This window comes from Ctenocephalides felis, unplaced genomic scaffold (genome assembly GCF_003426905.1).
Source record: "Ctenocephalides felis isolate EL2017-DRISC unplaced genomic scaffold, ASM342690v1 CF-g0.4_SCAFFOLD_01886, whole genome shotgun sequence".
In the NCBI taxonomy this organism is placed as follows: Eukaryota; Metazoa; Arthropoda; class Insecta; order Siphonaptera; family Pulicidae; genus Ctenocephalides; species Ctenocephalides felis.
In genome coordinates, this window is record NW_020538040.1 from 132,806,098 (window position 1) to 132,878,186 (window position 72,089).

Below are 72,089 nucleotides of genomic sequence, written 5' to 3' on the forward strand. Positions count from 1 at the left end.
CAATTTAAATGATTCAAAATGAAAAAACAATTCATTTGTATTGACGAAATTGAGCTGATTAAATTTTTGAAAAGGCATGTACAGCAGTTTCGGAAATCCAATAAAAAATGTTTAAAAAAGTGCCATTTGACAGTCAAAAATTGGCATCAGACATGAGCACATCAAATTATCAGATATTTTATAGACATTTCAATAATAAGTACAAATTTTGTTTACATTTTTATAATGTTTATCCATTAGACACGACGCTTACGCGCTTCAATAGTTCATCTCTAAAACAGCTACGCAACACGATTGCTTTGAAAAAAAGTTCAAATTTTTCAAAAAACTCAGAATATAAAAAAATCTAATTTTTCAAAAATTTCTAAAAACACAAATCTAATTTTTTCAAAGTTTTCAATAAGCTTTTTTAAGAATTTTAATTTTCGGTACGGGAAGTCCCAGCAATATGTCTTAAGTAAGGTGACCATACGTCCCGGATTGGCCGAGACAATCCCAGCTTTTTCTAAAAGCACTATTTGTTCTGGTTTTAGGTGTTTTGACCCGGATTGTCCCGGATTTTTAAAAATTTTTTGATTGCCAATATTTTTTTTAAATATATTTCAACTAGAAAATTTGAACCGAAGGAGGGATGAGCTAAAAACTTATATGCACATGTTTTTAGCTCATCCCTCCTACTCCGCGCTCACACACACATACTAATCGTCCCTTAGTATTAAGGGACGATGCCATGCACGACTAGTTTCTTTTATTTTTGGAAAGAAAAGATATCAAGTTTAGAATTTTCGAAGGTTGTTTGTATTTGATTACACGTGAGTGTAAATTATATGGCTGACTGTTTTGTCCATTTTTAATTTGGTTTGTTTTAAATCAATTTTTTGTCGGTTATTTAAGATAAATTTTTTTGATAAATTTTATATCGTATGTGAAATGAATGTCTACAGGGTATCGGTGATATAAAATCGTCAGAGACTTGGGCGTAAAGATTTAGGCAATAATAAATAAAAACATTTACATAATGAAAAATATAGGCTAATATCAAATTATATTGATGAAAAACCAGATAACTCAGATTGACTTATTTTTCAAGATTAAACTATTTTCTAATAATAAAAAAGTTCAATAATTATTATGACTAATATGTATATAGCTAGAACAAAAATAATGATTACGCAGTGACAAGCTTCATTTTCTTTATTCCGAGGAAATATTCTGAAGCAAAACGTGTTCATACAAACATAACTGATAATATACATATGATATAAACTATTTTATTGTAACTCAATAAATACTAACCAATTTTTCACTTTATATAATGTATATTACATGTCATATTGAATATTCTCGTAGATTTACATAATAATTCTCAATATGAGAAATCTTTCATTTGCCATAATTATTTTGAAACAATAGGTAATTATATCCAGATATGTTGCAACATGTGCAGATTTGCGCAAATTCTCATGGAAAAAGCATTAATAAACTGCTTTCCAACAATTGCGAAAATTTATTGATAATATAAATATAATAATATAATTTAGAAGTTATATTATTTTCACACCATAGACAATTGTGGTGATTCAGAAACAAATGCTATACTTATTTTGAAGGCGAAAATCATTTATATCGATTTTACCCAAGCACTTTTGGATTATAACTACTTTAAATTAAAATTTAATCTATAAATGTTTTAACTTTCCAATATTTTTGTTTTCTATTAGTAGTTGGAGTAACTATTAATTCAATTCGTCTCTTAGTTAAATTGCTTTTTTAACTTAATTTAGTTTTTTGTTTACTATTTTTGTTGTTTACATCTTTGCCCGAGTAAAGGTTTACTTGATTCTTTTTACTCCACCGACATGCAAGCTTTTTTAGAAGTTATATAAAAAAACTGTTGAATCTAACTTAAAAACAATAATACATCTTATTAATATTATATATTATATTAAGGTTTCGTAAACCAACAACAGTGTTTACAACAAAAAACTAACAACGAAACAAAATACTTTTGCTATAGATTTTCAAACATGGCCTGCTGGTTACAAATCTTTTGCCCTGTACTTTCAAATATTGTAGTTTTAAAAAATCATATCATTACTCATTTTTGAGATTTTGGTACATCTCAAATAAATAAACAAATAGTAAATATTGTTTAATTGTTTATTTAACTTAGTTTTATCATTGAGAAAGTGTAGATTTGCCATCTTAAACAAAGTATCCTCTTGTTGGTGCTGAGCCTTTTAGCTTTAAGTAAAATTGTTAAACAAAGAAGCATCCATTAATTAGGTTGTAAATTAAATCTATCAAACAAATCTATCATATATATATATTAGGTTGTAAATTAAATCTATCAAACAAATCTATCATATATATATATATATATATATATATATATATATATATATATATATATATATGATAGATTTGTTTGATAGATTTAATTTACAACCTAATTAATGGATGCTTCTTTGTTTAACAATTTTACTTAAAGCTAAAAGGCTCAGCACCAACAAGAGGATACTTTGTTTAAGATGGCAAATCTATACTTTCTCAATGATAAAACTAAGTTAAATAATAATATTTTATTATTTAACTTAGTAAATATTAAATATTAACATTTTAGCGGAATATTGCAATGATGTACGACACTTACGAATGAAAATAGTTTCTCAATGTTTAGTAATAGTTAAATATTCTAAAAACATGTCACACAATCGTATTTTATATTTTAATTTGTGTACAATTAAATACTTAAGTAAAAACTATCGTTTTTATCAGTTTCCTTTCTTTCGCGATTTCAGTTATGTGGAAAGAAATAATTGTCTAAATTTTTGCATACTGTGGAATACAACATGTACTCATTCGTATAATAATATTGTATAATAATATCGTAAGAGTAACTTGATAAAAATAAGTCAAAAAGAGTTTTTTCAAACTATTGCAAATCAATATGGAGTTTTTAAATGAATTATCAAAACATAATATGATTATATTTTCAATATGCATAAAACTTCGATCAACTTTATTAATGTATTTAGTTTTAGAACTTATGTGTGATATATATATATATATATATATATAATACATATATATATATATATATATATATATATACAGTCGTATTGTCGAGCCGAAACGGCAAAAAAAAATCGCATACAGAAAATGATTTAATAAGTGAATTTTATAAATTATAAGTCAACTAATTTTTATTAAATATTTCTATTATTGTAATAAACATACATATATGTGCACAAAATGGGTTTTGTAATAATTTTTGTTTCTTTCCTTTTCGAACGGAACCGGAACAAATTTGAGAACCGGTTTTTAAACCGGTTTACAAACCGGTTTTTTTAATTTTAGCGTAAACGGTTTTAGTACTTCAATTAAAAGTTTCATATATTTATTATTAACATATACCATATGTCATTAAGTAAAGTCTGAGTCTGAGTTGGCCTGAGTCTGAATGTGATTGGATGATGTGTGTGTAAATACGTATGTATGTATATATATATATATATATATATATATATATATATATATATATATGATAATTGCACAATCCATATATAATTTTATGTTTAAATAAGCTAGTAATATTTGTTTCTAAATAAAATTTCTTATTGTTACAGATTGAAGATCTATATTGACTCTGGTGAAAATAATTCAAAACAATGTCTCTAATTCATTACTATAATTACTACATGTATGAATTATCAGGTAAAATATTAAATAATATTCTAATTATTATAATTCATTATATCAAATGATATTGCCTTTCTGAATTTTTACTACAATTTATATTTTTAAGGATTTTGTATTTAGAAGGATATATCAACCTTATCTCTTTTTGTCGTATTTGCGCAGTGTGTTTAAATGACGCCTTTATTCTTTTAAATACCCAAAGTATTGTTTTAAAATTTACACATTTTATTTACGCTGAAATCTTGAATCTAAATATCACACTCAAAGTTTTAACAATTGATGTTCGGTGAGTGGTTCTCGCGTAAATAGAAACAATATTCAATTTTTATTTTAGCTTTAGTTGAGTCAGTTTTAGCTTCTAAAACTTTTGATCGTAATTGGCGAAATTTTAAATTCAAATTACATTTTTACATAAAGCGATAAAACAACACGATAATTTGAAATAAGGGACTTTAAAAATAAATGAAAATAATAAATTAGGGGAAAGTCCCCGAGTGCCGGACACCTAAGGTTATTTATAAATAAATCAAAAAATATTTTACAAAATGTTTATTTAATTATGGCTTATGTTAGGTAGACTTATGTTAGAGAACAAAGTTAGAAATTAAACTAAATTAACAAAAACGCAACCTTTGCTAAAAAATAATTAATATTATCAATCAAAGTTTGGTAACAAAAAATATCATTTTACAAAGTGGCACCTAGTACCGGACATTTCAAAATAACCTGCATTGATCACATATGTAGCCATCTCCATACTCTGAAATGTCTGCACATGTGTGTTTGACGAATATTCTTAGATTTGCAAAAAATATCACTATTTATCCACTAAGTTTTTCATTCTTTGACTGGAAAATACAAAAAATGGGGGTATGTAGTGACCGTTAGCACTCATACAGAACAAAATTTAATAATTAGAATAAATTACGTCAATTATCACAAGAAATATTAATACCGTTACTCTCCGGCGCTAAGGGACGACTTAGTGTCCGGTGCTAAGGGATAGACTTGTTCGATCATTTAGTGGTACCTACTAAAAATATCTAATAATATTTTACCATTTTACGGATAAGAATCAAGTACTACTTTTATCTTTGCATACCACAGAAATGTTAATGCATGAATATACTAGAATTACTTCCATTGATATTTAGGTGACGCCGTGATTTTGCGCTTAAAACAGCAAAGGGTTGCTCTCGCCGTGGCCGTGTGCGTCACAGGCGAGGCTTGGCGCGTGATTATGTACCTGTATGCCCCCCGCACCCCTTTCACTTGTATTTTGAGATAAAAAGATTTATACTCGTTTAAATAATACGTGTTGAATAGAGTGTCCGGTATTAAGTGCCGTCCGGCGTTACGGGACTTCCTCCTATATATTTTTGATCGAACTTGCTTTGCATGTTATTAACCTTTTGAAGTCGCATTTAACTATCTTACAAATATTAAGAGTGAATTATTTTGAAGTTGAAATATTTAATTCATTAATTTTAATGTTATGCACTGGTTTGTGCAATCTGAAACAAAGTTGCAAAGTATGTGGATGAAAATTACCCCGAAAGCATTCCCCGTGAGCATCAGGGTTGTATGACGAGACATACCCAACTCATATTTGCCCACTTTACTAGAATTAATTGAAGAAAAAAATAATAATCCTTATTGAATAGTTTTTTCAAGCTCAAAAACTAGTTTAATAATAATTTAGACGTTTTTATTTAGAAATATGTTATGTTTTTGCAGAATAGGTATTTGATCTTAGCAATAAATGTTTCATTTATTTTTATTATTGAAAAAAAAATACTGTGCTGAAACGAATTAAGGGGGCGTCCATCAATTTTTTGAGGATTTTTGGAGTTTCCCTCCAACTTGGTGATACATGGTAATATTCCAAATTATGTTAGACCCCCTCTCCAAACATAACGTGCATTTTTAGTCACAAAAAAATGTATTTTTTTTTTTAATGTTTGGATTTTTTTTAAATCAGGCAAAAAATAAATACACGTCATATTTCACTATATCCCTCCCTCCCGCACGAGAAATTTCGTGATTTTTTGTCAAACCCCCCTTTCCCCTAAAAACCTCTCGTGATTAATGGATGCTCCCTAATAGCATTTCAATGTATTTATATCGAAATATTGCTTCGAGATACGAACAATTCGACATGCGAGCGTGCTTACGAAACGAATTAAGCTTGTAAGGCGGGGTACCATTGTAGTTTACAGAGCACAGTTCTAATTTATGTTCAAATAGAGAAAAATTTGTGTGATTTATATTATTTTATTATTTTTTAGATAAGCGGACAATTGATTGGCCGTTGGTGTCACCAATTTCACTATGCACAGTACTAGGAGTATATTTTTACACAGTGTTTTCATGGGGACCGGCTTACATGTCTTTACGAAAACCTTGTAGCCTCAAAGCAGTATTGGCTATTTATAATTTGGGACAAGTTGTGGCTTGCTTTGCTCTCATACACGGGGTGAGTAAAATAAACTAACCATGAAACTTTGAAACTGAATGAATTTTTTTGTTATGGTGAATATATAGATTCTCTTCTAGAAATATGCGCAAGTTGTATCTTCTAAAAAATATGCACAAATTATATCTCTGAAAGCCTTACATCAAGCCGTAGTGATATAGGCTTTTACTTGAAAGTATAGATGGAAATATGTCTTCAAGTAAAAAAGGTCTTTTTCCGGCATTGTTGACTTGTAATCAAATAGAGATTGGTCTATCGTTGCCTTGTCTTTCAAAAAACGACGTAGTTAAGAAATATTATAGCAATAGCTTATAGGACTCTTAATTAATTATTAATGTTTAAATAAAAGTTCTAAGAGGCTATAAAAGTGAGGTTCATTAAACTCTAAATATAATTATGTTGATGTTTGGGGTTTCAATTTGGTATTATTTATGCTGCCTGATGGGGATAAAAAATAGATATTTGTTTTTATACACTTTTGTCTCAATATTTTTGTACTAATATAACAATTTTATATTCTCAGAAATGTTGAATTTTTCACAAATATTACAAAGCAATCAAATACGCTACAAGTGCAAGTTGTTGACGTTGTATAAAAACATTGGCACAAATGTCTTCTACTTGTAACATGACAGCACATATGTATTGCCTGATTTTTATATTAAATAAAGAAATATTTTTTATTCTGCATTAATATTTTAATTGATAAATAATTTTGAATAGATTCTTCATTCGGGATGGTTAACAACGTACAGCATGGGTTGCCAACCGGTGGACACATCTACATCGCCGGAGGCAATGCGAGCAGCATGTAAGTGATTTTTATTATTTTTTCAAATTATATTAATTTATTCGTTAATAAAATTTTATTAATGTAATTATCCTAATATTAGATCGTAGCGCTTTCGAATTTTCAAAATAAACATTTACTCAAACATGTTTTTACCTTGAGAAATATATTCGTCATCAATGAGTATGCTCTACAAATTACCAAAGATTCCGAGTATGAGATCAACAAGACGTAAAAATCAGAAACAGTAAATATCAATTTCACAAATTTTAAGCTATACAAATTTTAAACCTTTTGTTCCATATATGGTACAGCAAATTTTGTATTCAATTACAACCAGGTCTGTATATTATTTGCTAAATTGTGTTTCTAACCTAATCTCGAGTATTACTCATAATAATTTTATAATATATTTAATGTAATTTGCAAAAGCAATTTATTTGGTTATTAGTTATGAAAACGATAGATTACGTCATTATTGACGGCCCATGTTAAGGAATATAGAAACTAATATACTGATAAATATATGTACTATTTGATATTGTAAATTACGTAGATTTCAGTAAATATGTTTGTAAAAATTCAGCCTGAATATGTATTACCAAGAACTACGTTGATGATTTTCACCGATAATCTTTTAGTGCGGGAATCGGAACTGTTTCTATGTCATTTCATTTTTATAACTTTAAGAGCAATTTAAGACAATAATGAAAATTCATTTTCTATATTTATATTTACAGCCATGATGTGGTGGATGTATATGCTAAAAATTGTCGAATTGGTTGAGACCGTATTTTTCGTTCTGCGAAAAAAACAGAATCAGGTGTCAGCCCTTCATGTTTATCATCATGTCTCCATGGTTTTACTAGCATGGATTGGAGTCAAATATTTTCCAGGTATGACAAACATTTCATATTTAATTTTGGAAATCGTATTTTATAAATATGGTTAAAACAATTATGTGTTGGCATCAAACTTATACAAATTATATTTAAAAAATCATCAAAACTGAAAATACAATTAAATATGAACCAATTTTTATGTATTTGTTATGATAATCTATACAACGTATATTAGACCTATTACTTTAGTCAAATAATTATTGGCCTAAGAAGAATAACCGACAATTGACCTTCAGATATTACATAAAAAGGTAATAAAATTACTATCGAAATCACTAGTGCTGGCATAAGTTCAATGATTTTAATAAAAAATAATTACAAATAACCATAAACAAGTACCACAAAAACATGACGATACCATTCTCAAAGGAAATATTTGAAGGCGAGGCACACTTTTGAACTGAAAACTGATTGTGAGACAAAACTGTGACAATGACGCTCCACATCTGGAAGGATTATTATAATGTTTTTTTTTTCACATTATATAGTCGAGGAAAGATTAGTAAAACTAGCTAATTTTTAAAGAAAGCCTCTGTGTCATTTGGTTCACATATACCATATTGTCCTTATTTCTCCTGCCTGGTGCAAATTAAATTTTAAATTAAATTAAAATCATGTTTAATTATATAATATATAGTTGGGTACATATTTGAGAGCGTTTCTCAAAACAATCTGTTTTGAAATTTAGTTTCAGAATCTTTGCACTTCATAATTGAATACCTTACGTCCAAATAGGCTTGATAATAGTCTAATAAATTTAAAATCATTAGCTGTAGAAACTCGTGATTTCCAGTCAATAAACCAGTGTAATTGTCTGCGAGTCAATTCAACTTGCTGTTTTGTGAACCATTGAGTAAGAGTTATAAATCAATAATATGTTTTGCCTTATTAGTATGCAACTTACTTTTTAGATACTACTTAATAGCAGAATTATTTTGAATATATTATTTCATAGTAGGTTTAATAAAACAACAAATACCAGAAAAAAAGTGCGCGTAAGGTTCACACACGATGAAGTAAAACTTATTTTCTACTGTACAAGATGGCATTTAAGTAAAAATAAATACATCATATAACATTTTTGAATAATGTAAGTAATATGGTAACACTCGTGATGCACGCATTTTTAGTGTCGACCATTATAAAATGTAATTAAAGTCATACTTTAAATATGACATCATCGGTTTGTCATTGTAATTAGCATTTAGAAATGAACCTTCATTAGAGAAATGAAGTAATTGCTGATTAATAAATTTTATAATATTCATTCACACAGTGGATTATGCTAAACAACGCTTAAACAAATATTGTTTTTGCAACTTCACTCATCATGTAATTGTGTTTGAAGAACTTCATATAATTAAAATTAACATACATTCATTGACTGCTTGTTTTTTTTACTTTTTCGCTTGCGATATAATATCATTCTTTGAACAGCTGTAATATCTGTCTTGTCTAAAAAAATATTTTCCATTTTAATAATTTCAAAGATTTATAGAAAATACGAATAATATAGAAATAATTTCTAATAAATAAACTTACGTTTAGTGCACGACACAAATGTTTAATTTGTTATATTATTTTCAAGTAACAGGATAAAATATTCTTCTGATTCAGGCATTTTTCATTAAATCAAGGTTTGTACTACCATGTAACTTTAAAATGTTTATTTATCTATGCCGATTTCCTTGTTGATATATGTACGCATACAACGTTGATGCCGGTACGCATACAACGACAGATCTCTATTCACATACACGACGACTAATCACAATCGACCCGCATTGAAATGATTTCATTGAGAGCGAATGAAATACAGTTCGGGCGTAACGAAATTTCCGATGCATTTGTACGGATTCACATCCTAGTCGCGTTTAAAGAAGTTTTACTGGAAAAATAATGATTTTACTCCCAGAATATGAAAATAGAACGACTCAAACCAATATTTTTCAATGTTTCAGATGAATTGTTTGAAATTCTTTGTATTTTTTTTTTTCATTTTTTGATTCTTATTTGCATCATCTTGTTCATTGGATAATTTTTAATTAAAATGATTATATTATAGGAGGCATGATCACATTTTCCGTAATGCTGAATTGTGTCGTTCATATTCTTATGTACACATATTACTTCTTGGCTTTGGCGGGCCCAGCAATGCAGAATAAACTAAGCTGGTGGAAGAGGTCGTTAACCATCGTTCAAATGGTATGTATTTACTTGAAAATAAATTTATTATTACTGTTGTAAACTGTTTTTTTTTATTTTCCTCTTACTAAAATATCAACGCAATTTACTAAATGTAAGCATTTCAAATTAAAGCATAAATGTTGTAAATAAATTTTATTATAGTTGTTATTAAACATATTTTATATTTTGTTTCAGATCCAATTCTGCATTATTTTGATTCATTCCAGCCAAGCATTGAAAGAAGATTGCAAAATATCTAAATTCCTTGTCTTATTATTCATGCCAAATGTCGTTATCATATTCTATATGTTCTACGACTTTTACCAAAAAGCTTACGCGCCCAAAAAGTCCAGGAGCGTAACCACAAATGGTTCAGTAAGCTCGAATGGATTAAAAAGCCATTGAGTGATTTATTAATAAATAGATAATAAATTTATACATTACGAATTGATTGAACCACGTTTTCTAAAAAAAACTATTGAGATTATAGCTTTGCACGAGATAATTTCGTGCAAATAGGACATAACTTATGATGATGGCAAATTTTTCCAATCTTATATGCATTAAAATAAATGATGCTTATCGATGTTCCTTTCTGACTTTCCATGGATTTGAAAAATTTGCTAACTCTTACGAGCTTAAATAATAGGGCAAGTGCGTTATTAGATTGATAAGAATATAAGTTGTTGTGTAATCAATTATGAAAGCGTGGTAAAATCATATATCAAATATTATAAAACTTTGCATAGAAATATGCATTCATAATATTCTTATTAATTCAAATGAGTTGTACATAGGTATGTATAAAATTGTTTCATAAATTTAAGCGAGTGCTTAGGCATTATAGAATTTATCTTCCAGTCCACAGACCGCCACAGACTTTAAATTGAAGTATTTTGTTTGTAAAATTTTAATGGCTAATTCAAGAGCCCAAAATCTTTAACCATGAGAGCTAAACATAAATTTTACTACAAAAGTAATAGTAGATACTATAAGTATAGATTGATCATTACTTTTAGTTGGGTTGTGGCACAAAATTGTACGTCTAGTTTTTTATACAAAGTAATATATGTATAATTTTTTTATTCATAATTTTTAATATGAACAACAAACATTAAAGATGTTAATTACAACATTAGTCAATTATAATTTAGTGAATATTTGGCACTGAACAAAAGGTTTATAATTTTGCTATCCACTACCTAACAGCAGTAAGGATATAATATAAAACATGATATTTTTTGTCATGTATTATAAAAAAACAAAATTTGTCACACTTGGTGTTAAATTCTTGAAAGTTCTATGCGCTTTTTCGCGAAACATGAGAACAAGGCATGTGGCTTTTGTGGATCTACCAAAGTAAGTTAAAATTTAAGGCTAAGTTTTGTAAAATATACGAATAGAGAAGGGCTTTTTTAGAGACTCTTAAAATTATATAAAGAAGGCCTCGTGAAATAAATAAATAAATAAATCCACTGACTAATACTAAATTAGTAAGTAGTAATTTCAATTATCTACGATTTAAGTTTCATAGTCGATAGCTGTCTCACAAAAAGAGACAAATTATTGATTTATTGGTAAATTTTTTTTATAGGGTATTATCAAAATTAAATATTGATTGAAAAAAGTCACTAAGGTACGAAGATCTTTTAGGTTAAATTTTTGGTCAATTGTATTGAAAATTATTCCAGCTCAAGTATCTGCCATTCAGGCGGAGTAATAATTTTAATTAGCAGTAGGTACTTGAGTACTGTAGTACTTATTACTGGAGCAATAATTTTATTAATGCATAATTTTAACAGTACAGGTACATTTCGTAAATGATTATGTTTTTGGCAAATTTATTGCACGCAAGATTAAAACGCTCTATTATCATCAAATTAATAAGAATCGAAAAACTGTATATCACTTACATATGGATTATTTGTTTTGCTTTTTAGATAATATATAATAATGCAAACTATATTCATATTAAATTTCAGAAAAATGAGCTAAATTAATTATCGCAACGGGGTTTACGTGAGTTCGCTTTCTTCCAACAATTTTTTGCCATTAAAACACATTGTTGATTGTTATTACGGTCATAGCATATCGAATAAAATGAATATACTACTCATTATAGCGATATTGTTTAAATTTTATAAATTCTATGAATGACTACATCTGAATTTTTGTAAAATTTCAATATTTCATGAATGTCTTCTGCAATACATATCTCAAAATCCTAAATATAAAAATTTAGCAATAATATAAATATTTTTTTTCATAAACATTATTGCATACAATTGTACATTAATAATATAATTATATTATGAGTATAATATATATTATAATTATATATTTTAATATAAAATAATGTTTGGTTTAATTTTTAAGTAGGCTGTGGTTTATACTATTTACTGGTGATGCAACTGAAAAATTTAGAATGCATTTAATTTTTGGCGTAAAGATGAAATTAATTGATGTAGCTTTTTGGTAATGGCAATACTTTATTTAGGTTTTTATTTTCTAATTGTTTATTTATTAATTTCATTTTTTTGTTTTGATTGACGTTGGATATAAAATTACGAGTAAAACGTATTATTTTCTTATTTGATTTTTATGAATATCGCAATTGCACAGCGGAAGAAAATATTAATAATCATTATTTTGTTGTTTTTTTACTTTCTGTGCAATATTTTATACTTTCTCATTAGTTTATACTTTCTCACCTTTGATGATATGAGAATAAAAATAGAAAGACAACTGCAATCTTTATTTAAGAGAACTGAAATTATTATAATGATCATAATCATTTTTACCACAAAAAATAACAACATTTCTTACGATTTAATTTTTTGATTGAATTTGACAAGTGAATCTGTTTGAATTTATTTCTCTGTTTTTTACTAAAGTCTGGTGTACGATACGTTATCTAAAAGAAAATATTATTAGGTTTTAAATAAAATTACAGCTTATATCATTTATATTTTGTATAAATTTTCCCAACTTTTTTTAAGGTTGAATACCATTTTGATTTGAGTTATGTTTTAAGATTGAGTAATAAGTTTTTTCTGACAATTAGAGAGGAAAATAAAAAAGGTTTATTTTTAATAAAATTAAGTTTAGTTTTATTATTATAATAATAATATATTATGATGTTATTTATACGCAAAAGCTTCACGCTATCATAGCACATGTATAGCTCTATGTAAACCAAAAAATGTTTTACATATTTGATTTATCTTCAAAAGGCCTTGTTGATATAACATTGTAGAATAGACTGAGCATTTTATAATATTTAAAATTACAGAAAATTAGACAAAAATAAACTAATCTTCTTATTTTTGAGTGCCACGTTTTCTATACTGAAAGAATAGAGTCCAAAGCCAATGTCCATTTTTTTCAATACGGTTAATTTTGTTTGAGTATCGCTCAGTCAATTCTTAGTATAAACAATTTGTTTATTACGTTAATAAATTACATTGTATATTTTTATACAATATTTGAGTACAAAATATTTTTTTTACTTAAAGCGTTTTATGAGGAAACACACATTATCCTATACCACTTATTATCCGAGTTCCTAAATATTTGAAAAAAATGAAAAATATCAAATAATGTCATTTTACACTTTTCAATTGTTATGTCTGCAATACTTTTTATTCTCTGTTATGCTGTATTAGCTTTGTGAAAGTAAAATCATTTAAATAGTGTAGATCCTTGCCAAATTTCGGTCTTCGGAGGAAGGTCTGAATGTAACAAAAAAAATCCTAAGCTTTTTAAATACCGTGTCTTGAAGTCGACAATATAAATGGATATAAAACTATTAAATGGTTATTAATCAATTTTTTTTTTGATATTGTGTTATGAACTGCCCATAAATTAAACACCAACGTGTAAATTCATTATGTTTTGACCATTTATCTTTCAATTGATATTTTGCAACAAATCTTAAAAGTACTTGGGTGCTATTGAATTATATACAAATGAAAGATATAATTAGATGTAAAGTGTATAGCAACACTTAACTTGCCTTGGTTAAAATATTATTTATTCTTATTAAAATATTTGTATCTAAATATATATTCTGTAAAACATAACGTTTTAGTTAAAATAGATATATTTTATCACAGTATACATAAATTATTTTTAGACATGAAAATTGTGAATATTTTGATATGGAATTTATGAATGTAATGTAAATACAATAATTAAATAATTTTATTATGACAAATTTAATTGGATTTATTTGTAGTTTTTCATACTTTTTACTTCTCAATATCTATATTATGTTTAGATATAAAGAAGGAATATAGGAATAGATAAATAAGCATATAGATAAATAAGAATATAGGAATATTTATATATATATATATATATATATATATATATATATATATATATATATATATGAAGAAAAGTAAATCAAAAAGCTAGGGATAGCTTCGCACACTACTTCGGTATGGCGCTGTTTACGCATGTTGTGCGTGACTTTGCGCTTATGATGATTAAATTAATGCGCCAAAAATTTAAATAAAAAAATAATCTATTTAAATGTTGCTTTAGAATAGAATTATATTTTGTAACAATTCAATGATAACAAAAATATACCAAACAATAATATATTATAATAGACATAGGTAATAAAATAATAGATATCAAATCAAAATGTAAATATAAATCTCATATAATCTTTCATAAAAGATTCTATTATTCTATTACGACAAAGATCTATCCCCCTCTTTTATCTATTATAAAAAATTTGTAAAATTTAGTGAACACTGCAATGTAGTATTTGTACATTATTTCCAGTGCTATGCTTATTAATTTATTTTATCAATTAATTAATCGCTTCTTGTATCAAGTTTGCAATTGCCGTAGCAAAAGTGAGCAGAATGAAACTTATTAAAACTTTTGTGGACACTACATGGATTTCGATTTGTTGACTCTAAGGCATTCTTAAAAAAAATAATATCAGGACATTTTTAACTTCTTTCATATGTATTCAAAAGACTGTAGTGTATCAATCTTCTTTTTATAATTGATTATGCCTTTTAAAAGAGTGGTGTTGCCAAAATGTAAAATGATTAGACTTTCATTATATACATACTTCCACTATGTGCTTTATATTCTTTGCATTTAAAAGTTGGTTTGAATAACTAATCAAACATTATAAAGAAACTCCGCGAACAGAACAATCGTCATCATATATTATATACCAGACAATATTATATTTTCATCTAGGATTGAAACTGTTGCCGTTTTTGCATTATAACATAAAAGGCATATTATTGAGTCACATTCATAATATAATACATACTCATATATAATATTTATTGAAGTAAAACTTCTTTAGGCGCGACTAGGGTGTAAATCCTTACAAATGCAACGGAAATTGCGTTACGCCCGAACTGTACGTCATTCGCCATCGATGAAATCATTTCAATACGGGTCGATTGTGATTAGTCGTTGTGTATGTAAATAGAGATCTGTCGTATTAGCATCAACGTTATATGCGTACCGATATCAACAAGGAAATCTGCATAGATAAAAAACATTATAAAATTACATCGTAGTACAAATCTTGATTTAATAAAAAATGGCTGAATCAGAGGAATATTTTACCCTGTTTCTTGAAAATAATAAAACAAATTAAACATTTGAGCCGTGTACTAAACGTAAGTTTATTGATTAGAAATTATTTTTATATTATTCTTAGTTTCTATAAATCTCTGAAATTATTAAAATGGAAAATATTTCTTAGGCAAGACAGATATTACAGCTGTTCAAAGAATCAGATTATATCGCCAGCAAAAAAGTAAAAAAATTCAAGTCAATGAATGTATGTTAATTTTAATTACATGAAGTTCTTCAAACACAATTATGTGATGAGTGAAGTTACGAAAACAATATTTGTTTATGCGTTTTTTAACATAATCCACTGTGTGAACGAATATTATAGAATTTATTAATCAGCAATTACTTCATTTCTCTAATGAAGGTTTATTTCTAAATGCTAATTACAATGACAAACCAATCATATCATATTTGAAGTATGACTTTAATTATTATACATAAATGCTATTATAAATCTATAAATTATATAAATGGTTGACAATAATAAATGTGTGCATCACGAGTGTGTTACCACATTACTAATAAACATTATTCAAAATAAATAAGCTATGGAATTTCTATGGTAATCCCATGGTAATCCGATCTTATTTTGTTTCAAATAACAAAAAAATAATTTGCCAAGTTTTATTTAATTTGCCATTATACTATCGAAATATTTGTATTTCATATAAATCGAGTTATAAAAAAGTTAGATCATTTATTAGTTCAAGATGTTTAGACGCTATCAAGGTAGAAGAACCTCACGGATTATATGTGAGTATCACATATATTGTAAAAAAAATATAATGTTGCATTCTCAAAAAGTATAAATAATTTTTGTTACTTACTTAATTTAAATAATTAGATAACTCTCAATGTTAGCAATAATACTCATATTGTTTTGTAAAACTACATGCTTGAACGTTATTAAATTTTATTTCAAAGGTTACATACACTATATACAAAATTTGTTTTTTTTATTTTTTATATATATATATATATATATATATATATATATATATATGATAGTTTTGTCGACGTTGATACATATTTGTAATATTTTTGCAGCCCAATCGTCGAATTAAAAAAAATGATTGAATAACAAAATTATTCAATCCATTAATCGTTTCGATACTTGATGTATGCCATCATTCAGTAATCTAAAAAACATATTATATAAATACAAAGTTGATAATAAATATAAATTAATTAATTATAATTTTCTCCTTTTTATATATTTTTATTTATTATCAACTTTGTATTTATATAATATGTTTTTTAGATTACTGAATGATGACACACATCAAGTGTCGAAACGTTTAAGGGAATAAATAATTTTGTTATATAATCATTTTTTAAATTCGATGATTGGGCTGCAAAAATATTACAAATATATATATATATATATATATATATATATATATATATATACAATTACCTTTTTTATTTAATATAATGTAATTTAGCTTGCTAACGATGATGGTGTTGGTCAAGTAGTCAAGTGCTAATATCACTTAATATAACATTTTACAATGAAAACATAAAAATGAATAAAAGATCTTGAAATTATACAAATATATAAAACTAAGCTATTATTCAAACATTTTGAACGGTATCATAAAAATCATTAAAATGGTACAAGAAACATTTGACACATAAGTTTCACTTCAATCGCGTGTGAATCTTACGCGCACTTTTTTTTTCCTGCAAGCATTTCCTAATCGACATACTTCTGAATGCGTTACCTCAAATTCAAATTAACGAATATAGATAATTTAACGAATATAGATACTAGCGCCCATAGATAAAAGAAGAGTGTATATGCTAGCGCCAACTAGAGCCCATAATTAACGGCATTTATTTTTTAGAAATAAATAGGCTATGGAATTTCTATGGTAATCCGATTCATAGATAAAAGAAGAGTATATGGTGATCCGATCGTATTTTGTTTCAAATAACAAAATAATAATTTGCGCAATTTACTTTGTCATTGAAATATTTGTATTTCATATAAATCGAGTTATAAAAAATTAATATAATTTATTAGTTCAAGATGTTTAGACGCTATCAAAATAGAAGAACCCTACGGATTATATGTGAGTATCAAGTATATTGTAAAAAAATATAATGTTGCATTCTCAAAAAATATAAATAATTTTTGTTACTTACTTAATTTAAATAATTAGATAACTCTCAAAGTTAATAATGATACTCATATTGTTTTGTTAAACCACATGTTTGAACGTTATTAAATTTTATTTTACAGGTTACATATACTATATACAAAATAAGTTTTATATATATATATATATATATATATATATATAAACAATTCTGTTGACTTATTACATTGCATTTTTTTATATAACCATTAAATTATATATTTAATATAATGTAATTTAGCTTGCTAACGATGATGGTCTTGGTCAAGTACTCAAGTGCTAATGTCACTTAACATATTATAATAGAAATTATACAAATATATAAAATAAAGCTATCATTCAAACATTTTAAACGATATCATGAAAATCATTGAAATGTTAGGAGAAACATTTGATTTTATATAAAACGACATAATGCCAGATTTATATTCTAATATGCAGTATTAATTACATTCAATTTTTTTGTTATTGGGATATGTTAATATGATTATAAATATTATTTTATTTGCATTGATCGTTTTAATAATGATTTAGAAACTATAAACGATACGAAAATTATTTTAGTACTGAAATGTAACAGATTTGAAACAACTAAGTATTTATATATACAAAATAAATAATTGAATGAATATAAGTTTATTCAAAATAGAGAGTGCTATCTTGGGTTAACAAAATTTTGTCTATGGATTTGTTGAGTGTGACAGCGCTCTATACTTAAGCAAGTTCCGCTGCCATCTATTGAGTAATGCATGTAAATTAAATATACCGTCACACAATTTGTTTTGTCTATGAATTTCCCATGTCCAACCATTCTGCGAACATTAAGGGTTAGTGTTGGTTATAAACGTATTATTTGATTAAAGTTGTTATCAAATATCAGTGATAATAAATATTGAATGTAGTGCTTTTATGAGTTAAAAAAACGTGAATGTCACTCTTAATCATTTTGAAAATTCACCGCAGTACTTTTTTCCATTAGGGATCATGGCAGATGATATTTCAAACATTAATGACATTCAAGTTATATTAAGGATTTGGGAGGATAAACATGAAACTCCAGGTTATAATCCAATACCAGTTCTGACAAGGTTTGTTAAATATTCGTTCATGCAATAATACTTGCACAAACTAACCTACTGTCAATTCGGTACAGGTTGTCTGAAATCATAGAATATGAGACAGAGAATTATTACAACAAAGATCCAGATCCATTTGATGATCGTCATCCTATAAGATCTGATCCTGAGTGTGAGCTGGGACGCTTGTTAAAAATTCTTTTTAGGAAGGATAATTTTGTTACAAAGGTAACAGTTGTTATAATGCATTGGACCCACTGCTAGCATGAATGAACTACACATTAATAGTGTTATATTACAATAATACAGATAAGAAGTTTTGATATATGGCTGGAGACAAATACTTGTGTAACACATTTAATGGTCATGAATCAAATATTTTTACAACAGTATAAAGATTCTTGCGTTTCTAGAACTGCTTAAAAATATTTTGAGGATAAATACATTTACATTTTTTGCATAAAACAATATAGCTGTTTTAAGAAAATATTGTACACTTTACACTGTACATCTTCATATATATCGTTTAATTTTTTTCTGATTTGAGCAAAATGTGTTACATGTAGTAAACATAATTGATAAATATATTTTATGTAATAACATATAATCATGCATATATAATAAAATTAAATTATTATTAATTATGATAATAGTATAATCTTTAATTTTGAAACACTCATCTAATAAATAAATTGAAGTGCATAATATTTAGAATGAAGTGCTATCTTAAATGCAACAAATAATATTAAACACATTTATTTGAATTTTATAACTGGGCAATAGTTTTTTTCATTTTTTAAATGAAAATGAATGGTAATGTAATATTGTACACAAGTTTTGCCAATTTATTTTATATATATATATATATATATATATATATAGATTTTTGTAATATGAGTGAAACGAATATTAAATGTTCACAATATGTTGTATGTGAAACAATACAACATTCAGATTTTGAACACACACTTTATTTAATAATTACAGACGTCTCGAGACCATGGTATGCCTCATCTTCAGTGTAATTTATAAACATTATAATATATAGTAACACATTATTTTATATTGTATTTAAATAACATTAAATTCTTGAAAAACAGAAAACACCAACCATCTCTTACAAAACTTGACACAGTACTAAATATGTGAATATATACAGTTAACTGTTTTGAAATTACACTGAAGATGAGGCATACCATGGTCTCGAAACGTCTGTAATTATTAAATTAAGTGTGTGTTAAAAATCTGACTGTTGTATTATTCCTATTTAACATTTAATGTATATATATATATATATATATATATATATATATATATATAAAAAACAAATGTTTTGACAGCTGGTCAATGATTATCTTCGAGACTCATATTTTTCTCGTCAACAAATTGTTCGTGATGTTGCACCTTTAAATGTAGCTGCCTGCAGATTAATGTGGGTAATATTGCCAGGTCTTGAAATATCTGCTGTTTTTCAGGTACTGTTTTTTAATTTACTATAAAAATGTATTAAATTGTCGTTAAAAAAATATAATTTAATTATTTTGTTTTCAGACTGATATGGAAAATTTAATGATGAGACTGTTTAGTTGGGCTGAGAACAGTTATGAGCCACTACAAAGTTATGCTACTGGTTTACTTGCTGCTGCCATGGATGTTCAAGATATTGCCAATGGATATAGGTATAGATATAGTTCAAATAGACATTTGGAAGCATTTAAACAAAACTATTTTTGGTATAACTCTTGTATAATTTTTTTTTTTTACATTGATTTTAATCATGTCTTCGAATTATTGCTATATTTTTAGACATAACAGAAGAGTCTATAGAGATAAGCATATATGTAATAATTATAATTCTATACATACAGAATTTTTTTTAATTTAATGACTGGGTAATGATTACATTTAATATTTTTCTGCAGAGAAAAAAATGCAAAGTTAGTCCCATTGCTACTGCAAAGATTGCATGGAATGCATATACCAAAAGAAAAAGATGATGAATTCCAGAGGCCTTTTGGGCACTTTGGTAATGAAAATGGTATGTTTTTATTGAATCAATTGCTGTTGTTTCAATTCAAGTAAATATAATACCTTACTAGAACGTTTACATGTTCAGGAATTTACACATTTATACAAAAACAAGTTAAAAAAGACCAAATTGGAACTAAACTAATATTTGGTAATCCTTAACTGAAAGTATAAAAGATATGTCATAATTAAAATACTTTTTTTTTATGTTCCAATAGTACTAGAGTTTTTGTACATATACTAATATAAAAATAACTTATCTTAGATCCTGCACTAATGAATAGTGATGCAAATTCAGAAGCAAGAGATAGTAGTAGTGAAAGCCATAATGCAGGAAATACTTCCAAGAAAAAAGGTTTATTATGTTCCATATAACTTATAATAATTAATATTATTTCTCATCCTAAACTAACTTTTTTATTCAGTTCGTGTGCGACACTGTGAAAATGATTCAGTAGTGCCAGTAAAACAATTAAAATTCAATCCAGACAATGCCAAAGAATTGGGTGATGATGCAGCAGTTTGCTCTACCTCACATTTTCAAGAACATGCAATAGGTGATATAAATTCACCAACCGTAGCTTCATTAGAGTCTGTACACGGCTTATCACAAAATTCCACTAGTCGAGATGGCCTGAGTGGTAACGCGATCATGGGGCGAAGGATTTCGGTAATTAATTTTTAATAACATAATTAAAATAATTAATACTGCTGAACTTTAGAATTTTGTTATTTATACTTTACATGATTATATTTATTTATTTTTACATTTTATTTTAGATTTATCCGCCTACAGATGAATCTAAACAAATGCTGATACTGCGCTATCTGACATCTATGGGGGAATACCAGGAGGTTAGATGACTATTAATTTAATTGAATTTTTGAAATATTTAAACAAACTCTTTTTTGTGTCAAAGACAATATCTATTATATCTTGTCTGAAATATAATCAGCTCGACCACTGATTACATGTTACAATATTGCAGTTCCTGGGTCATGTATTCGAACAAAAAGCTTTAGAGTTGATACTACATTATATCAATGGGAAAGAAATTCGTTATCAAAGAATAGCATTTGAAGCTCTAAAATACTTAGCTGCATTGTTGTATCATAAAAAGGTTTCAATTGAATTTTTATCCATGGGTGGATTGCTAGTAAGTATTATAAATGCATATGATGTGTGATAATACTGTGGAATCTATATTACATATTTTTTTAGCGTCTTTTAGAGGTACCACGACCAGGAATAGCTTCAACTGGGGTATCAACATGTTTGTGCCATTTGGCTTACAGTGAAGACACGATGGAAAGGGTTTGTTTGATGCCCCAGTATGTGATAGCCGATCTTGTACGCTATGCTTTATGGCTACTTCAAAGTACACATGAATCAGGGGTCAACAATGCAGTTATTTTTTTTAGTTTTTCATTTCAATTTAAAGTGATACTAAATGAATTTGACAGTCAAGATGGTCTTCGGAAACTTTATAATGTGATATCAGTTCTCCCCATATTAGTAAACGAAGAAGATAGCCAAATGACGGATGACCAAGAATATTCTGCCAGGCAAGCCGTCAGACATGTGTGTGTAGCGTTGAAACGTTATTTGGAAGCCCACCTTTATCACAAATATGTACAAGTTATGAGACAATACAATCCTGATGCGGCACCATGTGCTTTATTACCATATAAAGCTTGCAAATCAACACCAGAAGAAGTTGCAGTGCAAGTACAAACGTTGCAGGAATTGCTGTTCTTTAAATCCCCTTGGCCCCCAATTGATGAACTAATGAGACTTGGTGGCATCACATTGCTATTGTTAGTCATAGCATTCGCTTATGAATGGAATTATAGTGGTCGTGCAGAAACAGTACGCTCTGCATTAGATGTCATAGCTATTGGTTGTGTCATGCCGAAAGTTCAAGCCTTGTTGTGTGAAAAACTTGATTTACCAGAAGAAACATTGACAGTTGGTACAAGTATAGTATTAGGAGCTGCTGAAAGAGAAATAGTTGCCGATGCCGATGTTCAAAAATCGGCTTTAGCTGTTTTAGTGAACTGTGTGTGCGCTCCCTTAAATAGGGTGAGTTAATCTAATCTCATATGCATTTGTATATCACTTTTTTATGTTGAAAAACATTGGAATTACCTCAATTAACAAATAAAATGAACAAATGTTGTTCATGAGGTATATATGAAGTTAATTGTTTATTTTTTGTGATTTTGATGTGTGGCCTGACTATGGACAATACCCATTGTATACATAGGTTTAAATGAAAAGCTTAGTACATAAACTTTTCAATTTTGAAAAATAACTTACGTTTTTATTTTTACTCATTTATTATAATGCTTAATCAACACGGTTTTTGTTGCTTTTCATTTTGGGCAAGTAAGAACAATTACAGACTGTTTGTCTGTGGTTATTAAATAAAAACTTCATCCGTGTTTCAAAAGTTGATATTTAATACTAATATTTTCAATATTTTTTCCAATTTTACATCAAATTACAATAAAAACTAACACATTTTATTGTATGCCTTCAAAAATCTTTTTATGTGATTCTTGGCCTGAATAGTTTTCTCTTAAGCTTCAACAATTGTTGGCTATCATGTGGAAGTCCCTCCCACCTTCCTTGATATTGCTCCTCCAAAGTCCTGATGACTTGGTAGATTTTCTTGCCTTGCTTTTGGTTAGCATATTCAAGATTTTTCAAAAAATGTTCTAAATAAATATTTGGCTAATGAATTGAAATTTATTTAAATATCCATCAAATATATTAGTTTTTAACTCTATTTTAGGTTCTAATCAATTCTTGAATATTAAATTCAGCTGTCTATTGCATTATGTATAATTGCATTAATATATAATTGTAGAACGTGCTGAAATAAAAACTTTGTTCATAAAGTGGAGTGTATTAAAATATTATTAAACATAATTTAGGAATGTATTTCATATCACTAACATGATATATAATATATCCCATAGTTTGACCCTTTGAATTTTAATAATTATTAATTATTTTACAGGGAGGTGCTTCAATAAGCCGATTTTCATCAAGTGGAACACCAGCGATGAGAAAAAAGACCCCATTGAAATCTTCTGAAGAGTTAATACAGAAGGTGTGGGAAAGTGTTAGAGCTAACAATGGTATTTTGATATTGCTACAATTGATGATGGTAAAGACGCCAATAACAGATGCTGATGCTATTAGAGCATTAGCTTGTAAAGCCCTTGCTGGATTGGCTCGATCAGACAAAATTAGACAGATTATTAGCAAACTTCCTCTTTTTGCCAACGGACAGCTTCAAAGTAATTATGTTTAATTTCTCATATTTTAGTAGGCATATAGTTGATTTATATGATCTTTATATCTTACATATTTTATTAAACAATTTATAAACTATTTTTATTTTATTGTTATAATGAAAATTAATTCAGAAAAATCAACAAAGGAACAGTATTTTGTTTGAAATTATTTGTGCAGTTTAATCTTGTATAAAAAATTTGCAAAACACTAGTTATTTCTAACATAATCAGAATAATAATTTTGCTAAATTTCTTACCTTTTCCTACATATATATATATATATATATATATATATATATATATATATATATATATATTGCAAGAAATTAAAATATAATATTTTGTTTAATTTAGATCTGATGAAGGATCCCATACTGCAAGAAAAAAGACAAGAACACGTTTTGTTTCAAAAATACGCTTTAGAATTAATGGAAAGAGTGTCTGGAAAAAGTAACAGTGGTGAATTCTTTTCATCTTTAGCAAATATACACAGAGTAAGTCAACTGATTTGTTACTATTAATAACATTTTTTTAAATTCAAGTTTATTGGTTAATTGTGACAATTATAAATTATTTTTTTAGGCAAATATAGTAGCTCAAACACGAATCCAATTTAATGATAAGCAGCTACTGCAATTGATACATCAACATTTGTTAGAACGTGGAATGGTGGATTCAGCAACAATGTTGCAGAAGGAGGCTAAACTAAACTATAGTAGTGCTAGTAGGGCAATGCATTCCCAATTAGGCGGTTATCGAACTCCATCTAATACCTCAGTGCAAGCTCGGGTTAGTAGACTTAAACTTATCTATGTTTTTCATGTATCTGAAAAATATAAGAGTTGATTTAAAATTGTTGAAAGTTGAGAAAAATTGACTTTTATATTTAATCTAATACAACTTAAGGGTTGTATATTTTACCTGTAATTATAGTTTTTGATCTTTTTTTTTTTGAATGTTATTAAAACTATATTATTTTATTTTTCATAATATACACATGATTTTTATGTTATCATCAGAACATTGTTCTCAAAATTATTTTGTTTTCAGAATTTTAAAAATGAGTTTTTTTGCATGTATCATTACATATTTCAATTTACTTATTAATTGTATTTGTCTATTTATTAATTTGTAAAATTGGGTTTTGAAAAGTTTCTTCGCTTTATATTTAAGCTGCATTGCACTAGTAACTATTTTTTAGAACATGATTCAAAACCATATATAAATATTATTTTTTTATTTACTTATTTTATCTTCTAATTGTAGAATCGTTTGGCAAGCCAAAGAATAATGTCTCCTAGCAATTCTCAAGGTACACCGACACAGCTTATTAAATTTTTAAATTATGAAGCTGGTAGATCAGGAGAAACAGTTTCTGAGAATTTTATGACTCCCATTCGTGTTCGAAAACCTTCCATTGCTCAAACTCTACTTGACAAAATATCAAGTCAGCCTTGCACAAGTCAAAGGTCACTGGAGAAGCAAATATCTTGCACTGAAACAGCACCACATTTTAGTCCATCCAAACCTAATATAGCTAACACAAATGTTCGTGCAGTGACATTGGATTCTATAGTTACTGAATACTTATATAACCAACATGCATTATGCAAAAATCCTATGTCCACATGTCCGCAGTTTGATTTACTAGTGTATGTATTTATTTTTCTAATATTTATTTGAATTTTATCATAGAATTGAATTAAAAATTAAAATTTTTCAGGCCTCATAAATGCCCTGATCCTAGACCAAGCAAAATCATGTCCCAATGTACAAATTTTGTGAGCAGGTTTACAAGACGTCCCTTAGGTTATGATTTTAAGAAATTAGATAGGCGATTTACTCACTCACAATTTTGTCCTGTGAAAACATTTAGGCCTACTGATAATGAATCTTTCTTTACGTGCTGTTCATTTGTGGTATGTACTTGTTTTTTTTTTTTTTTTATATACAATTATATTATTGTGCCACTTACCATAAGAAAGCAATTATTATTATTATTTTGTTTATAAAACCATGATGATTATCAAAGTATCACATTTTTATAATGAGTACATCTTGAAAATATTAAAGAATATAGTGTATTTATGTGTTAATTATATTTTATTCCACTGAATAATAAGTGCTTTAGTATTTTGGTGATACTGCCCGAATCAATAAATATAAGAATAAAAAGCTAAGATAATTAATCTTTAATTCCAAACATTTCGACATTCAATTTAATGTCATCATCAGCGGTTATTAACGTTGGTAGGTTACATCCAAAGATATGTAAACAACACTCGAAATTAGCGCTAACATTTATACAACTAGCTTGTCAACACCATGAATTTTTTATCATTTTTTTGTATGATGTAAAAAGAAAAATGATAATTTTATTTGACAAAAATGTGAGTAAAGTTAAGTAATTTCTGCCACAACTTGTGTACTTTTTGCAGTCTCCGAGGCATTTCTAGAAAGATAGATTTCTAGATTTCATTTTTGTTAAAGGAGTTTTGTCTTTAATATTGAAATATAAAAATTTAATTGTATCAGTGTAAAAAAAAGTAGTATGTATTTTGTGTGTATTAAACAGTATATATATATATATATATATATATATATATATATATATATATAATATGCTTCATATTTTTAGAATGGTCAGCAGAACTTGATTGTTGGTACATATGCTGGTGATATAAAAATTATCAATACTATGACAGGTTTAGAATTAGCAAGCTCACAATGTCATGAGTCCTATGTGTATAGTATTCAAACAAACAGGAATTCTACCTTATTATTATCATCTTGTACGTGGAGAAGACCATTGTCAGCAATATCTTTAATCACCAACAATGGATTAGTTACCAAGTAAGTGATATTTATAAGTACAATATTTATTTTATTTATACATCATGAAATTCGATTATGGATATGTCAGGCTTTTTATTAACCAATAATTCCAATGTCTTCTCATAAATTGGAATCATTTTTGCTGTGAATTTTAAACGATTTTAAAGTGATAACTTCCAGCAAAGTTGAATTAAACATTTGACACAACCATGAACTGGGGTATGGAAAAGTCAAAGTGAGAATTTTTTGAAGACGTAGGCTGTCCAAAAATGCATACTTTTCTGAAAATGTAGAAAATTGTCAAAACTATTTGTAAATTGTTTAAATGTGTTGTAAATTGTCTATAAAGTGAACTGAACAGAAACCCTTAATGCAGTTTTTGCTAGAATTCTTGAAAAAATAAAAGTCAAACATTTTGTAAACTCGATAATTCTAAATGTTTAAACCAACTATATTTAAATATGTATTCACTTTTTTTTTTGATAGTTTAATAATATATTCTTCTTATTGTTTATTCACTTTGTTTTTGAAGTTTCTTAACCTTACAAATGATTTGGACATTTTAATTTTACTATTGTCATAGAATGCATTTTTCTTGCAATTTTAAACATATTCATATATTTGAAATCGACTGCATTGACAATTAGTTTTGCACTTAGAATTGGAACAGATAGGTTGTGGATTAACATATCATAAATAAGTAGATAAAATTGTGATAAATATTTATCATATTCAATTTGTCATATTTGAAATTGATTATACTGTGGATTTCAGTGTAATTCTTTTTCATGATAATTACCAAAATGTTTTTTAAAGTCTTGAAGTAATTGGTGCAATAAAATTAATGCTGACATAACTTACATAATACTTCATGTTGCTTATTAAAAAAAAACAACTTTTACTATAGAAAAACAACTATGAATTTATAATATTATAAATTAATTCATCAATTTCAGAATCTCGCTACAAGATGAGGAATATATAGAGTTTAGTAATCAGCAAGATAAAGTTGTTGGAACTAAAGGACAAAGTGCAAAGGTTAGGTTACCATGAATATAAAAGTCAAATTCAAAGTTACTTATATCATGTAATTTCAGATTATTGATGTGCAAACTGGTCAACAATTAGCACACTTTGTTCCAGTCATTAGCAACTCTTATAAAAACAACAGGGCTACATTTTCTCCTAATGATGATCTTGTTTTATCCGATGGAGTTCTGTGGGATGTCAACTCAGGAAAGCCTATTCACAAATTTGATAAGTTCAATCAGAATTTGAGTGGGGTCTTTCATCCTAATGGAATCGAGGTTTGTTTATAGTAACTCATAATTACAAAATTCGATTATAAAGTAGGAGTAAAATTAAGGTTTGTTATTATTATTTCTACATGCTAGAAAATTGATCAGTTGATCGATACATGGAATTGGTGTCACAAAAAAAAAAAAGTGGCTTGTGAATTAATCACATGGGTTTTATGCATGGTCATCAACTTTTGGGACAATACTAACAAATTATCAACATGAATATCATTAGTAGATTTAAAAAAAAAAAATTGTAACTCTGCTTCTAGTTAACAAGCACAATTTAATATATATGTATATAAGGGATAATTATTATGCTTATGTATAATGCATGACAAATGTTTGACAAAATCTGATATTTTAATGTTTATTTAAAATGTCTATTTGCAGGTTGTATCAAACACTGAAGTTTGGGATATTCGAACTTACAACTTACTAAGAACTGTTCCTTTACTTGATCAGTCCCATATAAGATTTTCCATAAGTAACACAATATATACTACTAGCTTAGAAAAGGAGACAGATAATTCTTCTGAACACTATGAATCATCATTCAAAACATTGGATGCAACAGATTATTCTAGTATATGTAAGTAAATCTATGATATGGGTACATTTGTTTTAGGAAGATTTAATAATGAACGAAAGCAAATTAACTTAGCTCAAAAGAATTGTTTTTTAAATATATACATATATATATATATATATATATGTATGTATATATATATATATATATATATATATATATATATATATTGAACAAAATTTTGACCTAAGAAGGTCTGAATCTGTTTGATTTTTTTTAAATTCACAATGTGTAAATAAGAGAAGTTCTTTTTCTTTGCTTTTCGACAGCTATCAAAATTTAATTAATGTATGCAAGTTTAATTTTTTTAATATTTGGACAATTTTTTACCACTTTGTTTTCTTTTCTTCTTCTTTTTCAAAATTCAAAATATTTTGATTACTTCATTTTTTTAAAATTCATATATATATATATATATATATATATATATATATTATATTCGAATATATTATATATGTATATGTATATATATACAGTAGAACCTTGATTATCCGGACCTCAGTTATACGGATTCGAGATTATCCGGACTACCAGCCGCGACAGAGTTATATGTATTTACATACATAAGAAAATGTTAATTTCTTATTAAACATTGATTTTCATTGATATCTATGTATGTATTTGTTATTTTTGATAAATACACATCATTATTCTTCATACATTGGATTATCCAATGCATATCAACAACAATTAGTTCAGTTAATCGAGGTTCTACTGTATATATGTATTAATTTATAAAAAAAAATAAAATTTTAAAATTCATAATGATTAAGATAGATAAAGACATGCACTTACAAAAATACGTAGTGCTTTTGCAATTCAACACTTTTAATTTTGTGCTTTCAGTAAATGTATATAATTTTTTTATTACAGCAACTATTGAGGTTCGTCGTAGCATATATGATCTGTGTGTAAATGAATGGGATAGCCAAATTGCTTTAGTAGAAATCAGGGTCTTTATGATTCGGTTCAAGAATCTGCTATTAGGATATATGATGTTGGACGGAAGCGCGAACAGGATGATGATGAGGCAGTAAGTGGAATTATGATTATATATTGATTCTATATATATACAGGTGTCCTAAAACTCAACATCAAGCCGAAATGGGGTGATATTATTGATCGTAATTATCATGAAAAAAAGTTAGAACAGTACTTATTATATGGAGTTTCAAAGTTTTGAGCATTTAAGAACAACCTAGAGCTGTGATTATTTTTATATTATTGTGGTTAATTTTTATTAATTTTGTTCATCTGAACTGTTCACATCCGTAAATAAAATTTCTAGGACCACAATAAAAAATAATGATACAATTGCTTCAAGTTTTTAAAATTTAAGACATTTTCTTAAATTATAAATTTAAAATTTTTAAATTTGGTTGAATGACCAAATTACCTATACACTTTAGTACTTCCTTTTTTAAAGAGGGCCTCTTAAGGTAGAGCAATTTAAAAAAATGCTTTTACTAGTTTAATAAAAGTCTTAATTCTAGAAAACTTGGGGTAAATGTGTCATAATTTTGGACTGTGTCTCTAGAAATGTTTTTTACGATTACGGATCGAAAACCTAATATATATGTATGTATGTATGTATGTATGTATGTAATATTTGTATATATACCTATCCCCTGTTTTGCATGGTTTTTGAAATTCACTATTTTTTTTAACTAAATTTATTAATTTTGAATTTACACGAATTTATAAACATTAAACCATAGATAAGGAAATTAAACTATAATTTGTTTATATCTTCAATGACATTTTCATTGTTTTGCTATCAGAATACAATACTACAAAATGTATTTTACAGTTACAGTTACTTAGTAGTCTATGTGTGATTGATAATTGAGATAAGATTTTTATGATCAATACTAAATTTTATTTTATTAATTTAACAAATGTGTTTCATAATAAGTATATTAATATTTTATAATAAGTATATTAAAATCTGACAAAAATGACTTTTTTATAGTGATTTTCATTTAACACAGTAGCAAAATAATATGCTACAATTTGCAATTTCATAATATATATGTAATAAATATATATTTATTATGAATTAATTTTTTTCATATTTTCTTCAAAAAAAAAAACTAATGTAAGAGTAATTTATATTTATTGCTAATTAAATAATGATAAAAATTGCATAAGATTTAAATAAGGAAAAACTTTGCAATGCTCCTTGAATCGCGGAAAATAAAATCAAAAACTTCTAAATCTAAATATCAGCTGCAAATGTTTACTAAGAACTATGATGAATTTAATATATATTTAATATACATTGACTATCATATATCAGAAAAAAAAACTAATTCAATCAGCATTGTTATTTATAAATGTACAATTATTTCTTGGCCTTTTCAAACAATAAAAAACCTAATAACAAATTGTATGCTTTTGAACTATGCAAAATGTTTAATTTGCGTTGTGGCCAATTGTGACAGAAATATTGTATTCAAACATTTATATATACACAATATACATGCAACCACATTACACAGAGTGAACGTATGCCAAAATAATAAGATATCGAATTCTAGTTTTAAATTTTTGGTTTAATTATGCTTTGGGTATTAAATAATTATTTTTTTTAGGAAGAAGATGATGACAGTGATATGGATGGTTCTGATAACGGGTCTTTGTCTTCTGATGTTGAAAGTGAGGATGACATAGAAAGTTAAATTATTTAAGAAAAAAGAAATGGCAAGTTCTCGAAGCACTTAGCAATGTAATTTGATGGTTATAGATGTCGCAGCAATTCTGGATGAACAGGAAATCAATAATTTTCGAGAACGCCGCAATATAAGACGCCGGAATAGAGGGGTGAGAATAGAAGATGGTGGGAGCGAGAGCGAAATCAGTTTTAATTTATCGGATGATGATGGTGATGACGATGATGATGCTTCAGAAATTTCAGATATAAGCGCTCTCGCGGAAATGTTATTTGATCATTAGCAATTAGTTAATTACATTGTTAAATAAACAGACTAAATATATTTATTATGAATTTATATATCTATATGCAGAAATTATTGGAATGGAATATACTTGTTAATTGATATAGACGTCTATTTTCCATCTATATCTGAAGTATCGTTTTCTATACAATTTTATATAAAGTCTTGTTTTTCTTCAAAGACTATTAAAGTGGAAAAACAAAAATAATCTATTTTAATTGTTATTATTTTTTTATTCACATCATTATTTCCAATTTTGCATGCAATTATAATACTTACGTTTTTTGTAATGTGTTTTTGATAATCTGGACATAATTTTGTTGCAGTTCACTTCATATTCTGCTATTATTCTAATATATATGAACATTTAACCACATTTGTTTTTTTTATTCCTTTCTACATCATAATCATCTTTAATAATGTGTTAACGTGATTCTAACAAATTCAAATATTACAAATTTACTTTCTACATAAAAATATAGTACAATAATTTCTGAACATTTGTCCGGTACTTGTTTGTTCTTCCCTCAATTTTAGCAATCTGTGCTTAATATACATGCTTAGCTAAAAGCTCATCTATTTTGTTACTTCCTTCTGTTAATAAAAGTGGTCACTTCGTTAATGGATGCTTTAAGTAACTTACAATTTCCGTAATCCACTTTAATGTTGTATATGTACAATTGTTATGTATTGCATTTTTCTTTATATATTTATATATATTTTTATTCCATTTGTAAATGCTTGCATGTTATATATTGTAGTGTGTGTATATTAGCTGTAAGTATGCATTAGTTTCCTTTTTGTTATTTTTCTGCAGTTGCATCACTTGGGTTTTTAATCCTTTTTATTCTTATATCAAAGTTCTTTTCTAGCATTTGTTGGTTCAAAAACTATTAAATACTTGAGTGGCCATAACTGGTGAGTACTTGTGTGTTTTAATCCCGTTTCTGTTTTTATTCTGTTTTATTTTTTGTTTTAGATAGTTTCCTGAGGTTAGTCATAATGGTTTTACTAGAAGCCATGTGTTCAATTTTATCACCGTTCATTGGAATGAATTTTGGCCAGATGTTCTGGCTGCAGATTTAAGGACTTTTGATCAACAGTCTGAAGGATTATTCATTTATCATGCAAAATTAATATGAATAGTAGAATCATTGAATTGCAAGGGCCAGTTTTGTGCTAAGTATTATGAGCTCTAATAAAATTTCTCATTCATGGCAGTTTGCAATTTTCAGAGCTCTATAGCTCTGAATAGTTTTTAAATTAATACCTTTTTGAATAATTCCAATATATTTATTTAAAATATTATTAAACTGACTGATAGATAGGATCACAGAAAATATTAATTCTCTCATGAGCTTTACTAAACTTTAATGAATTTTACATTAACTTAATGAATTTGAAATTGAATTGGAGTTTGATTCACGTTGATTTACTTGTAAATCTATCTGCTCATATTTTGTTTGTATTGAAATGGTATTTAATACATTCACTGCTGCGCACACATATATGATGGGTATGACCGTTGTCAACAACCAGGTGCTGAATGCCTTCCTTGTACTTTAGAGAAGTGTTTTTATTTAAATAAAATGTTGAAATTGAAATTCTCAACTGTAATTATTTCAAACAGAAATAGTCTATTTATCCTATTTTGGCACTTTTTTTTTACATTTCCAGCTAACATGTCCAGAAATGGGTTTATTTGTGAATGTGTACAGAACTGAGCTATCTAGATTTTTTTCACTTATACTTTTTAGTTTAATCTTATGTCTGCTCTGGGATCGTTCAAGTATTACGTAAGTAGATTTATTACAATTATTTACCCCCCCAACCCTCTTGTCAGCAAAAGTAAGCAAAGCTCTTACCCCCTACCCCCATGCTTACGTAAACATTTTGCAATTAATGTAAATAAATAAAAATACTACCTATGACGTAATCATCATCCAGACTCCCCTGCCTCCCATGTCAACCCAAAATAAGCAAATCAACAACCCCCCGCCCCCCTATAGTGCTTACCTAATACTTGAACGGCCCCTCTTCGGCAAAGGATAATAAATAAAATAATTAAAAAATAATAATTATTGGCTAGATTTTAAAAAACAATAACAAGGGTCGAGTTTGTTTCAAAATTTCTAAATCAGTTGTTTAATCTTATACCATTTTTTTTTATTTTATCCACTAACATGATATATCATTTGTTCTCTTGAATTGATAATTTTAAAAATGATTAAATAAAATATGATCGAAATAAAAAACTATATTAAATATTAGATAAATTGGGTATTATATCTGTTCCACAAACTTAAAAATAAAATCAAAAGCAAATAGCATGACTAAACACAGCAACAATATACAAACATATATTTAATAAATTCTTCATTTATTATTATTGATACATGATTTTGTTCATATCAAAGAATATGCAGCATAATTTGCTACTCCACATCGATTAACATTTCGACGAAGTTTCATGAAACCATTTTCACCCCAATTACTACCCCACCAATTTTTGAGTATCCAATACTTCTTTGTGTATCCAACTAGCAGCATTGCATGATTTACGTGTTTTGAAGAACATTTTATGTCATCGTAGATACCTTCACTGGAATTATCAAGAATTATTTCCATGTTAAATTAACCCTTAACAAACAAATGCCGCCATATTCGCGACATTGCAAATATGTATTATAAAATAATCGAATGCCGCCATACAAGCATACATTTGCTATTAAATGGCTGGACCGATGTCAAAAATTTAAAAGCCATTTGATGTATCTCGATGAGGACTAGCGTATACCAATTTTGCGCGACGATCAGCCAAGCAATTTCTGTGTAAATAGCAGAAAACTGAATAAAAATTCGTCCACGTTTTAGCCCGCAATTGTGAATCGATTTTGTAAATTCAAAAACCATTAGAAAGATATTAGTTGGGAATCGTGATGATTAGTTTTGGTAAAGATCGATCGACCGGGGCGTTTTCTTGTAATAAAGTGTTAAAAAGATTTTTTTTTTCGAAGTAGTCTTATAGATCATACTAAAATATTACGGCTCTAGGACAAGTCGTTTAATTTTAACAATTAGTATCGTTTTTTTGCCGTTTGTCAAAATTACCTTTCATTGATGTTTCAAAATTTCAAAAACGCCTGAACCGATTTCAAACATTTAAAAGCCTATCGATGTATTTCGATGTGGATTATGCTTTCTCAGTTTTGTGCGACGATCGTCTGAGTTGTTTCTTTATAAATAGCAGAAAAATGAAAAAAATTTCGTCCACGTTTTAGCTCTCAATTCTGAATCGATTTTAAGAAATCAAAAACTGTTCGAAAGATATTGGTTTGAACTTATACTGATTAGTTTTAGGTAAAAATTTTCGTAGTTTTTTTTTTTTTAAATTAACGAAATGTACTTTTCAAGCCTCCTGAACATTTTGACGTACCCTAGAAAAAACTGATGCGCCAAACTGGTCTTTTGTTTGGGTATGTCGGACTCAGTACCGCCTGGGTATAATACCGACTAAAACCTTCGCTTTGCTCTTGCCTCTGGTCTTCACGGAAACCGGCGTTAGGCATTACTTCGTGGGGGAAGGATGATTTTTTTTCTTAAATACCGAAATTGATTTGGATTTTAATTTTAATTTAGGCTTTAGTAATTTTTTTTAAATAAATATATATTATATTTTCAACGTTCGATTACTGGACATATGATTTATTATATATGGGGAAAATACGGGCAAAATGGTATATAGACAAGTGACTGTATAACATGACGAAAGTCATAATCACAATTCTGTCAGAAGTTGAGCACCATTGCCACAGTCTTGTCGCAGTAATTAGTTTCAACGCTTATCGCGCCTTCAAAATTTTATTAACTTCCCGTAGGGTAAGTTATTGTAATCGTCCAAAAATTGCAATTGAAAATTTTTACCTTTCTTCGCGTTTTGAAGGATTCTGAACATTTTGGCATATCTCAGAAAAAATAGATGTGTGTGTGTGTCGGTGCACGGATGAACCGATTTGAATGGTTCATAAAACATTCGATTCCTATTGATAGGGAGATGTGCTGATTAGTTTTTGGCAGAGGCAGATCCAGCCGTTTTGGAGATACGGAGCAAAATATGCAGAAAATAGAAATCGAATTTTTGAGTGATCGGAGCATCGGATTTGAATGATCCAAAAAACATTCAATTCGTATAATGACGGGGAAAAGTATGGTTATTAGTTTTTGGCAGGCCAGCGGTTTCGGAGATACAGAGCTAAATGTGCAAAAAATAGCTGTTTTTGAGAGAACCTAAACGTCCGATTTGAATGATTCAAAGAACTTTCTGCTTGTTTTAACAAAATAAATGTTGTTTAATTTTTTTTTCAATTTTTTTTTTTTTTGTATATCGAAAATAATTCAGATTTTAATTGTAATTATAACTTAAGTTGTAATATACTTCAAACAAATATTTTCAACTTTGCAATTCAGTTTATATAATTCTTATAAATTAGACAATTTATTTATTTATTTGAAAACATTTAATATTCTTCGAACATTTCGTTGCGATCCGGGAAGTTCAGCAATTTGTCTTAAGGCACGATGCCATACACCACATTGACAAATTAACATAGCACTATTGCACAAAAACTATACTTCCTACCTGTAAAGTTGAAACGTTTCCGGGCTTGCATTAATCGACACCGCTATTGGACCAATATTGGCAACAGCGTTCTCGAGCGCATCTTCGTCTCGGCTTGGTAAAATAGCCCATGAAGTGATATTGATCACAGATTTATGCCGGTCGTAATGACATTTATTTTGCTGCAATTGAAACATTTTATTCAAACCAATACTTTTGGATTTTTTTAAATACATACTTCAATACGTACTATACCAATGACAGATACTGTATACGCGGGAAATACTAATGATAAGAATACCGAAGCTGGGACAATGCATTTATTAAGAAAACTATTAATTAGTATTCTGAGAGGTTTGAAATATCATAATAAATAAAATAAGGAATCAAACACTTATAGAGTAATTTGATTTGTCTGATCGGAACAGGAAAGTTAAAATTTGAAGTTGGCATTCCGAAATTAAAATCAAAAGGGAGTTTTGCGTAAAACAGGGCAGTAGTCTTATTATATAACATCTAGAGAAAAGCAAATAAATCGATTTCGAAAGAACTTAATGATATGCTACGTATTTAACAGGTTCGTGAACTTGAACCTTAAGCAAAGCAGACAAAAGCTATTAAGCTCTTAAATGTGGTGAGGTAGACCGTAGAATGCCAAATAATATATATCGATTAAGTTGAAATTATGAATCACTGCATACAAATAATAAATTGTACTGTTTAAGAAAATATGCGATAAATTCAGTCGATCTTTTATTCATTATTAATTAGAATTGTTGCATTTTACCTTAGCATTATAAGGATAATCCTGGTATCTCATTAGTCCGCCCGACCTTTCTATATAACGTAAGGTATTGCGCAGTGACCCACCGCCGCAACCATAGTTGCCCATTCGGGTACTGCAATCTATAATCTGCTGTTCGCTGTAATATGTCTATATGTATTATAATATTTTATGTACCTCTGTAATAATCAGAATAACAAATACTATCGCAGCCAAAAATAGTCTTCGCCTCAATGTTTTGTATCACGTACTATGGTTTTTGTTTTCCCGGTTTTGTTATTCGAATGGCAAAAAGGTAAGAAGGTAACTAAAGTGTGTTGGCAAGTTTTATTAAAAGTTTTTTTTTTATTATTATTATTATTTCAATAGCAATTTGAATACAGTATAAGTCTATGAGTTATTTGGCTTACATTACCCACACATACACACACACTTTCAAACATACATGTAAATTATTGTGATAAATAAATATAGTTGGAGAATCTCTCCAATAAGTGAAATCACCAATACTGTTCAGTGTTTATATGTGCAAATATATGATAGTGCTAAAGGTCGCAAATATTATCATAGGGCAGTTTCTTCTTCAGTCTTCTTGAAATTGGTGACTCAAGAAGCTGAGTGACTATAGAGTTTGAACAATGTTCTAGTTTATGAAAATGTTTGACACTGTTGATTTTTATAACTCTGTTTATAAATTCAATATGAAGACTGATAATCTAAATTCCTAGATTACTAATTTACTACGTGGTAATAAAACCAATATGGACTTATGGCATACAATTGTGCTAATGCACACAGCTGTCTTAATATTTTAGACTGGGCTCGTTGCATTAGCACAATTGTATGCCATAAGTCCATATTGGTTTTATTACCAGGTTGTAAATTAGTATAGTTTATTGTCAATAGATAGAATTGACTTGCGTTGGCGAATTTATTAAGATTGTAAAATAACACATTTAATAATCAGCATTTTCGACATATTTTACTCTTTTGCAATAAAAAAATAAAAATACTGTTTAAGTCAAAATGAAATTGATCGATACGACAGTGCCAAAACTGATTTGCTGAGTTTCATTCCTGGTATTTTGATGTCAAAAGTGCACCAAGTTCAAGAAGTATGGTTGAAGCTGATCAAGACGCGAGAAAGGCATATGAGTTCATGCAAACCGGCGAATAACAATACACGAGATCCGATTGAGTTAAAATTTATCAAACTTAACAGTTCATGACCACTCAAAAGGTCTGGAATTTTCTTCGAAACTCAAAGTATGGTTCTTATAGAAAGAAATGTGTGTAGTCGCACTGGCGTACGCGACTCGCTTCTGAAAAGTCCTGAAAATTATTAGGTTTTGAAGCGAATTGTCACTAGGAATGTCAAATGGGATGTAAAAAATACAATACACGCAATTACCTATGAAACAAACAAGAAGAACCTGCTGAAAACAGGTGCAAAGCTGAAAATTGCCAGAAAAAGGTGATGCAGTATGTTTGGTAAGATTTTAAAGAGTTGTTCATTTTTCAGCTTTTCCAGGATAACATAACGATTATTTCGGATGCCTTATGTCATCAGCTGGATAAACTAAATGATATACTTCAATAGAAAATGTCAGAATCAACAACCTCGCTGGATAAACAAACGAGGTATAGTCCAGCATCAAGACGACGCAAGACCTCACATAAGTTTGGTCAATCGCCAAAAGCTTCTGTAGCTTGAATGGGACCCAATGTTACATTTATCATAATCTCCAGACCTGCCATCACGGGAGCATTATTTGTTCCGGCCAATAAAATAATTTTTAAGCGGTAATACATTTACCTCAAATCAGCATGTCAAAAAGCACTTTGATCAGTTTTTTTGCCAATAACGACCAAAAAAATTATGTTCTCGAAATTATGCTAATACCAGAAATATGACAAACGATGTCCGATCAAAACTCCCAATACATAATTTATTAAAGTAATTGTTTATTGTACGAAAATTACGTGCCAAAATGTCTATAAAAAACGAAGTTACTTTCCGAAAAACCCAATACTAACACGTGTTACCGATAAAAGATGAAATAAAAAAAATCTATTTTGTCTGGAATGCATGGAAAAGTTAGTTCATTTTGTGGTAATAGACATGTTAAAATATTTACTGTGTATTCAGCTGGAGCTAAAGTATGAAAGAGAACTAGCTTATATTTAAAATGTTAAACGTTGTTTTTTTGCTTGTGTCGCCATTCTTCTCGATTGTAAAGTTTTAACGGATAATGTTACCTTAAATATTTTAGATCGCCCGTTTGTTTAAAAATTTGCCCTTGAACGGTATGGACAATGCTGAAGGCGTAGCAAGAACCGCATGTCAATTGATTTATTGGCGGTGTAATAAAACCTCTTTCGCGCCAATCTACCTGTATAGAAAATCAATTATAAATCACTGTTTCTTTAACCTAAACTATTTTTTTGTAACTTCCAAATTTTGCCTTTAAATAGATGAATGCAAAATTAGTAATGATGATTGAAATTACCTCGTCAGGTAAATCAGCATCAAAGCCTCGTGATGAGGTTAATATTTCCTCGTTGTCAGAAAGCTTTCGTCTGTTACTTTTGGTCAGTTTTACCATCAGCTGCTGATATTGCTTGGGAGACTGCAAAAATGTTATGTATTTTTCATCAGACATAGAACATAATCTGGGAGAAGTTTGAAATGATTTTTTTTTCTACACATAAATATTGTAATAATTAATAAAAAAATAAATAATAAACTAGTTGTAAATGGTATTTTGCTCTAAGGCAAGTTTCATGACGTGTGCAAATAATTGACTTAATCAATATTAAATCAATTTATCTTGAGTTGCTGTAAGGTTTCATATTGTGAGACACTATTGCAGATTATTCAATGCTGTAATTGTTTTTATTACAAATTATTTAAAATCAAACACGCGCCTCACACAACTCTAAAAGCGCGGCAGATTAATTCAAATTTTAATATTTAACTTCCCGAAGGAGAAGTTTATGTTTCCATAAAAAAACGGCTGGACAGATTTCAAAAATTTAAAAGCCATTCGATTAGGATTAATGTTTCTCAGTTTTGTGCGACGATTGGCCAAGCCGTTTCGAAAAATTTTTCGTCCACGTTTTAGACCGCAATTCTGAATCGATTTTGAAAATTCAAAAACCGTTTGAAAGATATTGGTTGGGAATCGACCTGATTGAGTTTTGGTAAAGATCGGCCGGGCCAAAAATTTTTTTCGACGATTTTAATGAATTTTTTTTGACAGTAGATACCATAGACTTATTAAAATATTACGGTCCTACGACAAGTCGTTTAATTTTGAAATTTAGTCAAAGTTTGCAAAAATCAGTATCGTTTTTTGGCGTTGGTCAAAATTAGAACTTTCATCGACGTTTGCTTAAAAACGCCTGAACTGATTTCAAAAATTTAAAAGCCATTCAATGTATTTTGATGTGGATTATCTTTTCTCAGTTTTGTGCAGCGATCGGCTGAGCCGTTTCTTTGCAATTTGAAAAAAAAGTTTGCCCACATTTAAGCTCATACTATACCGAATCGATTTTAAAAAATCAATAACTGTTCGAAAGATATAGTAGGGAATGATACTGATTAGTTTTAGGTGGAAATCTACCGAGCCGTTTTCTTGTAATTAATTGTTGAAAAAAATTTTAGGTCAATTTTTATGGAACTTTTTTTGGCTACATATATATCATGGTCTTATAGGACTTACTAAAATATTACGGCCTTACGACAAGTTTGAAAAAATGAGTAGTTTTTTGACGTTGTTAAAATTAAAATTAGTCGATTTACTTAGTATAACGATAGAGTACTTGGTCTTAATGATCACACTAAACTCGTTCGTTTTCAATTATGTGTAACAAATCCACTTCGAGAAGTTAATGATAAAATATAATTGCACAGAAAATCAAATAGTCTACTTTGATAAAGATTTAGCGAGAAAGTATTTGATGAAATCGAATTGAATATTATATTTATTTAATAATATATACAATAAAACGTTGTTATTTACGATTGTCTTACCAAATCAGCCAAACTGTTTTCCTTCAGCTTGTACGTGTGCAGGCCGTCGGTCGCCTCCTGGTTGTGCCGCATGATCATATCATAGTTTGTCGCCCAGGCCAAACGGGATCGCGTCTCCTCATGAGATTTGAAATAAGTTTTATTATGTATTTCCTAATGCAAAGGAATTGAAAAAATTATTGTTTAATACATATGAATTAATTAGTTAATTGGATTATTTGTGACACTTGTTATTCGAAGTTTATGTTACTTTCATATGAAAAATTAATTTTATATTCTCAAATTATGTATGTATTTATTGTAATCGCAGGCGCATATAATTCCATTTTTCAAAATGTTATGATTATAGAAAAAGTTAAATTTGACTATAACCACAACATTTCTTAAATAAATTTTTAAAAGTTATATTCTTCAAAAGCGCAATTTTAGAATTTCATATAATATTTATAAAATGTATAAATATTTCAATTTTTTTAATTAACTATTTTTGAAAGTTTTCATAACAATGAAAATTCAATAAGCAAATGAAACATTTAAAATATATTAATTTATTGCTAATGTTTTATTTAAAGAGACTACTTAAATGCTCTTAATATTTGTTTTATTACTTGCCACACTGATTAAACCAATGAATGAATGATTATTAACAAATATACGAAAAGTTATAATACCTGATCATTCAATAACTTACTTTAAACTTGATCCATTTTTCATTCAAATCTGCATCTTTTGTACTGGTTACACCATTTCCTATTAATATTAACAACACTACATTTAATAACATTTTAACTAACTTATATTATGCATATATTTTATAAATGCATGTAATTCAGAATACTTAACATTTAAATAAGATACAGCAATGGGAATAAAAAAGAATATGATATGAAATGATTCTGCTTACATCAGCACTCAACTAAACTAGAGATGTGTTACATTTCTTAGTATCAGTTCATAATGTATATAATGTATTAGGTTGTCAAATATCTCCCTTCCGCTCTTGGTTTATAATACAAAAAGGCGAAAGGGAGATATTCGACAACATTATATATTGTATATAATGTTAGCCAACCATTAGATAAATATAAACTACTACAACTCAACATAATTGTATTTCTCTCAAACGACATATTTACAATTTAACTACAAACAAATATGTCACATTTTCCTGTTTTATACAAAATGCCATACTGATTAAACCAAGCGCACACTATAATAATATTAACTAATATTATAATGTACTAAAATCATACTAAAATATAATAATAATAATAATCCTGTCCAAGTCCTGTATTCAAGCATAATTCTAATCAGTGTTCCCATCATTACTAATATCCAATTCGCATTTTCCCTTTGTGTCCTTCCAATTGCGTCTTTCATGAAATCTATGGTCTTTTTTCTTTTTCGTTAGATTCTTCAATTTTATTTTCATTTTTTTTTTCATCCAAAGCTATTTATTCTCAGCATATTTGCAACTGATGCACTAGCCTTCAATTTGTTGCTTCCAATGTAATTGAATTCTTCAGTAGTGCAATTTCTCCCGATGTATTTTTTCTTAATGCATTTTCTTCCTAAATATCCTTCATGTTTTGGCAGTAAAACTTCCTCCACTGTTCACACCTCAAGCGCACACTTCTCCTGCGCACCCTCTTTCGGTTTACACACATCCGGTTCAGACTCATCCGGTTCAGACTCATCCGGTTCAGACTCATCCGGTTCAGACTCATCCGGTTCAGACTCATCCGGTTCAGACTCATTCGGTTCATATACCTTCGGTTCATACACCTTCGGTTCATACTTCTTCGGTGCACACTTTTCATGTGCAGTCATTTGTTTTCTGCTGTCCGTTTGCCTGCTTTATTCAAACACTTTTGTTCCAATTTAATATGTTCAATGTTAGCAGCTCCGGCTTCTTGTTCCTTACGGATGAGTTCTTCTGTTACTCTCTGTGAGTGCTTTTATTTCTCTTCGAGTTCCTGCAAGTCATTATTCATTTCCTTGACAGCATCTCTGACTACTTTGCATCTTTCTTCTCCTGCCCGTCATCATTTTCGTCCGCATAAGTTTGTTCTATAACATTATAACCGGATACTGACTCCACTTGCTGACTATTTCTATCTTTAACTGATCTGGTGGACTCATTCACTGGTCTCTTTATCCGCAATTCCATCAAACAATTTTCTCCATTATATAATTGGTGCTCATTCATCTCCAACTTAACACTACTCTTAATCCGACAATTACTAACTTTCATCGTTTGCGCATCATGCTCTTCAGCTCATCGTACGGCAATCTCACGTTATCTGCTGAAGCGTCAAACTAGGCTTTTTCTGGTCCGCTCAAACGTGACATCAACCAACAAGTTAACCTTTCCTTAGGCACTTTATCTTTCTTAGGCATCTTATCTTTCACCAATCGCGTCTATTTCTTCTAACCGGGATTCAACATCTACATTGTCATCCTTATTACCACAAAAGTAAGGAATCTTCGCCAATATATCTCGAATAGTTACCCCGCGTACATTAAAATTTGTCGCCTGCAACATGCTTAGTATACTGTTGCCTTCATTGGTCGTCTTGATCAAATTAATTAAATCTGTAAGTGAAAGCGACACCATGCTTTCATTACTTACTCGATCTATCTCACAAAATCTTCAAGTTTCTCAATAAACTCAAATTTTCACAACGAGTCTTGCAATTATCAATCCGCCTGATTGATAAATACACTCATACCAATTATTGAATCTGCCCCATTTCACATTCTCCTGTTTTATACAAAATGCCTTACTGATTAAACCAAACGCATGGCACATTAGCAGTGGCGTCGGAAGCAAATTTTTCAAGCTTCATCCCACCCAGCCCGCACGGTTCCGACGCCACTGCACATTTTAATAATATTAACTAATATTATAATGTACTAATAATAATAATAATAATAATATACACCCTATTATATATATTTCGCTAACAATAAATACATTTAGCCCTTTATATTTTTTTCTTTAATAGAACGATACATACAATTTTCTTATGATTTCTCAAAATAAGGTTTAGATTTTCTGCAAGAGAGGCAATTATTTTGATGTGTATATTACAAAGTGTGTTAGGTTTTGCAATTATGAGCTAGGTTTGAGTTTTAAGACATAGTTTATACTATTATGAGTTTTATTTTCTATTATGGAGTATATATGTAATACCAACTATTATGAGTATACATGAAATAACAATTTTTTATATGGAATAATAATATCAATGACGATGATTACAGAATATTAAGAATAAATTATAAAGGAATGGATTATGTGCTAAAAGAAAGTAAAGAAAACTAGTGGTGCGTGGCCTTACGAAAAATTGCTTCAACTAAAAATTAAATTTTTGAAAAAGATTTTCAAAAAGAAAGAACTCTAAAAAAATATCGATTTTTGGGATTTTTAAAATATTTTAAAAAATGACCTTTTTAATTTTTATACTTTGAAATATATTGGAAATTTTGAACTTTTTTCAAAACAATCGCAATATGTTAGCTGCGTGGGCGCCACGTTGCAGTAAAACGGTTAAATATTAGGACGGAACTTATAAAAAAGTAAACAAAATTTGTTAATAGTTTTTGTCAATACAAATAAAAGTTTGTTTGAATCATACAATTTGGACGCTCCGTTCTCTCAAAAAATCAATTTTCATTTTTGGCACTTTAAAAACTAATCAGCACGTCTCCTTATCAATACGAATGGAATGTTTTTTGAGTTATTCAAATCGGTTGACTCGTGTTCCCGAAATCGTCGACAAAAATTTGTATCCGCACACACACACAGACATTCATTTTTTTCAAAGTATGCCAAAATGTTCAGAACACCTTAAAACGTGAAGATATGCAAAAAAAATATTTTCGATTTTTTTGCGATTACTATAACTTACTCTACGGGAAGTTAAAAAATAAGACATGTAGAATAGTATTATTATATCAATTTTTTTAATATATAAAATATAAATTGTATAAAATATATAGATATATAAAATATAAATCATACTGCGTTACTTTATTTTTATTATCAGTTGTAACAAAAACTTTAATAAAAAGGATTTTTTTTATATTTCTCTATAAATTCTTTTTGCAGTATTTGACTGTGTGGCTGTTCATTCTTTGCAATAAATATTCAGTGAAACGAAAGAAATTTTTATTGTTTCTCGTAAATTCAATTGTCATACTACTGTCGGATCAGGAAAAAGGATCGTGTGTCGTTAGCCTAATTATAAGACAAACCATAGAGATTGTCGCATCCACGAGTACGTCGTTCCACACGTTTGCGTGCAACCTTACCTCTATTGCCAGTCACTCTTTATATCTATGGTCGTATAGTCTTTGCTTTTATTGTTTCCGGCGCTCTATGAAGTCTCTTTGCGAACAACCACGCATTCTTTCTTAACTTAGCGAGATGGCTGATCAGGTATGTTTAGCAAATTTCATGAAATATTAATGTTAAATGTGTTTATAATATAATATTATAGTTTCCTATTATTTCTGTGAATAAATGTGTTAATATTAGTATCAAGTTTTTCGTGAAATACAAAGATACAGTGTCAAATGAGTTGTCGTTAATTTTGTGGTTATGTTGAGTTAAAGTGTATCAAAATGTTTATGATGATATTCGACGACGGTCTTCAGATTGAAACATGTTGACAAAACGTCTTTCTGATAAATTTTTAATGAACACAAATACAATTGTTTTTGTGAATGCATGCCTAACCACACTTCTTGTCACTGCAGACTGAACGAGCCTTCCAGAAGCAGTTGGGTGTAAACCTCAACCGCAAGATCGGTTTAAAAAAGAAATCCTTACGTCTTCACAGGAATGTAGGATTAGGATTCAAAACACCCCGTGAGGTAATTAATATATTTTGTTTTGCTTTGAGTGATTCAACTGTTGCACACAGAAATGTGTCAATCACACTTTTATTACTAGCTCAATATTGAACCAATTCTTTCAATACATGTTAAAACATGTAATGGTTCCTTTTTTACTTTTGAGCTCTATTTGATTCAATTTGTGTACTCTTCACTGTTCGCATTGAATATTTTATGTGGATCAATGCGAGTTATTATTATACCTATATTTTTATGGTTAAATCATGATTTACTACAGAGAATATGATCAACCTAATTACTTGTATTATATTACTCTTCCTGTAGTTTTCATTTTTGAAAATTTTAGATGAAAAATATACATTGCTATAACTACTTGTTTATTTAATAAATTTTGCATTCAACTTTTAACTGAACTCGTTTAACTTCAGTAATGTATTTCAGGCTATTGAAGGTTCTTACATCGACAAAAAATGCCCATTCACAGGAAATGTATCTATCAGAGGGCGTATTTTGACAGGTGTTGTACAAAAAATGAAAATGCAGCGCACTATTGTCATTCGACGGGATTATCTGCATTATATTAGGAAGTACAACAGATTTGAAAAGAGACATCGCAATATGTCTGTGCACCTTTCACCATGCTTCAGGTAATTATATGTATTTTGTGCTACACATCTCTCACTGATTCTATGCATTTTAATACTGATTTAATTTTGATTTAAAGTTTACAAAATTTCGTTTTTTTAATTTTGATGTATATGAATGAGGTTGTAATCTTTATTTTAAATTAGATTTTTTATTTTATAGCTGTTAAGATTCCTAATTGACATCTAACATTACTATATAAATTCAGTAAAATTTTATTAAATTATAGTAATATTTATCATGATGAGATATAACACGACGGTCTACTGATCGTATAATGACGACCAATGTGTTAACTGATACTGCAGATTATATTTTTATATATTGTATAGTTACTATGTGTATTTTAAAATCCTTTTCTTTGTTTAGGGATGTTGAAATTGGTGATGTTGTGACCATTGGTGAATGCAGACCCCTTTCAAAGACCGTTCGTTTCAATGTTCTCAAAGTGACAAAAGGAACAGGTTCTAAAAAGAGCTTCAAGAAATTTTAGTAATACTTTATTACAATAAACATTTGTTTCTTGTACAACTTGTTTTTTGTATTTACTTATTTATATTAACATGAATTTAACTCCTATTATATAGAAAGATAGATATACCTATAATTTGCTGAATTGATTTAGTTTAAAAAGCTATTGAACAATTTAATGTGCTATATGTACATTAATATTCATGCAATTAATTCAAATTGGTTTTTGCATTTTTATATTTAAACAGTGAGTTTAAATGTTCGCTTTGATTACATATTTTGGGTTATTAAATATAAAATTTAACATTTTTATTTTGAATATTCGATTACAATACATAGCTTTCTTCTTTCAAAAAAAAAAGCAAACTGAAAAATATTACCAGTAAAAATAATTATAAATATTTTCAACACTTCTTTGCTTTAACTATATTCAAATGTGAGTTATTAAATTTTAATGCAATCAAAATTTAAATCAGGCCATGATTATATGCAATTATGTATTTCACAAATCGGTATAACATTACATAATACATTTATCAACTAAAATATCATGACAATTTCATAATCATGCGATATATTTATTGTCTTTATAAATGCTAAATGTTCTTTTAAATTGATAAACTTACTTGCAGGTGTAAAGCTAATACATATGTACATGATATATATCCAAAATTAATGGGTAAAAACTTTCAGCGGAGTACGTTGATCAATCTTGTTCATACATTTATTGTGGTTTTATGATATTTGCATAAAAGTGTTAGTGTAGTTTTTATTCACATAACTTGAATATGGATTAAATATGATTGTGATTTGATTTTGTTCACGGTGTTGTAAGTTCTAAATGTCATTAGTCTTCTTCTTAAGTGATATCATATGCAAATGATGTGTCTCAAATGATTTGTTTCATTTTAAATAGGACAGGGATGTAAAGTATAAATAATATTTTTTTGTTGCAAACTGCACTTGATTGTTAACTGTGAAGTTGCAGTTTGAAACATTCATTCATAGGTAGGTTTGTTTATATTTATTTATCTATGGGCTTTGCAATGAATGGTACCACATTCCAGTTAGGAGTTAAATGATTAAAGTGATAAAAGGATCAAGCAGTTTCAAAAATAGTATTTGAATGTGAGTATAATATTATTTACATTAATAGTTTAGAAATGCATTAATATTTTTATTAATGGATAAAAATGGTGGATAGTTGAAGTTTTTTGTAGAAGGATTGGATTCATGCATTGAATTTGATTGTTGATTACACATTTATAGGTTTTGAAGAATATATCATTGCAAAAATTGATCAAGAAATATCATATTTTGTTAAAACTTTTTAATAAAATTGATAAAATGAACACTTTATTGTTTGATACATGAAAATACTTTTCTTTCCTCTTCTTCTTCGCTGAAACTATATATGATTTCTGCCGATTTTTCTTTATCCACCAAGTACTTGTTCTGTACTAGCAGAAATGTATAATATAACTTTGAAATAAACAGTGTTTATTGTTGAAATCAAAGTTAAAATAACTGAAATCTTTGTTTTTTTTTCAATTTGTTACTGAATTGATCCAATTTACTATAGACTGTTTATACCATAGACTATTCTTAACAGAATTGCAAAATATTTTAGATTGATTTCTTCAAAAAATTGTTTTACTGTCGTATTACAATGTTTGAAGCTGTGTCACCATGCAGAAAAATTGTGTGGAATTTAAATCAAATGATACTAATTCGAGCTGGATTCTCATCTAAGAAATATGTAAGTTCATATTTATAACTTATTATTGATTTTCTGTTGGAATAGAATTGATTTGCTTAAAATTGGAACTGTAGTTTTTAATATACATTTGAAATTATCTCAAAATGGGCGGCTTCAGCGTTGGTCATATTGTTTTAGAATAATATTATTTATTGTATAATGATCGTTTTATCTAAATCAAAATAACAGTAATATTTTATCGATGCGTGCTTTATCTTTGTTACATTATACCTAATGCTATTGCAGTATGATAGGTAGTAGTGTCGAATATATTTTGGGGTCGCAAAGAGTGAGAAAAAACATGTTGGGAATAATTTAAGGGATTATGCATACAATAACGACTTTTTTATTTTTTTAAAAAAAATTTCTTGTTAATTGCTGTTTTAGTGTATTATTGCAAAAATAACTGTATACCTATGTATATAATGTTCATCTGTATGTGTATTACAATACATTATAGTGTGTGTAATATTTTGTGTCATGAGTGGATCGAATTTTAATTATGAACACATTGCATTCACGTTTTGGATTATAACTGTGTCATCTTCAGTGGAACTACAATTTGAACAAACGATAGAACAAGAAATGGCTATAATATATTGCTAATAAAATACAAGTAGTAATAAGACAAATAGAAATATATGGTAATCCATATATTGTTACAGACTTACATTTAACAAAGAGTAGGGGAAGTATGTACAAAATGACATAGTGTTTTGTATTTTAATTATATTTATTTATTTAATGATATCAGCAATTTTTTTACTTATTTTAGATTCATTGACTACCAGTAACACATACTTTTAATTCAGCAGGAACTATAGTAATATATACTAATATATTACTATAATAATAATTACAAGAACTATTTTGTACATATAGTGAGCACAAAATGACATATAAGGCAAAGACTGGCTGAGATGCTTATTTTTAAGAAAACAGTTTATAAATAATTGTTTGGTCCTCTTCAGGACATCAGTTCATGACGCATGAGCTCAAAGGGAACAAATCATACATCCTCTAACCAACCTTTGCTTGGTTCAGAATAGGAAAAGAGGGTTTTGAAATAAATGCAAGTATCTTTTTTGCTGGTGGATTCTATGGTGTGTATTTAGAAGTTGTTAAAACAGAAATTAGAAGCCAATCAAATTGGATAGGTTTCAATTTTTTTCTCTTGCCTCGCATGAACTACACTGTAGTTTTTGCAAAATAGTTCTATGTTATTTTATTCATTGTTTAAGTATGTCATTTGGACCGAAAGTGAACAAAAATGAATAAATTGTCAAAATTTCATCAAACACTTGATAATTGAATGACTCAATTCACATTTGAACTTATTACTGTGACAATGACGTTCAACTTTTGATTGGATTGTGATTACGACTTTCTTGTCATTTTTGTGCCTATTACACATGAAATCAAGTATGATATTTATTAAAGGTCTTGAAAATCGTTTTATTATAGCTTTTTCTTTTTTTATCATAGTTCTACTAGAGATGACATAAAATAATGTGTTAAAACGAATGGCATATGTATATATAAATGTATATATATATATATATATATATATATATATATATATATAATTAAAGACAGTTACATCAAAGAAATAAAAAAATATTAATTTATATATACTACATATATGTAAATATATAATGTGTGTGCGTGTGTGTGTGTATAGACCTAGTATAAACATTATTATGTCACCCAAATTGGAATCCGTATGTTTAAAATTGAAGGCTTTTTTAGCCGACTATTGGAATAAAAATGTGTTTGAAAATTTAAATATATGTTTAAACAAAAGTTTAAATATATGTGTATTAACATGTTTCGAGTCCAAAAGGTTTCAGGCATTAATATTTGATATGTGAATTTTTTTTATAAATAGCGATGATATTCAATTATTTATTCGTTTGAAATGATTAAGCCAGGATTGCATGATAACTTTTTTTTGTAGATTTTTTTTATGTTAAAATTGTTGCGGTATATGCTATGAATTTTTACACCAAATATTAGACGATCAGCCTATATAAGTATTATTAGTTTTTGTCTAATTAAACCTGTAGTCATTCTTTATATGTAATTACTTTTTATGCAGCATTACAATTAATAAATATTTACGTATCATAGAACATTGAAGGTGCCCAGAAAAATTTATATGTGTATACAGAACCGGCGCTACCCTGAATGCAATGCAATATATAATACATTACCATATTTCTTTTTAATCTATAATATATAGAATACTTGAAAAATAGTAATTTAAAAAAAACACTTTTTCATATAATTTTTTTGACAAACTGTAAAAATTGTTTAAAGAAATAGCGGAGGAAGTAAGCCGCTAGGGATAAATGCCATGCAGGTGCTGAAGACTCAGCACCCATTTACCTATACCTATACATACGGTGTAAATCTGTATGTATGTCGATATTGTGAGGAAAATTATATAAATTTATGACGCAATTATTATATTTAGTAAATTAGTATTTACTTCAAATTGTCGCGACATCGTCAGATCAAAAATATTACAAATTAATAATTGCAAATTTGGAAGATTTCCATCGTCTAGAACTGTGCAAATCGAAAATTGTCTTTTATTGCGCTTGATTGTTGTATAATTCGAAATACGACAATACGACAAACTGAATATAAAATTTCAGTTATTGAAGAAAAAGTTTAAATGATTATTGTTATTGATTATTTAAATGTTATTAAAGTTGTTTATTGGGTTCTCGTTTGTTGATGAATTTTGTTTCTATAATAGTTGATTTAAATCTGTAATCGCAATAACGTATCGTCTGGCCATAATCTTAATAATGGATATTTATTAACCCGCAATCTTATATATATATATATATATATATATATATATATATATATATATATATATACGGATATGAGATTTATATTTGGGTGGAAATGAAGTTTAGGCCACTGGAGGCAATAGTAATATTTAATCATTTTTAAGTATAACATTTAATATACTTTACTTTCAGCACTTGGACTTCGAAGCTTTGCTTTAAATATTTATTTTTGCATATGATATGATTAATGATCAGAGTTCGCCGTATGTAAGAATAATAATAACATCGACAATCTTAATTACTCATATAGCATAAATCTTATGAGAAGTCAAAATATATTTTATTCAAATTTGAGATTAGAATAGATTCGTGTATTTCACAAAACCATTATTTTTGTTTGCTTAATGATTACTATTACATAACATTTTATGATATTTTCATACATCATTTTAAAAATTGAATACGTAATAATTAACAGTAACTGCAATATGTTGAACTTCAAGAATTGCATATACACTATAGTTGAGTTGCATTACAGTCTAATTATGAATAAGAATGAATTGAATTAATTAATGAATTGCAATTGATCAATAGAAGCTCAACCCGATGGTCCCCTATATACATACGTAAATAAACTTGTATATACGCACAAGTATATATTTATACATGTATACATGTATTCAATAAATATACACATGTTTGCATGATCTGCAAATATGTATCCACATACATAAATATACATTTACGTGTGCACATGCATGTTTATGCTACATAATTTAAGGTGCAGTACTACCTCGCATAACGTTCTTAATTCATTACGAGAGAAAGTTCGTTATGCGAACGCGTTTCCCCATACGTGAAAATAAAATTAATTCGTTTTGCGTTTTGAAATATGGCCATAGAAAATTAAATATATTATTCGTGTAATTAAGACATTTAAAATAAAAATAATTTGAACTTATTTATGAAATAAGTTCTTGCCATTCGAGCTCCTGAATTTTTAAAGAAATTGTCATTAGTTAGTTGCCCGTTCAATGGAAGTCCAATGAGAACGCCTTGGAATGTAAGGCATTCCAAGATAAAATCACGGAAATTTTTGCTCTCGCTATGAAAACATAGGGAAAATATGTTTTGAAACAAATTCAAGTCTATTTTTGTGGACCGGTGGATTTTATGGTCTGTTTTTTAAAAGTATGTTGTTAGAGTAAAAGTTGAAAGCCGATCACCTTCTACAGGTCTTTTTCTTTTGCCTCGAACGGACTACCCTGTAGTTCTTACGATATAGTACTATGCCATTTTGTCTATTGTATAAATATATCACTTTGTTCGAATGTGAACAAAAATGAATAAACAATCAAAATCAATCTAACTCCTGATAATTGCAATAGAATTGATCGAAATCACTATAGTCATATATGTCAATCACTAGCATAAGTTTATTGATTTCAGTAGAAATAATTATAAATAACGATAAATAAGTTTTTGATACTTATACAAAACCATCCTCAAAATGAACTTTTGAAGGCGAGATGCACGTTTGAACTGATTACTGCAACAAGAGCGCGACAATGACGGTCAACATCTGACATTATTGTGAAACGGCTTTTTTGTATTATACAGTAGCAGAAACTTCTGTTTTAATTTGTCCAAATATACCATTTTGTCCGTATTTTCTCTACTTGGTGGAGAAAAAAATCACGCTTAAATTAATATTGGATAATGCACATTTTCATTGCATTAACTTCAATGTTTTTGGAAGAGGATTATCAAAAACGAGGATGAAAAGGCCAATCAGCTTAGCGGTCTAGCGCCGCCATGAAAAGACTTGCTAGTGAAACGGAAAAAGTGCGAGCATTAACAAAAGTTCACTTTTCAAACATGGATGAAGCTAATAGGATAAACAATTTGTACACTTTCGGCAGGTCTTCGAAATAAACAACTATCGCAAATTTTTTAGGTTTTGAGTAGATCAAAGGGTAAAGAAGAGAGCCAGAATCAGTCTTTTGAATATAACTGATAATGGTAAAACTTACTTATTTCGTAAATAAGTAATAAATCTTCTTACATGTGAAATATATTTTATAACAGATATCCAAATTTCATACTGCAAAAAGAATTAATTTTATTAGTACGTAGTAGAAGTGTGCTGTAGTAGAATGTAGTACTTTGAACAACGTGTTTTGCATAACGAACTCGCTTCCGTATCGATTAGATACGTTATGTGAAGCATTACTGTATACGGGTGTATACGTATTTATTTGCATATACGTGTTTACGAACATATGTATATATGTATATACAAGTATATATATATTTGTATTTATATATAGGACTATATGTACATGTGTGTGTAGATATGTGAATGTATGAATATGTAATTATGCATTTGTATAGCTATATATATATATATATATATATATGTATATATATATATATAATTTTATTTCGGGCACAATACCAAGTAAAATTACTAAAGCAGGTAATAATAATAAGCTTACTGTATCTTCATCGAAATTCATGTAGTGGAATACAAATAAAATTAATTCCGCGAAATGCATGAGCACTACAACAGTATTACATTTCTAGCTATAACAATGCTGTTAATATTGAAACTACTATAGCCTTTTATTCAAAAGAAAATTATTTGGAACCAATCAGTTTAACTGTGTTTGGTTTTAAATGTTAGTAAAGTTTTTCTTTTGTAGCCTCTTAACAACTTCATGGCTACTTGCTATTACATACACCACTAGTTTTACTTAGTGTTATGTCCGAACTAACCATGTGTATATATATATACGATATATATAATATATATATATATATATATATATATATATATATATATTACCATAGCTAATTTTTTGTTCGTCGTTGAAAATATTTTTGAAATATTAGCAGTCAATAAGACAAAAATAAGATAATAAAAGATATTTATTCTGTACGTTTCGATATTATCTAGCAAGTCACCAAATTAAATTGCGATTTTACTTCCATAATTTTTCAATATTAAGGTCCTCAAAAACCGGTTGTAAAAATCGTTTTTTCCCAAAAAATATGAAATTCGAAAACCGGTTTTTTTATCAGAAAAAATCCGGGTTTAATGTACGAATGGGAAGTGACAAACCATATCAGTTTGATATGATTTGGAATCATATTTTTAATTAAATTTAAAAATTAAATTTTATGGAGTTAAATCTCCATATCGGTCTGTTATGGAGATTTCCTAATATCAGTTGAAAACTATGGTTCCTAAAAACCTTGTTTGCTGGCTATTATATGAATTAATTTAAATATTTTATCAGTTTGGCAGCTGTTTTTTATGTGTAGTTTATGAGTTCATTATCATTATAAATTATATTTCATGAAATAAAAAAATAAATTGAATATCTAACTTGTATTAAAGTTGCTCGGTGTTTTGCAATTGTTTTTAATAAGTTAGTGAAGTTGACTTAAATAAGTATGTATCATGAGGTATCTATTTTTTTTATTGTCAAAGGTTTTTTTTATTTTGAAGTTATATTATTTTTAATTCGAACCCTCTGCCAAATAACTTGTTTTATTATTGTGAAAATATTTGCATACTTTTATGTGAAAATTATACATTAACAACGAATAATCTGATATGATTCTGGTCAACTATTATTTTTTTTGTTCTAATAATTTGAATTAAAATTTTACTATCAATAAAATTGAACGGTAAATAATAATTTCAGTAAAGAACGGCTTCAATCACTCTTGTTAATTTTTTTTGTTCGAATTATTGAATATTTGAGCGAAAATGTCTTCTCTATGTAAATTCGGAACAGGTCAATACAAAAATATTTGTATAATATTTGTTTTATTCCTCGTTCCTTTTGGTATAAAGTGCTGAAACGTATCTGGGATCGAAATGCACAGAATGACTATCTTTATCAATTTTAAACTGTTATTATTTATTGTTATTTTTCATTTATAAATTGTTAATATTTCAAGAATATATTATATATATATATATATATATATATGTATATGTATGTATGCATATATGTATGTATATAATACTATAATAATGCAAACGATATGCAATTGTTATGTATGCAACGGAAAATTCAATGTTATCGTCGAATGATTTCACATTTAATTGAAACAGTGAAGATGCGTTTTGGCGATCTATAGATAGAAATATTAGGATTTTATAATGCACTTAGGCACAACCTGACTATATACACATATTCTGATATAAGTTCATTAACTGTTATTTTAGATGCATCAATTTTCAATAAAGCTTCACAAATTCATTGTGCGATATAAAAGATTGTAGTATTGAATTTTGTTTGAATCGGAGAGGTAAAATTAAATTTTCAAACACGTACACATTTTATTATTTATTCAGCTACAGATTTGGTCATAGATTTACTAACGCATTATGCATTTTATGCATTAGATGATGTATGATATAGAAGAATATATACATTTAATTGCGATATATATATTTTTTAAATCTTAGCCATACACCCTATAACTAGTTTTATACATACGACAATGTGAATTTGTGAATCTGTATTAAAATCTCATAACATAATATAATATTTATTTATCCATGCACAGGTTACATGCGGGTGCATGTACAAATTCGTAATTTCATATGTACACATATAAACAACGCCGTCAACGAATAATTCTAAATCTACGACAATGTGAATCGAACAATTTTCACCTCCTCATTATCAGTTCGATTATTGTTTAATCTCCATTCCTCTAATAAAACTGGATAAGCTCCATATTTGGTGAATGCAGCAAAATATCAGTTGAAAACAATTTAACAACAATTAGATGAGTTATATGTATATATATATAATATGTAAGCGCTAACGTGCTTGTCAGATATGTGACAATTTCAGTCAGTTTGAATAAATATATATAACTCGTATATAGAATATTTATAGAAAGCTAAAAATGTTTCGGTCTCATTATTAGTAAGTATAGCAATTTTATTAGTTAGTTCTTATGGATATATCTGAGGTATTAAATTACAACAGTTTTATGACCAAACCGCACCGAGAGTTAGTAGATAAAATTTATGACGGGACAACGTTTTTGCAACGTCGTTCGCGACGGTTCCAATATGGTTCCAATTATCCTTCCATCGTCCCGGTGCGGGATGATCATCGTACATGAGCGCATGCCAATTTAGGTGATTTCTCATCCTGCATTAGACATCGTTCTTACAAATATAGTTACATAAGAAAAATTCTTCAAAGACATTTAGTAGATAGGCTAACAATAAGTATTAGATTTGAAACATATCCAAACGGAACTTTCAAACATTTCATGATGCACACGTATCCGACAAATGGTTCAAACTTTAACTTCTCAGCAATAAGTCGAGCAATATTGCACCGTGTTCGAATCACAAGTATATAGTCGCATTCTTACTAACATTCAATTATAATAATTTTTTTCTAATTATTAATATATTCATTATTTTTATTTTTTTATCGATTTCTGCGCAGTGCAATTTTAGGTTTTAAAGATCTTTCTGCAATTGATAATATTGAAATTTTATATAAACAATTAAATTATTTATTTTGAATATTTTAACATTAACAACACCATTAACAAAACAAGTGAATATAATTCCTAAAGAGTACTTATATCGTTATATACACAATGAATGGCCTATTTGACACATACACATGCAAATATATATACACACACACGCACACACACACACACACACATATATATATATATATATATATATATAATAACAAGCATCCATCCAGATAACGGGAAGAACTAAATTATATTTCTAAAAAAAATTAAGATTTCCATACGTTTCGTGTTCCAGCTTGGCGTTTCTACAGTGGATAAACGCTTGTATTACAAAGCAACAAATCGCTCCTAGCGTATTATATTAACTAATATTAATAATTAATATTATATTAACTAATATTATTAATTGTAATTATAAATTGTAATTGTTCCATTATTCTTGTTCGTCATATACAACAAGAAATTATTTATGTTCATAGTGAATGTAAGTGGTGTTCGTGCTTTTATGCTTCTCATATCGTTAAGTTCAGTTGTTTAAGTTATATGTAAAGTGTACAAAAAATCATGAAATGAATAAATACATCAAACGTCTTAATGTGTTGTACTGATCAGCCTCCACAGTTTGGTAACAGTTTTGTTAGCAGCAGTAAGAACCTACATACATGTTCGGCATCATCGGTGGTATTTTGGTGCCATCGGCAGTTCCTACAAAATATTTACGTTTTTGATCTTGGTTCCAAACAAATGAGCCATATCTCTTGAATTAATGCGGTGGAATCATTGAAAAATATCACCAAAATTGCTTTGATATACGAGAAATTCGACATGCGAGCGTGATTATGGAACGAATTAAGCTCGTAAGGCTCGTAAGGGGTATCACTGTATATATATTTATATATATTTTAAGTAATCAATCAAAATATTATAATAAAACACGGCAAAACTAATGTTTAACAATTACGCAAGGCTAAGAAAATATGTACAATGCATAAATAATAGAAACAACATTTCATAAAACAATTAAAAAGATAATACTAAAATTAATGAGTAATTAATGTTAAAAGTAATATGAAAAACATATATATTAAATAATAATTTAATTCAGCATTAAATTTTATGCTACACATTTATTAATATTTTTTTTCTATTATTACTTACCATATTACTTATTAATTTTTAGTATTATGATTTTAATTATTTCATGGAATATGTTATCATTGATTTATATTGTTATTTTTGAATGTAGCACTGAATATGAGTCAAACCCAAAACCAAAACGTTTGTAGTTTAACAAGGTCGTTTAGCTTTATTAATTTTTTTATTATTGTATGGATGCCTGAAAACATTCCATCATAATATATATATATATATATATATATATATATATATATATATATATATGTATATTTATGTATTGTCGTGATCCGAAATTATCAATCATATTCAATATATTATTTCTACTTTTTGCATAATAACTTAATCAATTTAGTAGTAGTTTACCATATCAATTATTGAGGAAATTTTAAAGTGTTTCATTTTCTACATGAGGAAAATTAGCGTTGCCTATTCTTTTTTAAACCTTTACTCAAGGTATCAAAATATTTTTACACACACTTATTTCTTTTAACTTTTATTTTCTCTAAACTTTTAATTATTAGAAGCTCAAGATCAATTGCGTTAGTGACATCCTAAACAATATGCTGTCAAGTGAAATAGAAATTCAAAACATCTTCTGATTTACCTCCAGCTCGAATTCTTATACATACGCACACACACACATACACACACATATATATATATATATATATATATATATATTAATTTGAAAAAATTATATATATATATATATATATAATATCCTTATATATAATTATTATTCTGTTTTAAGAGAAATCAATAACTAAGTTTTTGAAGGTTAAATATTTACATTATTAATGATGAATCTTGCTGTCCGATACATAACATCCTACTTTTACAATTACATTTACAATAGTGCCAATGACAGAAATGAGACGCAATTTTCAATATAAAATATTATTGAAATGTATTTTTTTTATTTTATACTCTAGGTACATTATGAATATGTATCAAGATCTTCATAATTTTATAACAATATTCGTAACCAACTTGTCAATTTCAACAAGGCGTAGAAAATCATTATTAGCATATATTTTCTTACATTTCAATGAATCTCTAAATGTCTTCGGCAAATTCTTCTAAAACTGGACTCAGCCTACAGTAAAATAATTTTTGTTTAGTTGTATTTAATCTCTTGATCGAAAACTGTAATGAATATAAGATTTCTTGAAAGAATATAATATATTTTCTCCAAAATCTCCCGAAGGCATTTCTAGATGTCTTGAAAGTTGATGTAATTTTTCTTATTTCCTCGGTACAAATCTTTTCGAAGAATTTCATATTCTTCGAAAAGTTGTAATATCCATTGTATTGTAGATGTAAAGATTCATTTTTTTGCAGTCTACATCAATGCAAATCGACGTGCTCTCAATCAGACAGCAAGGTGGCTTTATATTGAAACGTTGATTTTTTTTATACAAAATAAAACCGAGCAGATAAAAATATTTATAATGACAATTTTGCAAAATATAAAATTATCCATAATGACTTGACATTTAGTCACAATAGAACGTTAATCCGAATAAACAAATTGGATTTCGTTTAGTTTAGGAAACGATTAGTTTCGATTTTATATACATCTAAAATTTGCAAAAAAAGTTGATGCAACTGTTGAATAAACAATTGAAATCATGTTTTTGAATAATACTAGAAATATCATTTGTAATGTTAAATATAAGATTTTAACATAATGTTAAAATAAAACTTAAAATTTGAAACAATATTATTTTTAAAAATGAAAAATATAATTAACGCAAAACACGGACACATAATAGTCCAGTCATTTGGTGCAAAAAAAGGCTGTTGCCGGTACAGTACTCCGGGAATTCTGAAAATTGGTAATTTTATAGATTTCGAGGTGCTCTTTACGAAAATCAACTTTGCCACCTCAAATTTGAACGGCAAGTTGCCGCCATATTAGAAAAATGGCGTCAAAAAACAGTTTTTTTAAAATATCTCCTTTCTGGCTCATTCTACTATAAAAGTATTTATGTACGAATTAAACTAGGGAAAATTTCCTACAATTCCTTAGAACACTGTTTTTTTTGTAAAATTGATAGTTTGAGAGTACGGCCGCCTCAAAGTCTTTGCTGCTCTCGCCGTAGTATCAAATCTGTCCATATATGACAGCACTTCGAACTTGACCACATTCTCTCTAATAATTAATATTTTCAATGTTAAATTAAGCGAATAAGATCTAGAAATAAAATAATTCAAATATTTTTTAACACTTCAATGGCAAAGTAGCTATAAGTATACTTATAGCTTGAGTAGCACCTTATAGCTTCAAGTAGCTTGAAGCGTTAAAAATCAGCAAAAAAAACAGAAAAATATTTGAATTATTTTATTTCTAGATCTTATTCGCTTAATTTAACATTGAAAATATTAATTATTAGAGAGAATGTGGTCAAGTTCAAAGTGCTGTCATATATGGACAGATTTGATACTACGGCGAGAGCAGCAAAGACTTTGAGGCGGCCGTACTCTCAAACTATCAATTTTACAAAAAAACGGTTTTCTAAGGAATTGTAGGAAATTTTCTGTTGTTTAATTCGTACATATGCACTTTTATCGTAGAATGAGCCAGAAAGGAGATATTTTAAAAAAGCTGTTTTTTGACGCCATTTTTTCAATATGGCGGCAACTTGCCGTTCAAATTTGAGGTGGCAAAAATGATTTTCGTAAAGAGCACCTCGAAATCTATAAAATTACCAATTTTCAGAATTCCCGGAGTACTGTAACGGCAAAACGACCAAATGACTGGACTATAAGTATTATTTTAAAAGAAAAACTGACAAAATTTACATCCTTAATATGTTTTGTCATTTTTCAAAATAATATTGTTTGAAATTTTGTGGTTTGGTTTTTTTTGGTTTGATTCACTAAATTACTACACACATAAAGTATGAAAACGTATAAATTAAGAATCATTTTTAGTTCAGCGAACTATTTTTAATTTTGTTTCTGTATTTTTTCATTTATGAATGTTTTAGCAATACAAACTGAAAATGAATATGTTATAATTGTTCAAGTCATTATGTAAATTTATAAATATCTTTTGTTGTCAAAATTTACAACTATTTCTAACGTTCGTTTGAGTTTTTAAAGATTGATTAGCAGTTGTTAATATATATATAATAGTTCAATGGCTCTGTTTGCAAAATGAATGTCCTAGAAAAGCTGAGAATTGTTGTACTTGTTGCTGAGAAGTTAGAGGCGAAATGATTCTCTAATTCGACTAACAATACTTTGAGTACCCCGTTAAGTGCTTTGACTTCGGTTTGTTCTGGAATCGTTTCAATTACATCTCGGAACAAACCCATATGTGTAAAGGACAAATCACCAGGAAAACTTATCATATGAAGTATCTATCACAAATACTTAATTAATTTTATTATTGCATTATTGATTTGAAATATACAAATCACGATGTTTACGAATGTTTGTGATAAGTACATAACATCATTTTATACTTCGTATATTATTTCACAAATTGGGTACGTAACAATTAGATAACAGTTACTTATTTTTCAAATTTAATAGTGGCATGCGTATTTGTCTAGTAATTTTTTAAATAACGAAAGTTTTAATTAACAAACAGGTGTATTAGAAGAAACTCTTTAAGAAACCTGCTGGTCCCGCCTGGGTTTGCATGAAAGATGAGAAAATGATATTAATATACAAATATATTATACAATATTTTATATACAGACGTTTTCATAAATTTGATTATGATTTAATGCTATAATTTTATTATTTTTGCGTTTTTGCTCAAAATAAGAAAAATCATAAAATGTTTTAAAAAAGCCGATGGAATTTTATCGGATTTATAAAAATACCTAATGCAAAATTATATTTCACTTCAGGTTCACTCAAAAGTAGTATCGGTTTTTCACACACATAAATTCACACATAAGTTCACACATATAAATTTTCAACAGGTTTATGTTCCTAATCAATTGCATATTTATTCTAAGTGCAATATATATTTTGCTTTTTAAAATTCAAAATTTGAATTGCCAAAAACAAATTGCTTATATTTACTAAAGTTTATGAATTCGATATTTTAAATATATTTCAAATTTGCAATTTCTGTCACTGGATAAGTATTTAAATAATCTGAATAAATGAGAAACTGATTGATAAAACAAGTAAAATTGTTTTCTTATGTACCAAACTATTTAAAATAAATAAATCGGTTAGTACCTCATCTTTTTTCCTCAGTTCTTCTAATTGTTGTGCATGGGCTTGTTGCTGACTTCTTAATTTAGCTTGTGCATTCTTTAAGGCCCTGAAATATAACACATGGATGCTTAGATTTTATTTTAATTGGAGAAAAGTAGAAATATTTTGAAAACGAGTAATTATTATTGATCGTAAAAATTTGTTTTTAGTGTTCGCAATATCATCAATTATATATCTGTACACGTAGAAAAAATCTACAAACATACATTTTTTCAGCAAGCATTTTTTTATTGCTTCTATTTACTTCGTCATCTATCTACACATGGCATTAATAATTCATAAAGTACAAAAAAATAATATAACTAAGTTTTGTTATGGATTTGATCTAATTTACTACAGGCTAGACTATTAGTATTAATCATCCCTCTCACTAAAAAGTCTGATTTGTCTATGATCTGAACAATTAATAATCTTACTGTTGCAGTTCCATAATCGTCTTCTCCTTGCTATTTTGTTCCTCTTGACTCATCTGAACGAGTTGCAGTAGCCGTTCTAACTCCGCAGCAGAATGCTGTGCCTCTTCTTTTGCCTTATCAAGTTGCTGCTGGTTTGCCTCGAGATTCTTTTGTGCTTCAACTAATTTTTTATTTAATTCTCCCGCGGCCGCTGCTCCACCACCAGCCTATAAGGTAAATACACAATTAATGGACAATTGATATTGAATGTAAATAGACTTTAATTTAAAGAATAATATGAAACACTTATTAACAATTAATTATAAAATACATATTAATAAGGAGCAAACATGTTAATAAAAAACTTCAAATGCTTCAAAAGTCTAAAATCGACACAGACCTTTTTCAAGGAAGCCTCTAATTGGTCCATTTGCTCCTTGCGTTTCTTTAGTTGACGATCTAGCTCATTCAACTCCTTTTCTTTCTCTTCTACTTCTTTACGTTTGCTGTCAAAGTTTTTCCTTTGTTCGTCCAAGTGTTTCTTCATATCTTCAATATTCTTCTTTTCGTCTTCAAGTTGTTTCCTCATAGCGCCGGTGTTGTCATGGGAATTACTTTGACTCGATTGTAGTTTCTTATTTGCTTCGTGTAGATCCAACTGCAATTGTTTTGTTCATTGCATATTGTGATTTTGTACTGTATATTATTTTAAACTGAATAAATGCGCTAACAAATGGTATTAAAATATCCAATATATTTTAAAGACGTAGCATAAACTTAAAAAAAAATGTATACATTCATATTGTTTACCTGTGATTTTTCAAGTTCCTGTACCAACATTTCCAGTTGCGATTGGAATCGTTCTCTTTCCACAGCAGCGTTTTTAGCTTCTGTTTGTGCTTTTTCTAATTCTTTGCGCAACCTCTGCTCTTCTTTGTTATCTTGTTGAATGCCTCCTGATTTTTGATACTGCGCCATCTGCACCAATTGCTGCTGAAGTTGTTGTTGTTGGGTTTGTAATTGTTTTTCCATCACTTGTACGCGTTTTTGAAGTTCTCCAGATGCTTTTTCTGCTTGTTCTGCTCGTTGTTTTAGCGCATCTCTTTCTTTCTGAAGAGCCGCGCTTTGTTGTTGTAACTTACTGATTTCTCTATTTGCCGCTGCTTCTTTATCGTTACCGGTTCTACGTTGATCTTCTCTCAATCTTCTCACTTCTTCTCTTTGGCGTTGTAGTTCTGCTTCAGAATGCGTTAATTCTTGTTGGAAGTTCATAAGCATATCTTGTGATTTTTCCAACTGTGCGACAAGTTGATCTCGTTCCAATGTGAGTTGTTTTGCATCAGCTTCAAATTTGACTATCTTTTTCTCGATTTCATCAGCTTGAATGTCTCTCTTTTCTAACATGGCAGCTATCTTTTCTCGATCTCGCATTGACTGTGCTAATTCTTGTTGCAATTTGGCGACACCTTCTTGATTTCTTTGTTGATGACGCGATTGTATTTCTACTCGCAACATTTCGCGCTCTTGTTCTAATTGTCTTACATCTAATTGTGCACGCTCCAATTTTTCGTGCATTCGTGTTAACTCTGTGGACATGCGATCGAATTCTATTCTAGCTGCTTCGTTACTTTCTTGATATTTAGCCAGATGCATTTGCGATTTTTCAAGTTCCTTTGCTAAACGCCCGGCTTCTAATTCAGTAGCATCGCGTGCTTGAATTGCCTTTTCCAAACGATCTCGCAATCTTTCGGTTTCCATACGTTCTTCTGCTCTCGTTTTATCACCTTGTCCTTTGTATCTTTCTAATTCAATCTTTAACCTTTCGTTTTCTTTCTCTAATTTCTCAGATTGCAACATTAATTTCTCATGTCTATCTCTAACCTTTTCACATTCGATATGTGCCCTTTCTAATTCGGCACGCTGTTTGTCCTGAGCTCCTGACAATTTATTAACTTCTGCTTTAGTTATGTCCAATTGCATAGTAACCTCATGCAAACGGCTTTCAAACTGCTCCGCACTAGTTTGTGCACGTACAACTTCTTGCTGACTTGCTTCTAATCTTTCACGCAATTTCTCGGTTTCGTTTGTCCATTTTTCGTGCTCGAATTGATATTTGCCCCTGAGACCTTCTAACCTTGTCGCTTCAGCTTCGTTCTTTCTGGATCTCTCTAATTCCAACATCGTTTTGTCTAGTCGATCTCGCAATCTTTCCATTTCTGATTTCATTCTGTCATATTCTTCCTTGCTTCTTTCATGAGTATCTTGGTATTTACCAAACCTGCTTGCGTAACGATCGGCTTCCTCTCTGGCAGTCTCAAGTTCGGATCTCTGTCGCTCCAGATCTGATTGCACTCTTCTGAGTTCGGCTTGTGATTTGTCATGTTTATCGTACATTTTCTCCAGCTCGATTTGCATACGGGCTATCTCCTCTTGACTTTTCTCGTTTGCCGCTTGGGCTTTGGCGCATTGAGAATGAGCTCGTTCTAATTCGAAGGACATTCTTTCTGTGTCCGTTTGTAAGTTTTCTCGTTCAGTTTGTACGCGACGGAGTTCTATTTGAGATTTATCGTAGCGTTCTCGAACCATTTCTATATCTACCGATAATCTGTCAATATCTTCTTTAGATTTTTCTTCGAGTTCTTTTGTTCGTCCTAGTTGTAATGCGGCACGATCATAAGCTTCTTGTATGCGAGTAGCTTCGTCTTGAACTTTTCTCATTTCTTCTTTACATTTTACAGCGATATGTGTTTGTTTCTCTACTTCTAATTCTAAACGTCCTTTATCGGCTTCTAAAACCTCTATGCGGTTTTGGAGACGGTACACCTCGTTTTGAGATCTGAAACATGCCATATATTTTATTTATTATCACTACTTATTTGAATTAAATAATTTGTGTAATTTAATATTACCTATCATATTTCTCCAACATCTTCTCGAATTCTTTATTAGCGTTTTCTTTTTCATCTAAAGTTTTTTGAGAAGCGTATAGGGCTTTGTCAAGTTTTTCTTTCAAAATATCAATTTCTGTTTGAGCATCATCTCTTTCCAACTAAAATTAAGGACAACTTTTGTAATAGAATAATAAATAGCCTCGTTAGTGAGAACGAAATAAATATAACATTATAATAGAAGAGATATGATATCTGATGAGTTATGAATGATTTACTTTGAATTTTATAATTTCAATTTTTTTGTTTAATAAAATTTCTCTATCATTGCAGCAGTAAATCATGTTTATTATCTATATATGGTAAATTTAAATTTAACATTTAATATGTGGTAAAATTTTCACTTTGCTAATATTGATAGATCTGGCTATAATTGAATTTTTGAAATAAAATATTAAGTGTTACAAAATTTAGTAATGCCAAATGTTAACCTGAAGTTTTTGTAGTTGCGTGTGTGCTTTGTCCCATCTATCTTTGATGACTTCTAATTCTGTCTGCATGCCTTCTCGATCTCTCTGACTCTTCAGGAATTGCGATTGCTGGAATTCGATCCTCTCCTTCATCTTCTCCAATTCTTCCTGGAAGGCGTCTCGTTCTTTTTGAAGACGGGTAGCTAGATTCTGAAAACATGCGCAGTATTTTTTTATTTATATAGGATCTTAGTGAGCAAATGAATTCTTTAATATTAACTTTAATATATATATATATATATATATATATATATATATTTAAATAACGTAACAACATTTTTTTCTAACGCGCCACTTTTCAATTATAATAGTAAATATTATTTAATAAGCGTAATGAGTATTTTACCTGCGCCTTTTCATATTTGTCACGCAATCTATCTAATTCCAATTGAGAAGTTTCCCGTTCCTTTTGCATTCTTGTCGCTTGTCCTAAAGCTTTATCTAGTTGTGACTGCAAGTTTTCGAAATCGTAATTCTGCTTCTCCTTTTCCAATTGCATCTGAAATAACATAAAAAATTAGTCGTTTATTGATTATGAAATATCTTAGATATAAATTATGAAATTTCTTACCCGTCTCATTTCGCCCAAAGTTTTATCCATACGTTCTTGTTGCTTGTCCATGTCGCTTTGTACTTTATCCAGTGCATTTTGTAATTTATCTTGTTGCAATTGAGCTTTTCCTAATGTCGCTTGTGTCCTTTCCAATTCCTCTCTTGATTTTTCCAATTCTCCGGCTACCTTGTCTCTTTCGGAATGCAATCGGGCGATGTTAGTAGTAGCTCTTTCGTATTCTTGTCGTAAACTTTCCTGTTCGCCTTGAGTATTTTCGAGTCGTGCCTTCAGTCTGTATACTTCTCCCTGAGACTTCTCCAGTTTTTCTTGCAAGGAAGCCGCTTCACTGCGAGCTCTTTCAGCATCCGCTTGAGTCACTCTTAATTCGGCTTGAGCACGTCTCAATTCAGCTGCCGATTTATCAGCTCGTTCTTGTATTCGATCGAGTTCCTGAGACGTGGTCAACGTACTTCTGCCGAATGTCGTTTGCGATCTTTCTAAATCATGTCGCAGACGTTCGTTTTCCAATTCTAATCTCGTGAGACGTTGTTTTGCTGCTTCCCAATCGGCGCCACTTCTTCCTACTTCTGTTGCTGCTTTGTCAAGTTCCGCCTTGGATTTTCCAAGTTCCGATTGCGAGCATTCTAGTTTACTTTCCAGTCGATCTTTTTCCACTTGTGCCCGTTCTAACCTTGCGCCCAGTTTTTCGACTTCGCTGTCCAAGGCGTGCAGCTTCATTTTGTATTCAGCAATTTCGCGTTCGTGCAATTCTCTCTCCTCGGCCTTTTCCTGCTCGGCGCGATCGCGCTGCTCACGCAATTGAGTCATCTGTTTTTCTTTGTCCCCGATCGCTTCCTCTAAACTTGATAGAGCTCCTTCGGACGAACAGTGATGGGCCTGCATGGCTGTAAGACGGGCTCGAGCCATGTCGACCTGATTGTCCTTCTCTTTTAATAGGTCTTCGAGATTCTCAATCTAAAGTTTTAACAGAAAATGATTGGTCAGAATTTATCGAATTTTTAACAAAATAAACTAATTATAGTCGATAATCTCCTATTTGTTCATTTTATAGAACTGGTGGAATAACTTTGTATCTATTGGTCGATTATTATAACATAAAATCTACAAAACTATTTTTCCATTTAAAAAATGCATCATAGGACTAAATGCTTATTTACGTTATTAGTTTTTTTATGTTATAAGTGGAGCCGGTTCTATTGTCTTGATTCTTTAAAAAATATCAGTAGTAAATGATTCTTTAGTTTATAGTAAAAATCGTTCAAATATTCTTCATAATGAACAATTGAAAATTTTATTTATCTATTTTTCAAAAGGTTTTTGACCTATTTTGAAAAAAATATTTTCATATATAATTGAATAAACTATCTATTTCCACTGATAAAATTTCTTTCTTGTCATAACGTAAGACTAAACAATTTCTTCAATATGAAGGGATAAGAATAAACTAAAACAAGTAGACAACAACTTAAATATATCCAGAATCGTGCTCCAACCGTCTTTCTGGTTTTTTAAACTTATGTTAGTCAATTAGTAAGATAAGAGAGCAAGCTTATACAAGAAAACAAAAAAATATATCAAGAACATTTGTCAAACATTGAGACAACAAGTATCTATATATTTTAATATCTTCAAGGGCTTCAAGTATTGCAAATCGACAGCGATCGATTATTGTCGAATATCTATGTAACGTTTACCTTTCTCTGAAGGACATTAATTTTTCTGTCCTTGATGTCCATGTGATCCTTAAGTTCGGTGAGTTCGTTATTAACTCTATTTCTGTCTTGCGCTGCTTGGAGAGCGTTTTGCGTTTTCTTATCGATTAGACGGTTTTTTTCTTCTAATCTCTGACGCAGTTCTTCAACCTGTTCGCACGCATATGCAAAATAAAAATCAGATGCTTCGAATAAATTATGAAATGTATATTTCTCATATACATATATACTATAAATATATATATATATATATATATATATATATGATAATGAACATTATGATGTATTTGATTAATTGTTTGGTGTTACTTTCCACATTGGCTAATATTATTTCACAGAGCAATATTTAATTTACTCAAAAAAAAACTTATGTTTTTTCCCTAATTTTTTTAGCAATTTGAAGTAATTTTCAGTGCAACTTACTTCTAAATAGTTCAAATGCATTCAATTTATTTTTAAACGATTTGTAACATTTTCAAATCCATTCTTTGGATTTTTTTTCTTTTTATTGTACTTGATTAAGAGCAAAGCGCAAACACATATTTTTATATAAATATTATATTTGATTATATATATATATATATATATATATATATATAAAGCGTAGGACGAGGCACAACGTTCCAATTTGATTTTCACAACAAATAATGTGTGTCAAACAAGCAACTATTTAAAATTCCTAAGAAAAATTTTAAGTATAGAAATTTTTTTTTTTACTTTTTTTCTAAAATTAGGCAGCTAAGGGGCAAACAGATCCAACATTTTATTTTTAATTTCATTCAACCAATGCAAAATATAAATTTGATGGGTACATTTTTTCCGGAGACATCAACACTATATATAACCTTGATTTTGTATTTTGTCATAAATATTCATCAGCAGTGTTGGGGTAACTATTTATCTTTTGTGAAACTGTTTTTAACCTAATTTATTTTTTTATTTAATATTTTTTTACCTGTTTTCCAATATAAAAATTTAGTTGGTCGTTTTTACCTCATCCACATGTAAATTTTCATAGAGGTTTTATAAAAAACTTTTGAACCTAACATAAATTATATAAAGTATACTTAAAAATTATAAACTAAATAAGAGATAGAAAAGAGATAAAAGCGATAAAAACTACCAATGAAAAAAAACTTTTGTTATAAATGTTGATACATGACTGTTAATCTCCTTATAGCGACGTCGTAAGAATTAACATAATGGCTGTTTATACATCATTTACCTTCTACTTTGAAATGGCGTTGATAGAAATAATCTGTACTACTTGTTACTAAGGTAGTAATGGTGGTGGTGGACCTCTTTACCCGCGCAGCTTTAAGCCGCCCGCTCTATCATATATATATATATATATATATATATATATATATATATATATATATATGTAAATGAAAATAAAAATTCCACTCACGTCCGATTGCAGCATGTTATAGTGTTCTTCCTTGGCACACAGGGACTCTTTCAGAACTGCGATATGTCTTTGATAATCCTGATGCTGCTCCTCCAAAGTTTTCATTTTGGCAGCCATTCCAAGAATTTCTTGGTCTCTTCTTTGAATTTCGACTCGGAATTCGTCCAACTGTTTGCGATATTATAAAGCTAATACGATTACAGAATGTTGTACAAAATTAAATTTTCGTCATGCATTGATAAACCAATCGATTACCATGATATCAGTGTACTTATGTTAATTTATTTAATAAGTTATCATGTGCTTTATGGTGTACTTATAAGAGCATGCCATGCCGTTGCAAGACTACAAACGCGATTATTTTTATAAAATATCCTACCTAAGATTTTAAAGTGAATAAGTGCATGCCGAGCTTAATCACGATCAAATTACAAAACATTTGAATGTTTGTCCCATGGAGACGAAATGTGTGTGCATGATATGTTGGCGTTCGTGTCAATAGTGTGGCAAAGAAAGAATATTTATCGGACGGTGTGCGAAATAATAAGGATGTGAATTATGAATGAAAGTCCTGTGATCGAAAGAGGCCGGGCTCGTTTCGGGGGGATGTCTGCAAAAGCGTTCCGAATGCGTCGCGCTGTGTCTCGGGCGGGTCGTGGTGACTTACTTGTCGTTTGAGAGGCTCATGGTGAATTGGGTACGTTATGGGTCGGGTAAGAGCGTCGACGAAGTCCGGTTGAGGCTGAGCTGCTATGGGGCTGCTCAAGAGAAGTCCTTCTCTAAGCGAATGCAGCATTAGGTCAGACGATTGCTGATGCTGGTGACCTGGATCGATAGATCGCTCCAATAACGCGACCTCTTGTTCGAGAGTCGCGATCCGCGCGTCCTTCGTCTCCAATATTGCCGAAACGGTCGCCATGTGGGGACGGCCGCCTCGGCCCAACAACGCCTTCTCGAGTTGGTTTTGAACGGTTCGGAGCGTCTCGTTGGCCGCTTTGAGCTCCTTCAAAACATAGGGGATTGCCTTCAGTACAATTTAGGCCTTATAACTTTCTCCACGTACCCGGCGATTTCTCACATTTTATGACATAAGAAACAACATCGCCTATAAACTGATACACAAGATCGATTTGCTGACTCTGAAATGATTCTATTGATGGATGATCATATTTAGATGTCATGTATTGTAAAATCTATACGTCTACAAATTTTGCTAGTTAACCATTTATTAAATATCTACAATAGAGATAAGATATTATGATTTAAGAATTTTTAACTAGATAAACATTTTAATTATAAGTCACTCACTAAATGTATGTCATTAGATTGATCTTGTGTATGCTACGATGATTAGACAATGTTCTGACTAAAATCTTTGTTAAACGCAAAAAATTTAAATTTCACATAGCTTCTAATAATAAATGTATCTTAAGCAAAAAAGCAGAATGTTTACTTAAAAGGATATAGCTTAGACAAGACTGCCTATTGTTGGCATAAGTCTGTTTTTAAATTGACCGTTGCAAGTCAGGTCTCGTTGAAAGATAATTTTAATACAATTTTACAATAACATTATATATAGAAATAATCAAAATGAGAGAAGGAAATGGATTTATCGCGCAACAATAGAATTACTGATTTGTTTGAATTCATAACTAATGTATTTGATTGTAATTTTAATATTTATGATGCATGTGGTGATTTTTTTTGTGAATCGCAAGATTCATAAAATTGCTTTTTAATTGGCATATTTTTGCCTAAGATAAATTTATTTTATTG

The 72,089-nt window shown here is 28.8% G+C and overlaps 5 protein-coding genes and 1 long non-coding RNA gene across 6 annotated transcripts in view; 4 read left to right on the top strand and 2 right to left on the bottom strand.

Moving 5' to 3' along the window:
* Window positions 1-3,635: 3,635 nt before the first annotated feature.
* Window positions 3,636-10,462, top strand: LOC113375919 (elongation of very long chain fatty acids protein AAEL008004-like). The gene is made up of 6 exons (XM_026615858.1): window positions 3,636-3,717; window positions 5,991-6,178; window positions 6,902-6,989; window positions 7,709-7,864; window positions 9,936-10,075; window positions 10,253-10,462. Exons 1-6 carry the CDS (start codon window positions 3,702-3,704, stop codon window positions 10,460-10,462), a joined length of 798 nt encoding a protein of 265 aa, XP_026471643.1. The 5' UTR covers window positions 3,636-3,701.
* An 8,177-nt stretch (window positions 10,463-18,639) lies between these two features.
* On the top strand, window positions 18,640-31,971 carry LOC113377278 (protein mahjong-like). Its single transcript, XM_026617535.1, is given in 23 exon segments — window positions 18,640-18,905; window positions 18,971-19,121; window positions 20,234-20,368; window positions 20,445-20,572; window positions 20,816-20,931; window positions 21,187-21,276; window positions 21,347-21,591; window positions 21,702-21,776; window positions 21,911-22,078; window positions 22,144-23,004; window positions 23,948-24,230; window positions 24,582-24,721; window positions 24,810-25,016; window positions 25,494-25,879; window positions 25,951-26,146; window positions 26,866-27,080; window positions 28,019-28,100; window positions 28,160-28,369; window positions 28,754-28,952; window positions 29,823-29,894; window positions 29,897-29,982; window positions 31,544-31,625; window positions 31,696-31,971. Coding segments are annotated over 23 exon segments (4,440 nt in total). The 5' UTR covers window positions 18,640-18,801; the 3' UTR covers window positions 31,905-31,971.
* Window positions 31,972-34,312: 2,341 nt separating this feature from the next.
* On the bottom strand, window positions 34,313-42,286 carry LOC113378040 (cathepsin L1-like). Its single transcript, XM_026618552.1, has 8 exons — window positions 42,188-42,286; window positions 42,036-42,094; window positions 41,345-41,497; window positions 39,819-39,938; window positions 39,568-39,701; window positions 37,312-37,447; window positions 36,546-36,706; window positions 34,313-34,508 (listed from the first exon to the last, which is right to left on the bottom strand). Exons 3-8 carry the CDS (start codon window positions 41,420-41,422, stop codon window positions 34,313-34,315), a joined length of 825 nt encoding a protein of 274 aa, XP_026474337.1. The 5' UTR covers window positions 41,423-41,497; window positions 42,036-42,094; window positions 42,188-42,286.
* A 3,363-nt stretch (window positions 42,287-45,649) lies between these two features.
* LOC113376930 (40S ribosomal protein S11) lies at window positions 45,650-47,380 on the top strand. Its single transcript, XM_026617043.1, has 4 exons — window positions 45,650-45,788; window positions 46,109-46,225; window positions 46,649-46,854; window positions 47,222-47,380. The coding sequence occupies exons 1-4, from the start codon at window positions 45,777-45,779 to the stop codon at window positions 47,343-47,345; spliced, it is 459 nt and encodes a 152-aa protein (XP_026472828.1). The 5' UTR covers window positions 45,650-45,776; the 3' UTR covers window positions 47,346-47,380.
* Window positions 47,381-48,349: 969 nt separating this feature from the next.
* On the top strand, window positions 48,350-50,133 carry LOC113377020. Its single transcript, XR_003367080.1, has 3 exons — window positions 48,350-48,451; window positions 48,954-49,082; window positions 49,858-50,133. It is a non-coding gene; the product is annotated as an uncharacterized LOC113377020 (long non-coding RNA).
* A 12,031-nt stretch (window positions 50,134-62,164) lies between these two features.
* The window catches only part of LOC113377019 (trichohyalin), a 124,691-nt gene continuing 114,766 nt past the window's right edge, over window positions 62,165-72,089 (bottom strand). Inside the window, exons 5-15 of the mRNA XM_026617179.1 lie at window positions 70,314-70,481; window positions 68,885-69,052; window positions 67,188-68,144; window positions 66,963-67,115; window positions 66,578-66,766; window positions 66,108-66,247; window positions 64,009-66,034; window positions 63,599-63,856; window positions 63,220-63,425; window positions 62,765-62,849; window positions 62,165-62,200 (exon numbers count right to left, since the gene is read on the bottom strand). Coding sequence (XP_026472964.1) covers window positions 62,165-62,200; window positions 62,765-62,849; window positions 63,220-63,425; window positions 63,599-63,856; window positions 64,009-66,034; window positions 66,108-66,247; window positions 66,578-66,766; window positions 66,963-67,115; window positions 67,188-68,144; window positions 68,885-69,052; window positions 70,314-70,481 — 4,386 coding nt within the window. The remainder of the gene's footprint in view (window positions 62,201-62,764; window positions 62,850-63,219; window positions 63,426-63,598; window positions 63,857-64,008; window positions 66,035-66,107; window positions 66,248-66,577; window positions 66,767-66,962; window positions 67,116-67,187; window positions 68,145-68,884; window positions 69,053-70,313; window positions 70,482-72,089) is intronic.

Excerpts from the sequence above, each read along its gene's own strand:
- LOC113378040 (XM_026618552.1), bottom strand. The coding sequence starts at position 41,422 with ATGATCATGCGGCACAACCAGGAGGCGACCGACGGCCTGCACACGTAC. Across the intron at positions 37,448-39,567 it reads GGCGATCTAAAATATTTAAG|CGAACAGCAGATTATAGATT; the intron begins GTAACATTATCC and ends GACATATTACAG. Across the intron at positions 34,509-36,545 it reads GAAACGTTTCAACTTTACAG|TGAAGGTATCTACGATGACA; the intron begins GTAGGAAGTATA and ends TGATAATTCCAG.
- LOC113376930 (XM_026617043.1), top strand. Across the intron at positions 46,226-46,648 it reads GATTCAAAACACCCCGTGAG|GCTATTGAAGGTTCTTACAT; the intron begins GTAATTAATATA and ends AATGTATTTCAG. Across the intron at positions 46,855-47,221 it reads CACCTTTCACCATGCTTCAG|GGATGTTGAAATTGGTGATG; the intron begins GTAATTATATGT and ends TTCTTTGTTTAG.
- LOC113375919 (XM_026615858.1), top strand. Across the intron at positions 6,990-7,708 it reads GGAGGCAATGCGAGCAGCAT|CCATGATGTGGTGGATGTAT; the intron begins GTAAGTGATTTT and ends TTATATTTACAG. Across the intron at positions 10,076-10,252 it reads CGTTAACCATCGTTCAAATG|ATCCAATTCTGCATTATTTT; the intron begins GTATGTATTTAC and ends ATTTTGTTTCAG.